This window comes from Cajanus cajan, chromosome 7 (assembly GCF_000230855.2).
Source record: "Cajanus cajan strain Asha chromosome 7, NIPB_CcT2T_4, whole genome shotgun sequence".
NCBI lineage: Eukaryota > Viridiplantae > Streptophyta > Magnoliopsida > Fabales > Fabaceae > Cajanus > Cajanus cajan.
In genome coordinates, this window is record NC_138523.1 from 41,705,208 (window position 1) to 41,775,185 (window position 69,978).

At 32.0% G+C, this 69,978-nt stretch overlaps 9 protein-coding genes and 2 non-coding genes across 16 annotated transcripts; 6 read left to right on the top strand and 5 right to left on the bottom strand.

Annotated features, from left to right (window-relative positions):
• The first annotated feature begins 9,589 nt into the window (after positions 1–9,589).
• On the top strand, positions 9,590–11,740 carry LOC145950029 (uncharacterized). Its single transcript, XM_083060943.1, has 3 exons — positions 9,590–9,976; positions 10,106–11,378; positions 11,451–11,740. Exons 1-3 carry the CDS (start codon positions 9,590–9,592, stop codon positions 11,738–11,740), a joined length of 1,950 nt encoding a protein of 649 aa, XP_082917069.1.
• A 7,701-nt stretch (positions 11,741–19,441) lies between these two features.
• LOC109809898 (Protein phosphatase 2C family protein) lies at positions 19,442–22,132 on the top strand. Its single transcript, XM_020373314.3, has 4 exons — positions 19,442–19,827; positions 20,498–20,695; positions 20,773–21,008; positions 21,343–22,132. The coding sequence occupies exons 1-4, from the start codon at positions 19,648–19,650 to the stop codon at positions 21,914–21,916; spliced, it is 1,188 nt and encodes a 395-aa protein (XP_020228903.2). The 5' UTR covers positions 19,442–19,647; the 3' UTR covers positions 21,917–22,132.
• Positions 22,133–22,381: 249 nt separating this feature from the next.
• Positions 22,382–26,912, bottom strand: LOC109809899 (uncharacterized). Of its 2 annotated transcripts, XR_014427839.1 has the most exons (8): positions 26,383–26,912; positions 26,070–26,169; positions 25,493–25,588; positions 25,344–25,396; positions 23,419–23,467; positions 23,150–23,225; positions 22,914–22,961; positions 22,382–22,670 (listed from the first exon to the last, which is right to left on the bottom strand). XR_014427839.1 is itself a non-coding variant. In XM_020373316.3 (7 exons), the coding sequence occupies exons 1-7, from the start codon at positions 26,589–26,591 to the stop codon at positions 22,596–22,598; spliced, it is 630 nt and encodes a 209-aa protein (XP_020228905.1). In that variant the 5' UTR covers positions 26,592–26,908; the 3' UTR covers positions 22,382–22,595. The 2 variants fall into 2 exon arrangements, 1 of the variants encoding a protein (XP_020228905.1); XM_020373316.3 differs by lacking the exon at positions 23,150–23,225 and having other exon boundaries at positions 26,383–26,908.
• A 2,957-nt stretch (positions 26,913–29,869) lies between these two features.
• Positions 29,870–31,359, top strand: LOC109794627 (peroxidase 5). Its single transcript, XM_020354073.3, has 2 exons — positions 29,870–30,246; positions 30,381–31,359. The coding sequence occupies exons 1-2, from the start codon at positions 30,025–30,027 to the stop codon at positions 31,140–31,142; spliced, it is 984 nt and encodes a 327-aa protein (XP_020209662.1). The 5' UTR covers positions 29,870–30,024; the 3' UTR covers positions 31,143–31,359.
• Positions 31,360–33,925: 2,566 nt separating this feature from the next.
• LOC109809940 (uncharacterized) lies at positions 33,926–37,066 on the top strand. 3 transcript variants are annotated; one of them, XM_083059658.1, is made up of 3 exons: positions 33,926–34,395; positions 36,124–36,157; positions 36,332–37,066. In XM_083059658.1, the coding sequence occupies exons 1-3, from the start codon at positions 34,040–34,042 to the stop codon at positions 36,626–36,628; spliced, it is 687 nt and encodes a 228-aa protein (XP_082915784.1). In that variant the 5' UTR covers positions 33,926–34,039; the 3' UTR covers positions 36,629–37,066. The 3 variants fall into 3 exon arrangements, with proteins under 3 accessions (XP_082915784.1, XP_082915785.1, XP_082915786.1); XM_083059659.1 differs by having other exon boundaries at positions 33,926–34,362; XM_083059660.1 differs by lacking the exon at positions 33,926–34,395 and adding an exon at positions 34,403–35,930.
• On the bottom strand, positions 36,922–38,411 carry LOC109808494 (peroxidase 5). Its single transcript, XM_020371520.3, has 2 exons — positions 38,035–38,411; positions 36,922–37,900 (listed from the first exon to the last, which is right to left on the bottom strand). The coding sequence occupies exons 1-2, from the start codon at positions 38,254–38,256 to the stop codon at positions 37,139–37,141; spliced, it is 984 nt and encodes a 327-aa protein (XP_020227109.1). The 5' UTR covers positions 38,257–38,411; the 3' UTR covers positions 36,922–37,138.
• A 2,066-nt stretch (positions 38,412–40,477) lies between these two features.
• LOC109808495 (autophagy-related protein 8i) lies at positions 40,478–41,567 on the bottom strand. Its single transcript, XM_020371521.3, has 5 exons — positions 41,409–41,567; positions 41,257–41,312; positions 41,003–41,055; positions 40,748–40,866; positions 40,478–40,663 (listed from the first exon to the last, which is right to left on the bottom strand). The coding sequence occupies exons 1-5, from the start codon at positions 41,446–41,448 to the stop codon at positions 40,563–40,565; spliced, it is 369 nt and encodes a 122-aa protein (XP_020227110.1). The 5' UTR covers positions 41,449–41,567; the 3' UTR covers positions 40,478–40,562.
• A 71-nt stretch (positions 41,568–41,638) lies between these two features.
• On the top strand, positions 41,639–41,711 carry TRNAF-GAA (transfer RNA phenylalanine (anticodon GAA)). The gene has a single exon. It is a non-coding gene; the product is annotated as a tRNA-Phe (tRNA).
• A 2,934-nt stretch (positions 41,712–44,645) lies between these two features.
• Positions 44,646–44,718, bottom strand: TRNAF-GAA (transfer RNA phenylalanine (anticodon GAA)). The gene has a single exon. It is a non-coding gene; the product is annotated as a tRNA-Phe (tRNA).
• Positions 44,719–55,130: 10,412 nt separating this feature from the next.
• On the top strand, positions 55,131–57,771 carry LOC109808944 (S-adenosylmethionine synthase 1). 2 transcript variants are annotated; one of them, XM_020372145.3, is made up of 2 exons: positions 55,131–55,286; positions 56,435–57,771. In XM_020372145.3, exon 2 carries the CDS (start codon positions 56,443–56,445, stop codon positions 57,625–57,627), a length of 1,185 nt encoding a protein of 394 aa, XP_020227734.1. In that variant the 5' UTR covers positions 55,131–55,286; positions 56,435–56,442; the 3' UTR covers positions 57,628–57,771. The 2 variants fall into 2 exon arrangements, with proteins under 2 accessions (XP_020227734.1, XP_082915787.1); XM_083059661.1 differs by lacking the exon at positions 55,131–55,286 and adding an exon at positions 55,459–55,482.
• A 1,339-nt stretch (positions 57,772–59,110) lies between these two features.
• LOC109809856 (squamosa promoter-binding-like protein 1) lies at positions 59,111–67,190 on the bottom strand. Of its 2 annotated transcripts, none has more exons than XM_020373262.3 (11): positions 67,001–67,190; positions 65,989–66,863; positions 65,524–65,705; positions 63,566–64,149; positions 62,235–62,309; positions 62,037–62,144; positions 61,826–61,943; positions 61,405–61,546; positions 61,149–61,293; positions 60,176–60,811; positions 59,111–59,805 (listed from the first exon to the last, which is right to left on the bottom strand). In XM_020373262.3, exons 2-11 carry the CDS (start codon positions 66,600–66,602, stop codon positions 59,362–59,364), a joined length of 3,048 nt encoding a protein of 1,015 aa, XP_020228851.1. In that variant the 5' UTR covers positions 66,603–66,863; positions 67,001–67,190; the 3' UTR covers positions 59,111–59,361. The 2 variants fall into 2 exon arrangements, with proteins under 2 accessions (XP_020228851.1, XP_020228850.1); XM_020373261.3 differs by having other exon boundaries at positions 65,989–66,867.
• Between the last annotated feature and the right edge of the window lie 2,788 nt (positions 67,191–69,978).

Below are 69,978 nucleotides of genomic sequence, written 5' to 3' on the forward strand. Positions count from 1 at the left end.
TAACTATAAAATGCCTACTATTGTCAATCAAAATGATTTTGGGAATACCAAAACGAAAAATAAGATTCTTCCAAATGAAGTATCATACATTCTTCATTGTGGTTCAAACAAGTAGTTTTGCTTTTATCCATAGTCGAGTACCATCAACAAGAATTTGCATTAACCCTTATAATTAGTAGAAGGAAATAGTCCCAAGATGTTGATGCCCCACATAACAAATGGTCATGGAGATACTATGTTATGAAGGTGCTCAGGAGTAGTGTGAATGAGGTTGTTGTCTTTACATAATTTGCGGAGTCTCAAAGGATAGTCAGCTAATAGTGTCTTACTCTTAATATTTGGGATACCATGCTCCTCCCTCTAGTGTGCATGTCACATACTTCTCAATACAACTCTGCCATGATATACTCGACCTGATCCTTGTTGAGAAATATCTATCCAAAATATTTAATCCAAATTTCTTAGATTTCCAAGGGTACAAACGATAATTATACCTGCTGAAAGGACTCAACAATCTAAATTAACGGGTGTTCAATGTATCCTAGCTAGTATCTTTTTTAATATAAACGTATCTTCTAAAGATAATATATATATATATATATATATATATATATATATGAGAAAATATTACCATTAATAAGTGAATTGAAACATTTTTATTGTTATGTAATACTCAAATGGTTACTTTCTTTCTGGCTATGAAATACTATAGTCGGTCCAGATAAATGCTATCAAATATGATGTAAAGTCGAAAGTTGATTAATTCCTGACTTAGGAATCCGAAACTTATCCGGTACAACTTTGCTTTAAGTGTTGACGAACTTAGGCACTTGGCCCACTTGTGTTTCGCGGATGATGACTATCTCGATGATTTTGTCTTCTTGCAATTTTCAGTAGCATATATATAGTTACTCACTTGAGAATTAAGATGGTAAAATTAATTAAACAACGCAGTTTCACGGCTAGGGATATAAGACAAAAACAAACTCGGTTGCTGAATACTGGTACAGCGTTGGACATTTGTAGTTTGCAGTTTTGTTGATTGATCACTCTCTTTGATCTTTTGGACGCATCGAGTAGAAAGGATTGTGAGTAGCTTAGAGATTTGTTACGGTTCAATATTTTACAAGTTGTATCTTTCATGGTTGAACTAAAATATAAATTTAAATTTAATTAACCATAATTTAAACTATGATTAGACCATTAAGTCATTGTATCTTTCATCAGTTTAATCAACAGTCAGGTTTTAAAAGCATCAGTTATGTCACTTGAATAGCTGATTTAGAAGGTTTGGCCCATGTTAACTTAGTTATAGCTTGTATTGTGTGTGTAGTTTATGTGGATAATTAATCTCCCTTTAGATGGTCTTCCACTTCCTTCATCCTAGATAATGCGGTAGGCTTCTGTTTTCTTTTTGGTTTGGGCTGATTAATATTGTCAAGTGAACAATGAAATTGGATTTCATGCCCATCCTTGATTTCTCTTCTGACATTTAATTTATTAAGTGTTACATCGCTCAATAACTTTAAATTAAATGTGAAAATTTTGTAAATCGAACCGTTAGATTGAAAATTCATATAAATTTATATATGTATATCAAATTTTGTTAAAATTGAATAACAACTTGAGGATAATCAAAGTGTTCATATTTTAGTATATTTTGAAATAAATATATTACATCAATTTTGTTTTATAAGAATGAAGTATCAAATCATCTTGAATTAATATAAAATTTTGTATATATGATCTAAGAGTAAAAAACTTTCAATCTAACAGTTGGATTTACAAAATTCACATTTAATTTAAAGTTATTGAGCGGTGTAACACTTAGTAAAAGTTACACCGATGTCGTTTGAACCCTCCTCCCCTTATATATATATATATGTAAGTATATCTTCTTTATATATATTTTTTTAAATTCTTAAAATATCTTTAATTTTTTAATTTTCCACTTCCAACTTTTAATTTATTACTTTCTTCTTTTTTTTCCACACATCTCCTTCATTTTCTTTTTTAATTTTCACATGCACTTCCTTGTTTTTCTTTTATTTCTTACTTATATCAGTAGGTAGTTTTAGTTGTCTCAGTTTTCACATTATTCCCTCTTCCTTTCACCTCTTTCGCTTTTTTACATGCACTCAAATAATAGAATTGTAAGCACATCCAACTTTCTCAATAATTTTTGTCGAGTTAGATACACATTTTTTCTTCCAAAACTTCCTCTCGTTTCACATTTCCAAAAACCTTAACATTAAATTTAGTTTTATGGAAAAGAGATTCCAAAACTTTAATTTCACTATTTGAGAGTATTTTTCGGAATAGTAAAATTAATATTCCAGAAATTATTTTTCAAAATTGTGTTTTTTTACATATTTCTGGAAAGCAATTTTCAGAACATTAATTTAGTGTTTTAAAAATTACTTTTTAAAAGTATGTAAAATAACACACTTCTAGAAAATATTTTCTTGAACACTAAATTTATTATTCCAGAAAGAACTTTTCGAAATTATGTAAAATAACACACTTTTGGAATAGTAAAATTATTATTCAGGAAAGTACTTAAGTGTGTTATTTTACATAGTTCTAGAAAGTTATTTCTTAAATTGTAAATTTAGTGTTCTAGAAAATATTTTTCAAAACATGAAATTTAGTGCTTCGGGGAGTACTTTTTGAAAGTATGTTAAAATATAATTTTGAAAAATATTTTTGGTAACACTAATTTTCCTATTCTGAAAAGTACATTATGATACACTAAAATCATTTGATGTTGTGTTTTCTAAACGTGTAAATAGAGGAAATGTTCGAAAAAAAAATGTACATATGGCTCAGAATATTTGACATAGAAAATCGCATGTGTCTGTAACACTATTGAAAATTAGTTTTGCATTCCAGATGCATGTGAAAACTAAAAGAGAAGGGTAAAAGAAAGTATATAAAATTGAAATAATTAAAACTATCCATTGAAATAGGTGGTAAGTGAGAAAAAGATAAGGGACTACATGTGAAAAGTGAAAAGAGCAAGGAAAGAGATGTATGGAAAAGAAGAAAAAAGTGTTAAATTGAATGTTGGAGATAAAATTAAAAATTTTAAAATTAAAAAATTAAGAATTTTTTTTTTTAAAAAAAGGAGGTGTAGTTATTAAAAAAAAGTATATAATACAATAAGCCAAACAATAGAGATTGAACTTGGATTAGAAATTCAGATAAGGTTCTCTAGTCTCCTTCTTCTAAAGATATGTTAGGTGAGAAAAGAAAAGAAAAAAACAGTAATCCCTAAAAAAGGAAAAGGACATTTCAAACTCCCCTTAAATCTAATTTTGTGAATAGACATTTCAAAATAGAAAAATGTTTAGTTCTGATTAATTGTTGAACTACGGATATTGATTTACTAGATCCTTTGTAAAGTCAGGATTAAATCATTGGCGGATAAGCACTATTAACTCTTGAATTATTTTTTTAATGAGTATTTATATTTTAATTTATCACTTTTTAATTTTTGAATTATTATTAGTTAAAAATAATTTTATAACTTGTTTATAATAAATCCAGAATATAATTTATATATTCAAAAAAGAATTTGATTGTTACTATTTTAATTACAAAATGCTATATATTCAAAAATGTTTATTTATTATTTTATTATAAATTTTAATCATGTAAGATAAACATTTATTATATGCATCAAAATATATTAAAATATTATTTTGTACATAAATACTTATATAATTAATAAGTAATTAGCACATTGATAAATTAAGTTATTTATTTATTATACTTACCTAAAAATATATTTAAGCTTCATTACTTTTTTTTCTTTCTATAACACTCATCACAAATAAAGAAAACAATTAAATGAGCATGTCACCTGCTATGAAAAAAATATTTAAGAAGGATAAAGATAACCATGTTGACCAATTCCTATGGACCACATAAAATCGTTGGGAAAGCAGGAATATTACGACTTCTTACATGAGTAACCTGACCCACCTCAATTCCTTCCCCTTCCCATTATGTAGAATAATCCATAAAATAATAGTAACAACTAACAACAAATTTATAACAATATATAAATGACATATCTTCTATCTCGTCCTTATTTTTTAATGAATTCATTTTGTCTTTTATAATTTTCTTAAGAAATAAATTAATTTATTTATATCTAAACTTTTATTTTAACATTTTAATTTTTTAATTTTTTTGAGAGATTGCAAATTACATTTCTATTGCAAACAAAAAATTTTCACTCTCACACAATTGTTTTTATTTTTCTCTCTTCTCATCTCTTATTATAATTAGTATACAATACTTCTAAATTTCTTATTTTTTTTTATAAAAAATAAATAAAAACATAAAGTATCTTGACTTCACTAACAATAATAAGGAACCTTTGACTCTCTCTGATTCTTGTGATATGAGATTACTTTAATTTTTTTATATATAAAATTATAAGGTTAGTCTAATAATTTAGAGGAAGAGACATAATACTAGAGTGATAAAAGGATGTGAGTTTGAATTTCTTCACTAACATAACAACTAACAATTAATATTTGAATTTGGGTTCAAATCTTTGACATAATAATTAATAATTAACATTTATGGGTAAAAAATCTAGCTTTTTCATTGCTTACCCTTACGCTGCATCTTTGAGTGCATGCTTCTCCTATCTCAAGCATGGGATCATCAAATGATGGGAGAGTTCATGACACTATTGCATTATTTATAAAAAAAACAAAAAAAATACAGTATCTTTTGGTCGATAATTAAAGATTATTATTTTAGATGTTGAAATTTATTTAAGAAAATAATATTTTTGATAAAAATCATTTCATATATATGATAATCGAATATTTGATCGATAATTATTTGTGTAACAACATGTTGGATATGAGATGATTGTATCATGATAAGGTTCATCATGTTTGTTATTTATTTTTTAAAACTTGATTGATATTTTATTATTTTCTAGTTAAGTTTAAAATATTATTTTAAAACAAAAATAATTTTAATATCAAATAATTTAATTTTTTTTAAATTTTTTTAAATTTTAACTAAACATATAAGTGCTGTTTATATATTTATAAATAAGTAAAATAAAATGAAATATAATAAATATGTCATTTGATATGCTCAAATAAATATATTCATCACTTTAGCTTAAAAGTTGAAGTAATTGCCTTTCTAAATCGGTAAAGATTGATGCATAAACTTGACAATAATAATGCACCTTTATTGACGATTCTATAATAAAAGAAACCATCGACTTTAAATTAAAACAAGACAAATAATTTATTCCTCGTGCTTTGGTGAACTCAATATTAAGTAACTTTTATCATATATTTATCCCATTTTTAATCATTAAATTATTTTTTTTTATAATTTTTTAACTTATTTAATTTATTTGATTCAACTTTTTTATTAATAAAAAAATTTAATTTGATTCTGTAATTTTTCAAAACAATATAATGTAAGTATTTTTGTCAAACTGAGATTAATGTCATTAAATTTTTGTACACATAACAATATATGTTATTTTTTTATTGAGTCACAATGTTGAAGAAGTTAATGTTGTTAGTCTTGCTTTGACAAAAATAACTACATTGTATTGTTTTGAAAATTTTAAAAAATAAATTAAATCTTTTAATAATAGAGAAATTAAAATAAATAAATTTTATAAAATTAAAAAAAACTGTACAAAAGAGTAAGTTGATTTTTTTAATCATTGAAATCAAAAGTGAAAAATGTGTGATGAAGCTTGGAGAAACAAGCCCTTGGAGCTTGCTTAAGGCTATACAAAACCTTGTGGAATTTCCATACTAGAGAGCCATCTCCATGTATGAATCCAAGTAATTGAGTCATGTAGACTTCCTAGTTAAATCCCCTTTAAAAATGCGTTATTTATGTCAATTTATCGTATAGACTAGCCTAAGGAGAAAGTTAAAAGGAGAATAGTTTTGACTGTAGCAATTTTAATCACATGGTTAAATGTTTTAAAATAATTAAACCCTTCTTGTTGATGGAAGCCCTTTATGACTAGTCTTGCCTTATGCCTACTAATGGTTCTATCTGCATTTCTTTTTTACTTTAAACACCCACTTACAAACCAATTGGGGATTAGTTAGGAGGAAAAGAACAAGAGTCCAAGTTTGGTTTCTTAAGAAAACCTCAAATTCTTAAACCATCGCATATTTCCAATGAGGAGAAGTAAGAGCAATAACTACTAACTTTGATTCATATTCATAATTAGATATCTCAGTCATAAAAGTCTTTTTGGTTTAATGATTCCAGTCTTTCCTTGAGTGACCATAGGATGAGGATTTTGCATAAGAATGTAGTTTTGTGTGGTAGGTGTTGGTGCAACAATAGGTGACTCAGGTGCAATAAGAACATTAGTCAAAATAGGAACAATAGTATTAAGAATAATTGGAATAATAGGAGATAAAGTAGTAAAAGAAAAAGGAAATGAGGAAAAATCATGTTGAAAGCAAAACTTAGGATTAAACTTCAAAGGAAACACCAATTCATCAAACTTTACATTTCTATAATATGCACTTTACCTATGGAAGAGAGTCACAAACAACCTTTGTGACTAGGACTATAACCAATGAACACACATTGTTTAGTTTGTGTTTGTTGTATGGCCTTAAGCGGGGTAACAAGAAAGTTCATAAATTCATGAAACCTTAGTTGTTGGTAGAAAAAAGTTTCAAGAGAGCTATTATTTTGTAAGGTAAGGGTTGTTAATTTATTTATAATATAGGCAATAGGGGAAAAAGCTTTCCCCCAAAATTTTAAAGACATGATAGCATTAGCAAGCAAAGATAATCTCATTTCCTCTGGCTAGAACCATTTTGCTCATATGAGTAAGGGCAACTCATCCTATGTATAATAATACCATAATTGGGGAGATAAGCAGTAAAATGGCTATATTCTTTTCCCTATCAAATTGAAATGTCATGATTTTAGTATTTAATTGGTGCTCAATCATAATCTTAAAATTCATGAAAGTTGTAAGAGCTTGGGATTCACTTTGCATTTGATAAATCCATGTGAACTTGGAAAAGGCATCTATGAAATGAATGTAATATTGACTACTATTAGTGGACGGGATAAGAGAAGGATCCCAAATATCCGAGTAAATGAGTTGTAGGGACTTATCATAAATTATATAAAAATTATCAAATGGTAATTTGTGAGACTTTCCAAAACAACAAGTTTCACAAACAAATTATATTTTATTCATAATAAGAGAAATATTTCATTTTTTTCAATACAAAAGTAACAACTTTTGATGATGCATGACCAAGTCTTGCATGCCAAGTATTAACAACAAAATTGCTAGAATGTGTGCTTTTATAAGACACTTCATTACATCTTTCATTCTAAGGACTACAACTAAAAGTCAAGCTAGAAGAAAAAAATAAATTGAGATGTTGAAAGATGAATGTCATCGAAAACATATAGGCCATTTCTAAGCTTGCCTTCCATGAGAATTTGACTGGATGACTAAGATGTAATATAACATTTATTAGCATGAATTCAAAGAATACCTTATTATCTTTAGCAAATTGTGACACACCGAGAATATTTTTGGAAACATTAGGAACATGCAATAAATTATGAAGAAATAACGGCTTAAGAGAGGTAGGCAAAATAAAGGAGTTGTCAATATGGTTTATACTTGTTGTTGCACCATTTTCCACTTGCATTTTTGTATCACTATCAAAAGGAACCTTACCCATTAGATTAGAGGAATCAGGGGTAACATGATTGGTGGCTCCCAAATATGGATACTAAGTAGGAACATACATTATTTCTAGTATCACTAACGTAGTTGTGCTTATGTCTTCGCGATTAATTAACTCACTTGTCATGATTATTCCAATGTTGAATCTATCATTAGCAATAAAAGGATTCAAATCCTCTTAGTATTGAGGATTGAACCTCTGATAGCATTTTATTGCAATGTCCCCAAACCTTCTACAAATTTGGCATTGAAGCTTGTTTGATCTACCTCTTCTTTTATTGAAAATTTCTCTCTTCCTCTGTTATTTTGTTGAAACTAAAAATAACCTCCTATGTTAAAATTCCTACCTCTTCCTTTATTATTTTGTTGAAACTATGTTAGGTGTGCTTGCTTGCAAAGATTTTGTAGAAAAAATGATTTGTTTCTTGTTTCTGCTTTTCAAGACGTTCTTCTTGAGCTATAAGCAGAGCCTCCATCTCTTCTATGTTATAGGGTTCAATTCTTGACATCACTAAAATAATGAATGAATCATATTCTTGAGGAAGCCCATTGAAAATGGCTTGGATTTGATCCTAATATCAACCAGATATCCAACAGCAACCAATGAATCAACAATTTTCATGATGGGTAACATATATTTGTTGATAGTACCAATTTTCTTTACATTTCTTGGTTGTAACTTTTAATTGATTTACTTTGGCTCAAGCTTAAGAAGCAATGAAGACTTCAAGCTTTTTCCATATCTGATGAGAAAATTCACAACCAACCATTGTGGTTGTTAGGTTCTCTAACATGGACGATAAGAGCCAAGATGCAAGAAATTTATCTTGTTGCTCCCAATTTGTATACTCATCACTTTTTTGAAGGTTTCCTTCCATATTTTGAAATGTGATGTAGCAACTTGTGACCTCTAATGGTGAAATGTGCTTGTTTCCATGGTGGAAAATTGTTTTCATCCAATTTTATAGCAACTGGATTATAAGAGGTGAGTGATAAAGCTTGGAATAGATGCAAATTTTTTTGCCATAGATAAATCAAGGATGTTGTGATACCATGTAAGGTATGAGAGTTTGAGAGAGAAAAGGAATAGAAAAATACGAGCGTCACAATATTCGAATTTTTTACTTAAATAATATTTTTTTTAAAAAAATTACTTAATTAGGCACTGTACAAGTTTATTTACAGAAGTAGAACCATTCACTGTTTAAGCTCAGAATTCGGTTCCCGGGAAACCGAATTCTGAGCTTCAAAGCGTATTTTTTTTTCTTTTTGCAACTCAGAATTCGGTTCCCCGGGAACTGAATTCTGAGTTGATTTTATATATATATATTTTTTTTCGTGTTTGCAGGGAAACGTGGGCAAGTGTTGGAAGCGGAACGGCCCGTTCCGATTAAAGGTACAGAGTGATAATTGTGAAAGTGAAACGGGTCAAGAACGGGCCGTTCCAGAGTTAAGAATTAACGTTGAAAAAGATGTTGGAAGTGGCCCGTTTTAAACAAAACTTTTGGTCATTTTTTGTTAACGTGGAACGGGCCATTCTTGTTTTAGAACAGCCCGTTCCAAAATAGAAATTTACACACGTTTTCACTCCTGGAACGGCCTTGGAACGGCCCGTTCCAAGATATTTTTTAACAAAGGTTTTGTGATTCAGAACGGGCCGTTCCGGTTTTGGAACGGCCCGTTCTGGGTGAACAGTAAAAACGCAAGTTTTTCTATAAATAGACCCCCTCCTCTTCATTTTTTTTCACACGATTTCATATTAGCTTCTCTGCTTTATTCCTTCCGTTTACCCCTTTTGAATCAGTTTCTTAGAATCACGTTCATTTCCTTTAAATCTTTCATAAAATGGTTTCTTCAATCTACGTTATTGTTCATTCTGATGGTTCCATTAACCAATGTCCGAATGAAGGAATCACCTTCTCCTCTCCATCTGCAAAATTAGTTCGTATCAACAGAGGAATTACTCTAGAAAGGCTTCAAAGAGTCATCCACAGAAAGCTACATCGACAAGATTCTGAGAGGGTGGCTAGCATACATTTTCGGTACCCTATTAGACTTGGCCCAGGGGTTAGTAACTATACCTGTGTTGAGTTGACGGATGATGAAGACGTTGAGGCACTTTTCAATGTTCACGATTCTAATCAACTTCAATCAGGTATTGAATTATATGCTACATTTACTACAGTTGAATCACATGCACCACAAGTTTCACCTTCACGTTCACCTTACGAAGTTTATCAAAGTTACCAGTACACTAACCCATCTGGCCCTTCTTATGATATCCCCTCCAACTACAACATTGAGTCATACACACAACTTTTAAGTGGTCCAATCATGGACCTTAATCAAATACCTTCTTAGCCATTTGAGCAAGCTAGACCTTCTGCTTCTCAACCCAATGTTGAAACCAACATTGAAGATGATGTTGTTGTTGGTCTCCCAACAGAAAATGTCTTTGATCCTTTTAGCGAGGACGAAGACGAAATTCTCTCTGCACATGAACATGATGATGAAGAAACCTTCCCAATTCCAAATAATCCACCACTACAACCACAACCAGTAGCCATATACAACCCACCTCCACACTTTTTAGAGTTTCCCAATGAAATCCAACAAGACGCTGAGTATAGCCATTTGTTGGAGCGTGATATGGTTGTGTATCCACCTGGAACACTATTTGTTGGCCAACGCTTCCAAATAAAAGAACAAATGCAGGATGCCATAAATAGATTTCACATTGTCAACCATTGCACTTACAAGGTTAAAAACTCAAGCAGTAGTAGGCTTGTTACAGAATGCGTTCACCGTGACTGTGCCTGGAGATGTCGTGGTATATTGCGCACCAGGGAACAACATTGGGAAATCATGATCCTTAAGGGCCCCCACACATGTGTTTCCCCACTTATCTCCCAAGATCATAATAAATTGGGATCACAAATGATTGCTCAAAGCATTGGTGAAATTATTGAGGTTGATCCATCGGCATCCATTTCAACTATCATAACCCACATCAAGTCCACCATGGGTTATACAATTAGTTACAGAAAGGGATGGTTGGCCAAGCAACATGCCATTGAGAATATCTTTGGAAACTGGGAGGAGTCGTACAACAAATTACCAGGTATGTTGCAAGCAATGCAAATGTATGTTCCAGGTTTTATTTGGAAATTAAATACGCAACCAGCTTACCAAGGTGAATTATTGGAGGAGGGGAGTGTTATCTTCAAAAGGTTATTTTGGACCTTTAAACCATGCATTGATGGTTTTGCCTTCTGCAAACCAATTGTACAAGTCGATGGTACCTTTTTATACGGGAGATACAAAGGTACGTTGTTGGTCGCAGTTGCGCAAAATGGTCGCAACAACATAATTCCTATTGCATTTGCTGTTGTTGAAGGTGAAACTAGCGATGCATGGTTTTTTTTTTTGAAGAACTTGAGGCGGTATGTAACACCGCAACATGGGTTGTGCCTTATTTCTGATCGTCATGAAGCTATTCGAATTGCATACTCAAGAAATGAAAGTGGCTGGACGGAAAACAATTCTGTCCATGTTTATTGTATTCGACATATTGCACAAAATTTCATGCGACGATTCAAAAATGCAGCACTAAAGAAAGATGTCGTCAATATGGGTAAGTTTATCATTACTTTTTTTAAAGCATTTGATTATTACTTTTAATTATTTAATAATTTTTTTTTTGCAGCCTACGGGATGACTGAACCTAGATTCTTTTACTATTACAACATAGTAAGAGATACTAATGTTGAAGCAACTCAATGGTTAGACAACATTCCTAGGGAAAAATGGACACTAGCATGGGACAATGGACGACGTTGGGGACACATGACAACAAACCTAGCTGAGTCAATTAATTCCGTATTGAAGAAAACACGAAATTTGCCAATTTGTTCCATGGTAATGGCCACATACACTCGTTGCAACAAGTTTTTCGTTCAAAGAGGTACGGAAGTGGGTGCCATGATTAATGCATGACATGTCTACTCGGAAATTGCAAATAAAACTATTCAAGATGCACAATCTAAGGCAAATACTCATAGAGTTATCAGCTTTAACAGATCAAGCAGTAGATTTCTAGTGGAAGAAACGCAACATTCGAGAGAAGTTCGACCAGCTGGGAGATTTGCGGTAAGGCTTGATGAATTGTGGTGTGATTGTGGCAAGTTCCAAAAAGTTCATATCCCTTGCTCACATGTACTTGCTGCATGCTTACATGCACATCATGACTATGAAAGGTACATATCTCCCATATATACCTTACAACAAGTTGCAAAGGTATACGAAGGACAGTTTGGAGAGCTTCGACATGAAGATTATTGGCCTACTTACACTGGTCCAACTTTGTGGCCAAATCCAGAACTGAAGAGAACTTCGAAGGGTCGACCAAAGTCCACCAGGATTAGAACAGAGATGGATACTAGAGAACAACATACTCATGTAAAAAATTGTTCTTATTGTCACACTCCTGGTCATACTAGGAAGACATGTCCGAATATTAGTCATGGATGTAGTTCCCGCCACCAATGATCATTATTGTTGTAATCAGTTGTATTAAATTTATTTAGTTATGTAATATTAAAGTTAATTAATTTGTGTTAGTATCGGATAGTACGTTGTGTTTGTGTTGAAATCGTATATTGTGTTGAAATCGTATATTGTGTTGAAATCATATATTGTGTTGAAATCGTATATTGTGTTTAAATCGTATATTGTGTTCGCTACAATACTTATAATTATAATAGATTATAACCTTCTTAGTGCAGTAAATGTAAAAATGCATAACATTAAAATTCATATTACATTGATAAAGACACATTGTACATTAGAATAAAAAAACAATAACATTAACATAGAGTGATTTATATACATTTTTCAATCTCCGTAATGGTGTCCAGTTCCACAACGAGGGTGACGTCTATTACGACCTGGATTACGCCGTGGAGGTTGTTGCTCAGGAGGATTTGCTTCATCATCAACCACCGGATGTTGAAATGGTGCTGAAGAACTTCCAGGTTCATTACCGAATTGTGGACGGTAAAGAGATTGCATGTATGATTGTGCTGAAGATGGAGTTCTAAAATCTACTCCAAATAAATTTGTAAAAAAATCCTCTGAAGTTGTTGCAAATGAATGTCGTCTGTCAATTATGTCTTGTTCAGGAGTGACGTACTGAGGATTTGATACATGCTGACCAGGCTCTTCATGTGATCGCATGGAAGTTCGACCAGTCTCAAATGTTGTGGAAGTCCTTCGTTGTTGATGGGTCCTTGGATCTTGTAGTAGTCGTGGCACTGATAAAAAATAGATGGAATTGGCCATGTACCATTCCATGTATTCTCGTGTGTGAAATAGTGGGCCTTGCATTGGATGACCTATCAATGTGTGCTCACGTCTATTGTTCCATACATCGATCCACTGAGCATGTCTTGTAACCCAATTTTCATCTTGTATTCCCCTCATGTCAATGTTGTGCAGGTTATCCAAATTATTCGGTGGAGATGGGACATCCTAGAAGAGACGAAATTGCAATTTCACTCTATCAGATTGGTGCCATTCAACAATTGCAAAACAAATAATGGAGGTGCATGATGTCCATAGCAGAGCATCTCTATATGCTTGCATCGGTATTGCTGCTTGTAATACTCCATATGGCGCCCATAAAAACTACAAAAAAATTAAACTTCTTTAGTTAACATATTATGCTAAACAAAAGAAAATAAAAAAAATAATAAAACTTTGATTTTAAAGAGTTACCTGATAATTCTGAATGTGATCAAACCTTGATCTATATCCAACAACATCATTATGAGGTACATTTTCAAAGTTTAAAACTCTGCCCCCGCTCCATTTACAGACTAGAGGGAATGTTGCTGGTAACCTGGAAATAGGCGCAATATATGGCATGCGATGCCATGCCCAAGACTGTAACAGAGATGCACAACCACCCATTGTTTTGCTACTAACATTTGTAGCTCTACACATTTCCCTATATAACATAGCTAAACAAGCCGACCCCCAACTATATCGTCTTGTTCTTCTAAGATTTATTAATAAAGATAAATACATAAGATGCACCTTATTGCCTGTTTTGTCAGGCATCAAAACACCTCCTATTAAACCTAATATATATGATCTACAATGTGCATCAAGTTGTTCTTGAGATGGCTCCTTTGGTAATTCTAACATATTATCTCTTAACCACTTTAACTTAATCATAGAGCCAATAAGTGACTCACCTTTAACTGGCATGATTCCGAGATAGGTGGAGCACATTTCCTCCCAGTCATATAATGTTAGGCCAATGACTGGTAAACCATCAACTCTTAAGCCAAGTTGAAGTGCAACATCCTCCAGTGTTATGGTGCACTCTCCAGTTGGAAAATGGAATATATGAGTCTCAGGTCTCCATCTTTCAACTAAAGCTGTGATTAATGCGTGATCCACTTTCAGATGTCTCAGCTTTGCAACCCTAGAAAAACCCACTTCCTCGAGTATAGGAACAATTAGAGGGTGCGGTTCTGGTATTGAATGACAGTAAGAACAAATAATATTCTCAGTCTCCTGCAATAATTACCAAAATTAGTACTAATTTGTTACAAGTTCATTAAAATTTAAAGTAAATATCGAAAGTGCTAAACTTACCGTTCTACCAATGAAAGTAGACCTATGCTCATTTTGCTTCCACAACAACATTTTTGATATTTGGTTAATGAAAATTGAACCAAAAAAATAATTTCTTACTATCAAGGTGAATAAGAAGCAATATAGGAAACGAGTAAAAGAAACAAACTCAGCTGAAATCGCATAAAAAAATGAAGGGGAGGGGGTCTATTTATAGAAAAACTTGCGTTTTTACTATTCACCCAGAACGGGCCGTTCCAAAACCAGAACGACCCGTTCTGAATCACAAAACCTTTGTTAAAAAATATCCTGGAACGGGCCGTTCCAAGGTCGTTCCAGGAGTGAAAACATGTGTAAATTTCTATTTCGGAACGGGTTGTTCTAAAACAAGAACGGCCCGTTCCAAGTTAACAAAAAATGACCAAAAGTTTTGTTTAAAACGGGCCGCTTCCAACATCTTTTTCAACGTTAATTCTTAAGTCTGGAACGGCCCGTTCTTGACCCGTTTCACTTTCACAATTATCACTCTGTACCTTTAAGCAGAACGACCCGTTCTGATTTCGGAACGGGCCGTTCCGCTTCCAACACTTGCCCACGTTTCCCTGCAAACACGAAAAAAAAAAATATATAAAATCAACTCAGAATTCGGTTCCTGGGGAACCGAATTCTGAGTTGCAAAAAGAAAAAAAAAAATACACTTTGAAGCTCAGAATTCGGTTCCCCGGGAACCGAATTCTGAGCTTAAACAGTGAATGGTTCTACTTCTGTAAATAAACTTGTATAGTGCCTAATTAGGTTTTTTTTTTTAAAAAAAAAATTTATTTAAGTAAAAAATTCCACAATATTCGTGAATAATATTATGATAATATTAAAAAATGTAAGTGTAAAAATATAAGGTACAAAAGGGATATATATATATATACAAACTAGATCTACATAACAAATTTTGTTGAGTGTATAACAAACTCTTAATTTCATTCTATTCCTTTACAAAAAAGCATAAACGAGTCTCTATAAAAATAAGTTTGTGGGTGTATCAAATTGGATCACCAAACCTACTTTACGCAACACTATTTTTTTTTCTCTCTAATGAAATTGGGTGGAGCATAGATGGCAAACTGGGCGAGGTTGCATCATGAATTATTAATTCATTTGCTTTGATTGCTTGCTAGTTAGTTACCATACCACATCTTTCTATAAGAAATGGTGGCAGACAGGTAACTAGTTCAAGGCTTAAAAGAAACCATTGTTTGTCTTTGTCTTCCTAATTGAGGAAAGGATATAATTATTGAGCTTCCTAACCCTAATATTGATGTGCCAATGGCATGCTGTTACCTAAGATATATAATTACACACACTTCTTTTTTTAATCTCCTTTTGGTATAGCAAGTTCAAGACTTTACGAGATGTATGATTATGCCGAACGCTAATTACCCAGATATGCTACTAGATTTTCGGGACGAAAATGACTATCTCATGGTGGGACGAAAAATCGAAAACGGTGGAAAAGGGAAATTGCTGTTTTTTGTTATTACTACACTAAAGTAATGCTATGAAATAGCTGTTTTAATTAACAATGCTTTATTTCTACACTACTTCTTTATAAAGACACAAGGAAAAGTTGTATTAGTACAAACGTTTTGTTATAAAAAAAATTTATGAGTTTAATTTATATGTATTATGTAGTATAATTTTCTTTACAAAGTATTTAATATGAAGTTACTTACTTGTGACTGTATATTAATAGATAAAATAATATGACAATACGATGAATGTTTATTGGAAGTCGACGGTGTAATTTTTTATAACTAATCATGCATAAAAATTAAATTCGATCAAAAGTTATTCAACAAAGAGTTGAGGAATATATATATAATAAGATCATAAAGAAGTATTGAAATATATTATAGAATAAATAAGAAATCTCATTCAGTGAGGGATCCAGAAATTTTATATAGTGGAGACAATATTTATTTATATATTTGTAGTATTAAAAATTTTATATATAATTTTTAAAGATATAAATATATATCATAATTATTTTTTACAAGTTTTTATATCTACGATTATAATTAAAGATGAAAATAAATTATGTCAGATTAGATTTTATTACAATTTAGTAGGTTTAAATCTAAGTTTATTTAAAAATATATATTCTAAGTATGACTTAATTATCTATCATAGACATTTTTTAAATGTTTGAATAGAACTAAGGTTTACTTTATAATAATTTAATACTATTAAAAATATAAAAATAAATATGTTAAATTTTATAAAAACCAAGTTTAATTTATTTATGATATAAATATATTTTTAATATCTAATATATTTTTAGATGATAATTTATTTTAAAATATATTTTATAATAACAATTCTAAATGAAAAATAAATGTTCTAATTTTTTTTATTTTGATTTTTTTAATTAACGTATACAATTTTATTATTTTAATTTTTTAATCAACGTATACAATAAATAAAAAATACAAAAAGTAAACATGCATACTGTAAATTTTATTTTATTAAAAATTAATTTTTTTAATATATTACATTATATATGTGAGTATTAATATATATATATATATATTATAATTAAATTTTTTTTAAAAATTGAAGTATTCTTTATCACATAAGAGAATTAAACTTTTTTAAAAGGTTGATAGACATCAAATAAATAAATATTTTTTCTAAATTTATATTTTCTACATATGATAATTTAAATATATATTTATTTTATTAGAATATAATTTTTATTTTTTAAAATATATTATTTTTTAAAATAAAAAATTATATGTGTCAAATAGTAGTGGGGGCACTCTGTATAATGTGGATCAGTCCCTGGATGTATCTGGGCAAATCAATTTACCAATACCATTATTTGAGCTTCAAATTTCAATATATTTTTTTTTGTCGCGCTTAATTTTTTGTTTTTCAAAATAATGAAAGAATTGTTTTTTTTTTCTGCTCTAAGAAAGAAAAAAAAATGAAGATAAAAATATATATATATATATATATATATATACTCTAGGGGAAAACGGAAATCAACTCTCATGACTTCAAATAGGAGAGAATGAGAGATCGAGATAGTAATTTTAACAATTTGACGAGATTTTTTTTTATTATCAGTTAATATATACTTTAAGTGTATTTTTTAAAAAATAAATTACATTTTCAGTCTTTTTATTTTTATCTTGCAATTTTAGTTTTTATATATTTTTTAAAAATATGAAAATTTAATTTTATTATTAATTCAATTTGTTAATCATTAAATTTTTTATTTTATTTAATAATTTGTTATTATTTAAGTCACATAATATTTAATAACATACAATGTAAGAATAAAAATTAATAAATATATAAGTATTTATTTTAACAAGTGATTAATATTTATTTTATTAATAAATTTTATATACATATTTTTTAGTTTTATTTTATCTTTAAATGTTATATTGCTAGATGTTACATGAATTAAGTATGATTAAACTTTAAGATTTTGTTAATAAATGTCACTTTGAAAAAATAATTAAAATTTTACATTTTTAAAATTAGAGAGATTAAGTATTTTATTTTAAAATAAAAGAATAAAAATTATGAATTAACAAAAAATAAAGATAAAAATATAATTTAACTTTTTTATTTGAATTAAATAGTGTGATAGTTAAATAAAAAATAGAGATAAAAAACGTTTATACACATATCTTTATATATATATATATATATATATACAAGGAGCATATCAAGTGAGAATGAAATTATTATGAGATATGAGAAGGTAAAATATAACCCTTAGATTAATCAATTTGAGGTTTAATCAAGTGAGAGAAAATTAATCTAAGGGTTATATTTTAACCTCTCATCTCTCATAATAAATTTCCTCTCATCTGATATGCTCCCTATATATATATATGAGGAGAGATCTATTTACTTTAAGAGTAAACCTATCTAAACTCACTTTATTCAATAACTCATGTTCTACATTAAATTTTAACAATCCATCCGTTGAATTTAAAATTCTAATGCATAAATCAAATCTGTAAATTTTTAGAAAATTTGAAAATCATTTGATATTTCATTTCATTAATTGAAATCAATGTATAAAATAATTTTATAATTATCTGTCAATTTGAATCAATGAAATAAAGTATCAAATAATTTTCAAATTTTCTAAAAATTTGCGGACTTGATATATACATTAAGAATTTTAAATTCAACGGTTGAATTATTAAAATTTGATATAAAACATGAATTATTGAACGAAATAAATAAATCTTTTATATATATATATATATATATATATATTATATAAGGTTTAGATTTTTTTTTACCATAAAATGATAGATACAGAAGAACACACACTAATGGCAAACTGAAGATCCTATTATCAAATTGAGGATCATCGAAAAAATTTCACTTAAATAGATATGGTTACCAAAATAGATTTTTATAACAGCATGAAAATAAAATTCGTATCATAAAAAATATAAACTTGGATCGAATTATGCAACATCTGTACCAATCCAAGATGACTATAAGATTTAGATAATTTCCTTATTTTATTATTTTTTAACTTTTAAAAAGGTGAAGATTTAATAAGCTTACATAATTGAATTTTGTTATATGTGACTCGTGTTGGTAACAGAGAGATAGAAAAGGGCGTGGGCGAAGGCATGATGTCATGCATCACCAATGTTGGTGGGGCATGACAAACGCGTCAGCACGTATGAACACAAGAAGACAGTTATATTACTCGGTCGGCGCTACCACAACTACCATATTACCCCTCTCCCAACTCCAACCAACCCTCAAGTCAAACCTCACAGCTTATACCCACTAAGGGCATTCCCGTCCTTTCCTCCACACAACTCTCCACCACTTCAAAGGTCACACGTCAACCGGCAAACACCGTCACGTGTCCGTCAAGCCACGCCTCAACGCGTGCGACCCAAACGCACTCCCCCAATCCCGTGGTCCTCAAAACTCCACGTGTCGGTTACCCAACAAGTTTACCGGCAGCCGCCGGTCCCCCACCGGAGCCTCTTATATTGCGTTTCCACACCGTCGTGGAAGAAGTTTTTGATCACCAATCACAACAGAAACCGCGAGAAAATTCCCCATAAATCTCAACAGAAGAGAAGAAAACCGAAGCAGTTCACAATCAAATCTCTTTGCAACACATCGCCACAGAATTCAGCTCTGTACCACTTTGGATTTGGATCAGTTTTCGTGAGAGAAGATTAGAGAAGGAAGAAGCAGCATACAAGAACATGGTGGCTGAAGCAGAGGTTGTGTGTCAACAGAACATGGCTGTGCTGGATTTGAAGCATTTTCCGAATAAGGGAAGCGATGTTCACGAGAACGGAGATGCAGATGCTAATTCGCCTTCGAGTTTTGACCGAGTTCGTGCTTCTGAGTCGGTCTCTGCCGAGTTACTCACTTCACAACAAGTAAGTTTCTGAAGGCCCCCTTTTTCGTGTTTTCTTGTGACTTTGTCTGATTTTGTTGTTGGATGACGTAGATGCTCATAGGACGTGATGGGGTTCTTTAATTCTTTCTTTCCGCTTGTTCAATCACATGAATTCCTTGATTTATCTTTCTCGGATCAAGGTCCCAACAAAAAAGGAAAAAAAATAATTAAAACTTTTGGATCAGGAGTCAGCGTGTATGTTGAGCTTAGGTCAAGATATCATAATTCTGTTGATTTCGTTTAGGTTACTTACTTCCTTGTGTTACTTTTTCTATTTAGGAAGGAACTTTTGTTTAGGTTAATGGCTTACTTATGACGATTTGTTTGTTAGCAGCAACAATGGAATTTCTCTTTGCTAATTTGAAATTGAATTTATTGGTTTAGATAGATAAATATATGTTTGGGATGGATTTTATGGTAGTTGGTACGTAGAAGGCAACATGTGTTGTAGATTAAATCTTTCATGAAGATGTTCATAATTTTGCAACAGTTTTCCAAATTGTGATTTTAATTTTATGTCAGCTTTATGGTCATTTTGTGGTTTGGAGCATCATTGTTTCTTTGTGATGAACAAGTTAAGCAAAATAGTACATCTAGTTCTTGGATATATAGATTCTCATTTTGCTGATTTGCATTTAATTGCTGTGTAGGACGTTAGGTCTGCAGACAGGACCTCAGATGATACTCTTGAATCTGCGGTCCTGCAGTTTATTCCTTGCATCCGTTCTGGTAGTTTTGCAGACATTGGGCCAAGGAGATACATGGAAGATGAACATATAAGGATTGATGATTTGTCCTCTCATCTAGGATCACTATACAACTTTCCCAAACCAAGTGCCTTTTATGGGGTAATCAACTTTTCACCTGTCTCTTGATTTTGTTAAATCTCATTCCGAGTTTGACTGAGGTTTGGCAAATCTTCCAGGTGTTCGATGGTCATGGAGGACCTGAAGCTGCAGCTTATATAAGAAAAAACGTGATGAAATTCTTCTTTGAAGATGTCAGTTTCCCACAGACATCTGAAGTCAATAATGTATTTTTGGAAGAGCTAGAGGATTCTCTCAGAAAGACTTTTCTTTTGGCTGACTCAGCTTTGGCCGATGATTGTAGTGTGAATAGTTCATCAGGCACCACGGCCCTTACTGCTTTAATATTTGGAAGGTATATCCTAACTTTCATACTTAACATTCTCAATTCGCTTTTATTTCCACACTTTTAGCAGCTTACTTGCTTATATATAGCTATTTTACTTGATATAATATGTGCAGTTTCTTTTAATCAAATCCAGTGTCTTGTGCATGATCCGGGTGTTCTTTATCATTTGTTTAAGATTTGTTTTCCTACATTTGAATTCATATTGCTTGAACCAGGAAATATTGGGACAGATTCTGCCCTTGTTTCAATTTTTAATGTATTAATACGGTTTAGATTGAATGGAGATGAATTGCCTTCTATTATATTTGCTTTTTGCTGATTTCTAATATGCTTCTTCCAGGCTTCTAATGGTTGCCAATGCTGGTGATTGCCGAGCGGTTCTTTGTCGCAAAGGAGAGGCCATTGACATGTCTCAAGATCACAGGCCTATTTATCCAGCAGAGCGGAGGCGAGTTGAAGAATTGGGTGGCTACATAGATGATGGTTATCTCAATGGGGTTTTATCAGTTACTCGAGCATTGGGGGACTGGGACATGAAGTTACCAAAGGGTGCTCCCTCACCTTTGATTGCAGAGCCTGAGTTCCGGCAAGTGGTTCTAACAGAGGATGATGAATTCCTCATCATAGGATGCGATGGCATCTGGGATGTGATGTCAAGTCAGCATGCTGTTAGCCTTGTTCGCAGAGGCCTGAAGTGGCACAATGACCCTGAGAAATGCGCCAGGGACCTGGTTATGGAGGCATTACGCTTGAACACATTTGACAATCTCACAGTGATCATTGTATGTTTCTCTTCCCTTGACATGGAGCCAGAGCCATCTCCACCTTGCCAACGGAAATTGAGATGCTGTAGCCTCTCTGCAGAGGCTCTATGTAGCCTGAGGAGCTTGTTGGAAGGCAGTGCTAGCAACTGAATGTATATATACGATTCATCAAATAAAGTGTTGTTGAGATTATAAATGCTGTTTTAGGCTGCTTCAGTTTAGACATTGGAAACAGCAGCCTTCATTTTTTTACGTGGTCGGTTGATGTATATAGCCCGGGCTAGAGGATGGTGGTGTAAATATCTACTGTCGTTACATTATTTTGTACAATAATCAATTTTTGTTATGACTGCCACATTCATGTCAGATTCTTGTGTGTCAAAACACTTTGGAATATCTTAGCCTATATTTCATTATCTGTTAGCGATTATATGATAGGAAAGGCAGGGGGGTGAACCTCATACTCATTTTCCGATAGACATTTATAAATAGACTCCACACAGGAATAAGCCTCACTGGGCATTCTCAGTCCCTAGATGGTTTAACAAATTTTACCTGCTAGGATCTAAATCCAAACATTTCTGAAGTGTGCAAAGCAGCGTTACAAAGTTGGCCTTGCGGGTTTAAGAATTATTTTGCTTTCAGACCATGATTTCCATCAGCGTTATTTATACATAATTAACACTTAAAGATGGGGTAACCATTCATGCAACAAAAATTGGCATGATAATAACATTTCAATCAATGTGTAGACCAAAATCAGGTATGTTCACTTTTAGAATTGTAGTCCTGCTATAAAAATCAGGACGGTCATAATAAAATTTCAGATTTAGTAGCTTTTGGCGAATGTAGCAAATCTTTCCAAACCACGTCGTAGTAAACCTTCAAGGAAAGGTTGCAGTGCCTGCAAATTATATCATGGAGGGAGAAAAACATCAGAAAAGGGTCAAAGAGGTATCAGTGGTGACTGGTGAGAATATTCACAAACAGAACCACTTATAACTGGGTGAAAAGCCAAGACAAACGAATAAACTAGGAAAAAGTTTTCCACATTTAAATGAAAATTGGAGATTCTTTGGCGGTTTTTGTAAACTTAAGTAATTAGTAACTTTACTTTTTATTTTTATATTTGGGTCAGATTACTCACCGATGCCACTGGAGCTAAAATTTGGGGAACCTCATATGAGACTGTCAGCTGAAACAGACAATTTTTTTTTAAAAAATGTAATAGTTAGTGCTCGACTAAGGGCCCGAGGTAGAAAAACAGGGGAAAAAACTATATATTATAACTTCCAAATTTGCATAATTTCTTGTTAGAAGTTACAGCGTGGAAAAAAATTGTTAATGGGACCAAAAGGAAAAATTATTACATAAGATGCATACATGTGGTGCACCACCTAGTTTTGCACTGGACTGATAGGAATAGGCGATTATGAACATGCAGCTAGTTTGACAAATACTGCATTGTGAGAATTACAATCGATATAGTTGTGCCCAAAAATTTTCAAGAATTTGATGCATGGGATAGAAGTATGAAACTCCGCAAATACCAATATAGGAAAAATTGGTAGATAAAAGTTGAATAATAAGGATCGAATGCTTATAAATTCGACAGAGGTAAAACATGCCAAAAATTGTATAAAGGACCTTACTTCTACTACACACGATGAAGGACCTTTTGGATAGAATCGCACAGCACCTCTGCCACATGAGAAATCGAGCAATTAAAAAAGTCTTAAAAATACTGAATAATGTATCCATGCAACAGTCTTTTTAGCAGCTATAACATTTAATTTGGTTTTTGTTTTAATGACACATGATGAAACCTGTGGTTCAAGTGTGAATGCGGAAAAAGATGTAATAATGGATCTGTAACAAAAAGGGCCCACAATATGGAAAATTTGTTCTGGAAAGAATAAGGATGGTCCTAGATTTAGTTATCTTAGGTGCAGATGGTTAGCATTTTGAGGGGGCCTGGGGTGCATGGGAGACGGGATGTCATGAGTCTTGGAATTGTCATGCATTACGTGGGGCAGAGAAATTTTCTCTAAGGAGCTAGGCTCTGGCATAGGCTGTTTAGATGAAAGCTTTCTTGAAATTGAATAAAATCAGACTAAACCAAAATTAGGAATGCTTATAACTAGGAATTCTTTCATCATGATAGAAGCATTGCATTTCACATTGCTAGAGTTCACTGCCAGTGCACAAGCATAGATTCATCTAATATCTTAATGCAGAAACATAACATGAGCAACACAGATAAAGGAAAATATTAACTTAATTACTAAAATAGAAAATTTCACTGCTATAGTTGAAGGGTCTTTTTATTCCCTTAAATTACATGACACTATGCAGTATATTTAGTATATAATCCCACAAGTTTCAAGTCAGGCTCTAAGATTTGAAATTCTAACATGTTTATTTCTTAGGCATAAATGCTGGATATTGGCATTCCAAACCAGCAAAATATGACTATAAGAGCCTGCTAAGGACAAATATCGGAACAAACTACTTTTATGTACCTTCATTGCCGAAGTTAATAAAAGAATATAAAATCTTCAGCTTTATAACTTTAGGGCACTAGTGTAAGGAAGGATTTATCCTCCCTTGATTTTTTGGTATTCATATATAAGAAAAATGGCATAAACTCAAAATTAGGGGTGACAAATGAACTCATTTATTCATTATTCATCTGATTCATTCACACGTAAATCCATCCATTACAATAAAAATAATGTATCAGATCCAATCAATCCATTTAATTTTATGGATGATTAGTGATCCATCAATTATTTTTTCAAAATCCATTAGATTACAACATGTGATGTTTATTAGATTGAGATTTTAAAAGACTATTTTGACACACAAAAAAATCTTGTGAATTTTAAAAGACTATATAAGAATATAATGACTTTTAAAGAAAAGAAAGAGAAATAAAATATTTTAAAAATAAAAATTATTTAATATTTAAAACATTATTTTTATGGATAGATCATATGAATTTTTTGCTTTAAATGGATTGGATTTTTATATGAATTTTTAATGAATCTAAATGGATTAATGGATTATTTTTATCCGATCTATTATGATTCCTTATCAAAATCATAAAGTAAATTCTGTCTATTATGCATAAGCTAAGTATTATTTAATATTATGCATGGGAAGCAAAACAAAATATATGAGGAATGGTGATAATACCATCCATGTTTCACATATTCCTTTCTAAATACACTCTTGATTCCTCTCCTCTTTCTATCTTCTTTTTGACAAAAGTTAATGGTACAAAAAAGATTTTGTTGATTCTATTAATTTTCTAAATTACTTCAGCATATTATCAAGTATTTCAAGTTCACCTCTGGTAGCTGATCTAAGTATAATGGTTAACCACTGCTAGGCCAAACTACAACAATGTTTGGACAGTTCAATATGATATAAAGGACAGTCAACATAGAAACGTGTATCTGAACTTCCCTTGGCTGTCATACATCTTAAATATCTTCACAATGTTGAACTACCAAAATTTCCAAGAGTCAATCAACCACATGATATTCACTTAGAAAATGTCCTTGTAAGTTACCTATTTGGAAGACCTTCCATAGATCGCCAGTGGATTTTCTGATTTGGAATGGGCTGCAAGAAGGCGATATAACATGAATAAAAAATACCAATTGTAACTAAGGAGAATTTATTGAAAATAAATTATAGCATCAGGTTGGGGATCTTTTCCTGCATATTACGAGCAAGCCACGAGAATTCAATATCACGACCAAATGCCTTATACTTCAAGGCCCATCGCGACAGGTCAGGTTTGTCCGGCAATATCTGTGAAATAAATACAACATTTGCATTGCATAAAATCAAAATGCGAAAAATAAATTACGATTATTTAAATGAAAATTGCAGGATTTCAGTATTCGTAGCAACATCTGGATCCAAAGGAAGAATGCCTACATGCCAACCCTAATGTCATCTCATTCCCACTAGGGGACAAGGCAGGGGATCAAAGATTTCACACCCAATCTAAATGTTTGACTAAGCAATGAAAAACAAGCAAAAACTATATCTTATGTGTTACACTTAACAAACTATAATTTCTGATTATGGCTGGCCCTTCCAATTTATAAGGCTCCATACTTGCATAACATCCTGAGATATTTTATGATGCTAAGAAAAACATGAGTGCATGATATAAGTAATTTAAACAACTACGGGGCTTCATCCTCTCCTCGCAAGACCCAATATCAGTAACTGAGAAAAGTGATCCTTAGAATAGAGGGTGAGAAGTAAATTAAAGCAAGCAGACCTTAACAGAGGAAATAAAGGGCATCCATTTTGGGATGGCTTCGCGATCAGAATAACAAGCATAGGCTACAGAGACGGGCACATCAATCTCCATCTTAACCCTGAAATAGGAAATATTCGTTTCTTATTGGAAAGTGAGTAAAAACTGATAGGAATTGGACAATAATACAACGCTAATAACATGACATTTCCCTCTAATAGTGGAAGAGGGTTTCTAAAGCACTGGTTGAATGTGAAATTGCTGCAAAGGAATCAAAGTAAATCTCAAATGCCGAGTAAATTGGTAACAGTATGAAAAATAGAGAAGCGAATACGTGCAATCCTGCCACTCCATGACGGGGGAAAAGCGCTTGAAGCCATGGAAGGTTGAGGTTCGCTTAGAGTGAGGGAGCTTGAAGAGGAGAAGATTGGAGGAGAGAGGAGTAGCGGGGAAGCTTGTGGAGGCAAATGCGATTCTACGTGTGGAAGACAAAGGGGTCAACGCTGGTGTTGTTGAAATAGAGCCTACTATAGTTGCAGACATGGTCCAATTTTTCAGAATTCAGACACACGCACGCAATTCTCTTCGCCCCTCTTTCTCTTTTTCTCTCTCTCTCTCTCACCGTGACAATAGGATTTCTGATACAAGAATCAGCATCGCACGTTCATGTGCTAATGTTCTTGTGACGCTGATGGATCCCACTTCATTTTGTTTCACTTGCAATCTTGGGCTTTCTAGTGTTCAACGCCAACGCTGCGGCCCAAACCAAACTGCCGAATATATTCCATCAACCGTTCTAACTTTTCAGTGTTGAGCCAAACTTTAAAATCATCAGAATTTTATTTTCAGTACAGTTGTTTGATGAAGATTCGCTAGTGCTGTATATGAAGGGAAAAAATAACTTTATCAGAAGAGACAAGATTCACTTGGTGGGGATCTATACACGTAGAAGGAAATTAACTTTTGATTATCGAGAAAATAATTTGAAAGTTTCTTCTACATTCCCTTTGTGAGCGAGCACTTTCTCCTTGGAATTATGGTGCACTTTCTTTCACTTTTGCACCTCTCTCACCTTTCTTTTTCTTTTTAAAAAAATATAAATTAGGTGATTTTAAATCATATATTTTTAATTAGTCTTCATATGACATGTAATTAATATTATTAATTTTTTTTAAAGATGATTATTAATTGAGATCATAGAATTTAATAGTTTTGAATTATTTAATAATTTTTTCTTTTTTACACGTCAATTTTATCTCTCTTTCTTCTGCATTTGTGGCTTTTATTCCTTTAATTTGTCAAATTGGTAATTTAGTCTTTCTAATTTTAATCACTGAAATTAAGTCTTTATACTTTTAAATTTAATGAAATTCAGTCGTCTTTGATTTATCGTTAAATTACTCAAGGTGTTAGGTGACTAGACTTTTATTTTAATGATGTGGCAACTAAAAGTAAAAATAATCAAAATTTTAAAAACAAAATAAAAAAGATAAGAGAACTAATGCAATCAGATTTTCAAAGTTAAAATGTGTCGCTATGTTCTCAAAAACCTTGTGAGAAAAGAAATAACTTCTTAGTAAACAAGAAAGACAAGAAGAATGGAGAAAGTACTCTTGCATGAACAATAAAAGCAAACATGAAGAATAAAAGCAACTAAGCATCTTACTACTATTGACTTCAATTATTTGTGCTCACAACAAGAGCTAAATCAAATCAAGGTCAGTTAGACTCAATTCCCAATTTATTGGAAGGATCAAATCAAAACTATGAATTTTGACCTAGTGATATACAATTTTTTGGGGGAGAAAACATTTCAAACAACTATAGATTCCAATAACAAATTTTAACTTTGTATATTATATATTACTTGAACAAATTGTTTTGTTTATATTTTTGGATCTTTGTTTATTTTGTAGGCCAACAATATTTAATGAGTAGATTAAGAATACACTATGGGGATTTTTTGTGCATCATCACAACTAAATATCTAATAGGTTTGTGTAATTAGACAAAGTTGGATGGAATGTAGATGAAATGTTTGTCATTGACATATCAAAGTATATCAAAAGTTCATGTGATCAAGAATTTAGATGTGTTTGATACAAACACCCTGAATTTGACTTGAGTAAAGGTGAGGCCACTTAATAATGATGTAAGTTATTCAATTTGCAAAGGACATAAAAGATTATGATTATGTAGATATTTTTGTGGAACGCTTATAGTTTGTTTGGATAGAGAATTTAAATGGAATAATTCATTTGTTTGAAGAATTTTAAATTCTTTGTAGTGAAATATCTTATTTGAATGGAGAATTTATAAGTAATTTGAAATTCAAGCATTTATGAAATTCCTTAAAATAGTAGAATTTTAAATTTTTCCAAAAAAGTAAGAATTTGAAATTTTTCATTTTTTTCTTCTTCTTATTTTACTTATATATTTTATCTTATTTCTTATCTCTTCATGTGTTTTAATTATTGAATATTCAAAAATATATTTAAAATTATTAAATATTTAAAAATTAGCTAATATTTATTTTTATAAAAATTAATTTAAAAATCTCAACACATAAATATATTTTTAAAATCAATTTTACCATGGTATAATCAAATTACTATATACAACCTAACAATTTAAAAATTTTAAAAATTTAAATTGACTTATCCAAACAAAATATTTTATTAATGATAGAAAATAAAATCAAATTAATTCAAATATCAATAATTTAAAATTCTTTGAATTTATCAAATTCTTCATCTAAACACACTTTTAGTGGATGTGCCTTTAATTAGTGAAGGTCAAATTAACGTCACAAATCATAAAGTTAAAGTTATAAATGTTAATGTTTTTCAAATTCTTAATATTACAAAATAGATAAAAATATAAATATTTTATACAATTAAAAAATTATTTGCTACTTTATTATTTTAAAATGTTTAATATTATATTTAAAATATAATAAATTATACTACTTGATTACATATTTTCAAATCTAAATCATGTAAAAAAACATTATGTAAATCATCATCGGATCATCATCATATAATATAACAATGTGATTTAATAGATTGATAGATAAGATTTACTTATAATAAAAAAAATAAAAGTTCATTTCACCATAATTTCAGATAACATAAAATTTGTTCAAAGCATAATTTCTATATCAAAATAAATTAATTATAAACGAAAAAAAGATAATGCCCATTATATTCTGGCTCCAATGTACGAACGGACACCCAATTGTTTAGAATTTAGATAGACACCTTGGAAAGCTATCCATATGACTAAAATTTGTTAATCAAGCAAATATTATATTTTTTAATTTAATAAAAAAAATAATTTTTAAAAAGGTATATGAGAGGTGTTTTTGTCATGTAGTAGTGGGTAACATTTTTCGTTTTTTTAATGTCAAATCATCTAAAAGAAATGCCCTTACTAACTTTTTCTACAAGAGAAATAGCCTTTTCCATGACTAGGTCCTCCATTTATTAATTGCAAATGCTATTACATTTTTCAAACTAAATTAAATTAAAGGCCATAGGGGGCATCAAAAAATGGAAACGTTCTCCGTCAGCTGAAGTGGTTGCTGCAGCGAATAGTCATTATCAACTATCAAGTAATATTCAATATCAAATACTAACAAAATAGAATGAGAGAGAGAGGTGGATATATAGTAATAGTATGAACACACGCATGAAGAAGAGTTCAAAGAGAGATTGCTTGAAGTAGCATCTAATACTGGAGGGTACAGCTAGGCATAGACACGTTTTGGTTTCAAAAGTAAGACCTACTCTCACCTCACAACCTATAAATATAATTCACCCAACCAAGTTCTCTCCACCTTCAGCAATCAACATACTTGCATTTGCATATCATTCACTCTCTTCCCGTTCCTTTCACAACTTGTTTATCATTAAAGGCTAAACCACACATCCACAACTTTGCACTGCCATTTCCATTCATAAGTTATATATATATAATGGCCAGAAGAGGAGGACACGTGCATGTAATGCTCTCTAGCATGGTTCTAATCCTCTCCGTTTTGCCATGGGCCTCGGCATCTCTGAAGGTGGATTTCTATAAAACTTCGTGTCCATCTGCAGAGGCAATAGTGAGAAGAGCTGTGAACAAAGCAGTTTCTCTGAACCCGGGCATCGCTGCTGGTTTGATCAGAATGCATTTTCATGATTGTTTTGTCAGGGTGGGTAACTACTTCGATCATCTTCATACCTCAATATATCACTTCATTAGTGCATGTGCATGTGCATGTGCATGTTTAGTGCACATTTCAAATTAAATAGTTACTTAAACAATTGCTATATATGATATATGCAGGGTTGTGATGGTTCAGTATTGTTAGAATCCACACCGGGAAATCCATCAGAGAGAGAACACCCAGCTAACAACCCAAGTTTACGAGGCTTCGAAGTCATCGAAGAGGCTAAGGCCCAAATAGAAGCAGAGTGTCCTCACACTGTGTCGTGCGCAGACATTCTTGCTTTTGCTGCTCGAGACAGCGCTAACAAAGTTGGGGGCATAAAGTACGAGGTTCCAGCTGGACGCAGAGACGGTCGTGTCTCTATAAGAGACGAAGCGTCACAACTGCCTCGTCCAACCTTTAACGCAAAGGAGCTTATTAGTAACTTCGAACAAAAAGGGTTGTCTGCAGATGAAATGGTAACACTCTCTGGAGCGCATTCTGTTGGTGTCTCACACTGTTCCTCCTTCTCCGATCGCTTGTACTCTTCCAATGCTACCTTTGCTCAGGATCCCTCTATGGACCCCAACTTTGCTTCGTCCTTGAAAAACAAGTGTCCACCACGGAGCAATGATGATAACACAGTGGTGCTGGATGCTTCCACCCCGAACCGTTTGGACAACAAGTACTACACGGGACTCAAGAACCATCGTGGTCTGTTGACCTCAGATCAGACGTTGATGACCAGCCCCTCAACGAGGCCAATGGTGCTGACCAATGCAAAACATGCTTCAATTTGGGCACGTAAGTTTGCTAAGGCAATGGTGCATATGGGTTCCATTGATGTGCTAACCGGCTCACAAGGCGAGATCAGGACTCGTTGCAGCGTCCTTAATTAACTCTCCACATGCTTAATCCCTTCTGCTAAAACTCCTTTTATTCAATTGTTCATACCTGCAAATATATATGTCTTCTTTATTTATAATTTTTTTTTTTTTTGGATATAATGTGATTGATTCATTCTTTGATTTGTACTGTTCGGCCTTGGCCAATTCAATTGTATATTTTTAACTCAGTCAAATAAACACATGAAGAATTATGTTGGATTCCTTAAAAGATGTCTGCTTACAGATTTGTATTTTGGTCGCTGTCGCTGATTATTTATTCAATTGTCTAGACAAAAAATAATTGTCTATCCAAAATATAAAATGAGCTTATGATTTCAACTAATATCTATATAACATTCAAATGAGTTCTTTTTAAAAAATTTATATATAAAGTTTTTTTTATGAAAAACTTTCCCTAAATCCAAGTTATACTTTTATGAATTAATCACCTATATACTGCTAGTGTAAAGTTTTTTTATACTGGCAACCAATTAGATTTTTTAATTGTGTCATGTCACTATAAACACATTTATTTTTAACAGTGACATGACACAATTAAAAAATCTAATTAGTTATCACTATAAATTTTTTTTACACTGGCAGTGTATATGTGATTAACTCTACTTTTGTTATAGGCTAAAAACTTATTTTGGTCCTTTATAATAATTGTTTGTTTCAATTTAGTCTCACTTTTATTTTTGGTCTCAATTTGGTCCCTAATAAATTAATTGGTTGTAATGTCGGACTTCCGTCCAAATTATTTAAACAGAGTTAACTGTTGGCCACGTAGATGCATAGGTGGATGCCACGCAGATGCCAAATTTCTTGAAAAAACCTGAAACCAGAACGACCCGTTCTGAAACCAGAACGGGCCGTTCTGGGTGCACTCTTGGTGTGTTAATTTTGCATCTGAAACGGACCGTTCTAGATGCAAAATTAACACACCACCAATACAGCAGAACAGTCTGTTCTGAAACCAGAACGGGCCGTTCTGGTTTCAGAACGGTCCGTTCCAGAACGCCAACTTGTTAAATGAGGACAATAGAATATTCTATATTAATTTTATTTTTGAAAAATATTTTTTTATGGTAAAAATTTTTAAATTACTTATTTTTATAAAATACAATTGTCTTATAAATAGAGTGATAACTTTTCCTTTTTCTCTTTCTGTCTGAAGAAATATTTAAGTGTCACTTTATAATTTTTTGCAACTTATTTAAAATTAGAGGAATAAAATGATAAAAATTAATGGGATAAACATAATAAAATTATTAATTTATTTTCTTTTAGTGTCCTCTAAATTTTTACACTCATTTAAAACAAAAATATTTTATATGTTAATTTGAATTAATTTAACGAAGTATCATATGATTTTTAATTTTTTAAAAAAATTTATAAATTTGATCTATACATGAAAAGCTTTTTATTTAACAATTAAATTTTTAAAAATTTGATATAGAACATTAATTATTAAGTAGAATAAATCTATCAAGACTTACTCTTGAAGTAAGTAAATTTTTTCTTCATTAAAAATGAAGATAATTTTACCACAAAATAAAAAACAATTAAACAATAAAATAAAATATATAAAAAATTAATGTATTTATTATATTAATATAACAACATAATTAGAATATAATTAATAACATATATTTTATAAAATTATTAATATTTTATATATAAAAAAAAGAATGAAAAAAATTTTAGTGGGGCAAGTGCCCCCACTATGATTAACTTAGATCCGTCCCTGCATGTGGTTGTGTGGTGAAATGTTAGTCTTGTGTATTCTCTTCCTTTACTTCAGATTCTACCTCTTCAAGAACATGTTGTTGTTGTTGGGGTACATTGTTAATGACTTCAAGGAAAAATATCATGTCATCTCATCCTTTACTGTATAATGTCAATTTGGTAGTAAGTGGTTCAGTCTAGTTTGACTAACAATGAAATAAAATTTGTTACCATTATCTTTAGTAATACACTGCATTGTCCTTAATGATATACTGTATAGTCCAACTGTTTAGCAATTGAAGTTATCAATTTCCATTGACAATATTACCAAATCCAGTGTTTGAAATGCTTTGTACCTTGGGTCTTTTCCTTCCACGATTCACAACCGTGAACTATAATCATTGACCGTTTGTGTTTAGTAGTCTGGAACCAGAACGGCCTGTTCTGGTTACACTCTTAGTGTGTTAATTTTGCACCTGGAACGGGTCATTCCGGATGCAAAATTAACACACCAAGAGTGCATCTAGAACGGCCCGTTCTGCTTTCAGAATAGGCCGTTCTGGTTCTAGGTATTTTAAAAAATTCTAGGTGCAAAATTAACACACTAAAAGTGCAACCAGAACAGGCCATTCTGGTTCCACAATGGGCTGTTCTAGTTCCAGGTGTTTTCAAAAAATTTGGCATCCACGTGGCATCCACCTATGCATCTACGTGGCATCCACGTGGTCAATAGTTAATTCTGTTTAAATAATTTGGACGGAAGTCCCACATTGCAACCAATAAATTTATTAAGAACTAAATTGAGATCAAAAATAAAAATGAGACTAAATTAAAACAAACAATTATTATAAGGAACTAAAATATTATTTTTGGCATTATTATACATGTACATCAAAATTGTCTCTTTTGGGAATTCACCAACGAACTCTTGTGTTGCGCCCCTCATTCTGTAGGTGAACTCGAGATGTCCCTAACCAGACAGTCAAACTCAAAAGTCAAAACTACCAGTTGCCCACTAGTAAGTAAGTAACTACTAACTACTGTAACTCTATATAAGTGTAGAATCTCCAGAACCACCACCAAAGCAACTTCCACTTTTGCACTCTCTAACTTCACTAACAAACTATGCACCAACAACCAGAGGCCACTCTCTTACTTTGATTCAGTAAGCAACACGGAGCATGGCATTGCCACTAGAGTGGTACGATTTGGTGTGTTTTGCCATTGTTGGTGTGGCCTTCCTAGGTGCTTTATGGGTGCTTTGGATGAACGAGGGTGCCTCCAAAGGCGATTTTGGCACCTTAGATGAGACCCTTCTTCTGGTGGGTCGACCAGAAAATAGAGTGGTCGTGAATGTGGTTCTAAAAGGCAGAGCCATAGGTCCCGTGAGAAACACGCAGTTATGGACCAGCTGTTGGAGAGGGGTGCACCCTTTGTGCCTCTTGGCTACTCGTTTTCTTTCCTTTCTCATCATGGCTGTCTTGTTACCGTTGGATGTTCTTGAGTACGATCCTACCATCTTTCTTTACTATACTGAGTATGTTATTTCATTCCAATTTGCGCTTTCTTTTTTCATTAATAATGGTGTTAGGCTTAGGAATCTTATCTTATTTTTTGCAATCTAGAAAAAATAATCACTAGAGATGTGGACGGGTATATCATGGATTGAGAGTTGGTTGACGGTTTACGACAAATTATCAGATTTTTTGAATAAAATGGGGACATATATTTTTTTAGTTTTAAGTTTGGGAAGCTGATACCATCCTTACATGAAAAATAGGAAGTAGATTTTAAAAAAATAAATAAATAAGTGCGTGCTGAGTCTGCGGACAGTTAGTCTTGAATCTAGAGTCTAGACCAATAAAAAACTATGACAGATCGACTGTGATTAAATTAAATCATAAGTCTCAAACAAGTGATGTATGGATTCGTGCAAACTGCTGGCCAATCAATAAAGCATCAAAATTTACAATAGAGAATGAAGAAAATAAAAAATAAAAAATATCCTAAAAATAGTATAATATCTCTGACTTTAGACGATGAATCCTCGATCCAATGTTGAAAATGAAAAAACCAAATGTCTTGAACTTCCTGAGGAAATTTTAGCTCGATTTAATGATTAACGAATCTGGAAATGCAGTTTCACGCAATAATTGCTATGTGAATAAGTAAAAATGGCTTTTATTCTTTTCTCTCAATGGTATATTCTCCATTGAAATAGACCTCTGTTTCATGTGGCCTAAAAACAAGACTTCTCTCCACTTAAATAACTGAGACAAGAAGTAAATTCTATATTTTGGGTCTTTGTCCGCGTAGGAAGTGAGTACAATATCCTAACACAAGGTTTATGAATATTGAATCTAATTGCATTTTTGTTCATGTTTACCACATAAATTCTGTTCTGCTAAGTGCTAATGGGTTGGGGCAACTTATGGTCTTGAATTTTCATCTCAAGTTTGTGGTCAACATTTGAAAAAAAAAATCAATTATTTCTCTTTTAGAAGGGAAAAACTTACAGTTGTTTTGAATCCCAGGGAATTGTAGGAAGTAGTTAGTTTTGGTCAACGGTTCATGCTCCTGTTCTGTCTTCCAGCTTTGTATTTCAGCAGGCCCCTTTCTCCCTCCTTAGCCTCTAGCCCCAAGATATCTTGAAACTCCAAAGTTTGTAGTGTCTTGTCTTCCACAAATCCACCTCCACCAACCAAGAGCCCCTTCAATTGTCTTAATTGATCCCATCGTCTCTTTCATTTGTAGAAGGGGATAGCCGAAAGCCCTTTGTCTCCATCATTTAATGTCAAACGGTGAAGACAGTGAGGGCTATAGGTACTGGCTTCGATGGCAAGTGCCTATCTGTGCTTTGATCCTCATTGCCTCTGTCAAAACAGCCTCAATGCACATTGTAAAGGCCAAAACACAGCCCTTGTATTACAATCACTTGTGGATTCCCTGTTGGAGAAAACTCAGTCCTGTGTGGCTTTTCTTGTGTAGAGCTTTCGCATTCCTTTGCCTGGCTCGTATGCATTTTGATATTATTGCCTTGGATGGAGCCTTTTCTTTCTATTTTTATACTCAGTAAGATCATTTTCCCCCCTTTCTTTCTATTGTTGCCCCTGAGATACATGATCCTGTTTCCTTGGAAGGCAAATTATCTTATGACTATGTAATTTAAGGAATCAATTTACCTGTCCAAGGAACTCGTATTATTCTTGTTCGTTGACCATGGAGAGGACACCATTTGATTTGATCTTTTTGCATATATTTGCAGGTGGACTTTCACATTAGTTATGATATATTTTGCGGTAAGTCAAGCACTACCATCTAAATTTTTTTAATTAGGAGCTAAGATGCCTAGGAAAATCACATGTTCTTGGGAATCAGGAGTTATGACTAATGCATTACAAAGGTGTATAAAGCATTTATTTGTTTTATCTAATTAGCATCTACTTTGTGTTTGTATTGGTTTTTGAATGCAGTTGGGGACAATAATATCTGCACATGGATGTTGGCAGTACTTAAACAATCCTCCGATTGAAAATGGGGAAATGGCTGAGTTTCTGAGAAGGGAATTGGAAGAGGGTATGTCTACAAACACTATTGCCTATAAAGAGAATGAAACAAAAGGTTCCATCAGGTTGCAAAGTCAATATGTTGAAGAGGAGTTTAAACAAAGAGTAGGATTCTGGGGTTACCTCATGCAGATTACCTATCAGGTTGGTCAAACCCATACTAGATTCCAATTTTCCTCCGGAAAATATCGTGAAAATCGCTAGTTGATGATGTGTTGTTTTAGCTGAGATTAGCTGATAAGTGATATCCACATTGAAATATACCATGGTAGTAGTTCCCCAGTTTATGCATATCCTTTTTGGGCCTTTATATGTAAGCTACTGCTTTTAGTGAGTTGATTTATCTTGCTGTCTTCATCTCCTTTGATTGATATTGTAAGGGTTAGCAGTATTTTTAGTATCAAAAAAATGAGTCATCTTTGATATTATTTTTTGTCTAGACAATTGAATAAATAATCAGCGACAGCGACCAAAATACAAATCTGTAAGCAGACATCTTTTAAGGAATCCAACATAATTCTTCATGTGTTTATTTGACTGAGTTAAAAATATACAATTGAATTGGCCAAGGCCGAACAGTACAAATCAAAGAATGAATCAATCACATTATATCCAAAAAAAAAAAAAATTATAAATAAAGAAGACATATATATTTGCAGGTATGAACAATTGAATAAAAGGAGTTTTAGCAGAAGGGATTAAGCATGTGGAGAGTTAATTAAGGACGCTGCAACGAGTCCTGATCTCGCCTTGTGAGCCGGTTAGCACATCAATGGAACCCATATGCACCATTGCCTTAGCAAACTTACGTGCCCAAATTGAAGCATGTTTTGCATTGGTCAGCACCATTGGCCTCGTTGAGGGGCTGGTCATCAACGTCTGATCTGAGGTCAACAGACCACGATGGTTCTTGAGTCCCGTGTAGTACTTGTTGTCCAAACGGTTCGGGGTGGAAGCATCCAGCACCACTGTGTTATCATCATTGCTCCGTGGTGGACACTTGTTTTTCAAGGACGAAGCAAAGTTGGGGTCCATAGAGGGATCCTGAGCAAAGGTAGCATTGGAAGAGTACAAGCGATCGGAGAAGGAGGAACAGTGTGAGACACCAACAGAATGCGCTCCAGAGAGTGTTACCATTTCATCTGCAGACAACCCTTTTTGTTCGAAGTTACTAATAAGCTCCTTTGCGTTAAAGGTTGGACGAGGCAGTTGTGACGCTTCGTCTCTTATAGAGACACGACCGTCTCTGCGTCCAGCTGGAACCTCGTACTTTATGCCCCCAACTTTGTTAGCGCTGTCTCGAGCAGCAAAAGCAAGAATGTCTGCGCACGACACAGTGTGAGGACACTCTGCTTCTATTTGGGCCTTAGCCTCTTCGATGACTTCGAAGCCTCGTAAACTTGGGTTGTTAGCTGGGTGTTCTCTCTCTGATGGATTTCCCGGTGTGGATTCTAACAATACTGAACCATCACAACCCTGCATATATCATATATAGCAATTGTTTAAGTAACTATTTAATTTGAAATGTGCACTAAACATGCACATGCACATGCACATGCACTAATGAAGTGATATATTGAGGTATGAAGATGATCGAAGTAGTTACCCACCCTGACAAAACAATCATGAAAATGCATTCTGATCAAACCAGCAGCGATGCCCGGGTTCAGAGAAACTGCTTTGTTCACAGCTCTTCTCACTATTGCCTCTGCAGATGGACACGAAGTTTTATAGAAATCCACCTTCAGAGATGCCGAGGCCCATGGCAAAACGGAGAGGATTAGAACCATGCTAGAGAGCATTACATGCACGTGTCCTCCTCTTCTGGCCATTATATATATATAACTTATGAATGGAAATGGCAGTGCAAAGTTGTGGATGTGTGGTTTAGCCTTTAATGATAAACAAGTTGTGAAAGGAACGGGAAGAGAGTGAATGATATGCAAATGCAAGTATGTTGATTGCTGAAGGTGGAGAGAACTTGGTTGGGTGAATTATATTTATAGGTTGTGAGGTGAGAGTAGGTCTTACTTTTGAAACCAAAACGTGTCTATGCCTAGCTGTACCCTCCAGTATTAGATGCTACTTCAAGCAATCTCTCTTTGAACTCTTCTTCATGCGTGTGTTCATACTATTACTATATATCCACCTCTCTCTCTCATTCTATTTTGTTAGTATTTGATATTGAATATTACTTGATAGTTGATAATGACTATTCGCTGCAGCAACCACTTCAGCTGACGGAGAACGTTTCCATTCCTTAATAGCTGCATATCGCATTTAATTTAATGTAGTTTGAAAATGTAACAGCATTTGCAATTTATAAATGGAGGACCTGGTAGCGGCAAAGACGATTTCTTTTAGAAAAATTTAGTTAGGACATTTCATTTTGTCACGAGAGAAAGTAACTCTTACTACATGTAATAGATAATTTGACAAAAAAAAAAATACGTAAAGAAGTGTCCGTTCGTATCTTGGAGGTATAAATTAAAAGTCAATTTATATTTATAACTCATTTGAGTTGAAATTTGAGGTGGATCCTTGAATTATTCAACTGAGATAATGATTGAAAATTCCGTTCGATTGCCTCTTTTTACTAGCATACTTGCCTATGTTAATCTAAAATTAATCTTTCGGATATTATCAATACTTGATACTTGGTGCGTATATCACAATTTACAGAAAGATTGTTGAAATCTCAATGTATAGATGATAATGATAAGCAACAGCTTGGGTGTTCACAAAATTTCCGAACAATTTAGTAATAATAAAACCCCAAGCAAGAGAACAAAGCAATTCATTCAGTAATTTTCCAGTACTTGCATTCGTGTTATCATGAGTTGGTAAACTTACATGTTAAGAATGACTTTGTCATCTTGTTTTTCCAAAATCATAACATCACGTCAAAATTGCAATTTGCAACATTTAAGCTTTTTGCTTGAAACCTAAAAAATTCGGCTTGGTTTGTTGTTAACATTATGTTAATTTAGTTGTTTCTATTTGGATTGGATGTAATCAAAAGTCATTGTTGATGCTATATGCTATATTTTCAGGCTCCAGAAGATTATACAATGATGATTAATAACTTCTCATTCCTACCATCTGATGTTAAGTAGTGTCAGGTTTTCGATCATACTGATACGGTGACACCTCGAGAATACTAACGCTTTTTGATGACATAAACCATAACAAAATGATCAAGACTATGCGCTGGTTTTCATGCAGTTTATGTGACAAGATATGGGATCAAGTGATCAACCATATGAAATTGATACCTCAAAACGTAGAGCAATGTTTAGGAATATAGCGCATCTAAAGGGTCACTTTATTCCACTGTCATCATATAAGGAGTTCATATTTGGAGGGAAGCAAGTTGAAATTTATATTCTAGCCATAATGTCATCATGAAAAATTGCCCGTGATTCATTGAGGGAAACATGCGACATTGGTAGAATTTTCCACTCAGTTTCTGCTCCGAATCTTGAGAGCAGCCCTGTGGAAACCCTCAGTTTCTGGTTTTCCTCCGGTTTCATCTGTGCAACTTACCCACATGTAACCAATCTTTGTCAAAAGCATAGGATGTTCATACTAAAAACAAGTTCTTGGTCTAAAAGATTCGTATTGTTCGTGATTTTGATGAAGATGGATGCATTATATTAATGATATATGTGGACAATATCGCCAAGGAATTATAAACTTGTACGTATAGGTGCAGCAGTTTGGTTTGTTCTTCTTGTAATCGAATTGGCTAGGCTTAGCCTGGGTGTTCAAAAGAAGAAAACTTGTGATATTTTGGCACTCAGCAAGGATATTAAAGTTTCTGTCTCGAAACTTTTAACCTCTAATTTTTCAACTATCTGCTACAATGCTATACTTGCACCATTTCTAGGGGGGTAGAGGATACGAGTACAGATACAGTAAGCCGAGCAGGGGCAGTTTCCTATAGATCAACGGTCATGAATTCTAAACCCAGATCATCCGAATATTTCAATGGCATAACATAATCACGCTTTATTGTATTGGCAATTTTAATCATAATATAATAAACAGTGATAAGTTAAAACCATACAACAAATTTGTACATTTCTTGATAGTATTCAGAGTCAATGTTGGATAATAGTTTACAGGGTTCAATAATTTACATCACGTACGAGCCGAAGGTTTTCTCGGTGCTATAATACATGTAAAGAAATCCATCCTCATCCTTGAATGATCTATAGACAGAGTCCACCATACTAGCTGCAGATCACAACACAACAAATTTAAGCAACAACAACATTGAAGACAAAAAAGGAAAACACTGAGCTTGTAGGGCAAGTTTACCAGTTTGAGGTAAGGTATTCTTTACAAATATAAAGAGAGCTTTTCCAGGGGGCAGACTCAGTCTGGAACTCAAAATATGAATGAAATGCCCAACAGACAAGTCTCGAGGAACAAGGTATCTATCAAAAACATTAAAAATTGTAATCATGATTTCAATTTATGTATGCATTTGTAAAATGTAATCCCATGTGCTTCCTAATTCAACTCATATTATTATCGTGATTTGAATTTTGGAATCATGCAGGTTGATCTTACTTTTTCTTCTCCAGTTCAGGCAGATCGCATTTCGCATACCTTTCCACAATCACCTGCAGAAGAAAAAGAAGAAGAATCGAGTCATGCAATGACCGATTTACGGTTACCGTGAACCGTTCATTATAAACAGTGCAATGATGAACGGAGCAATAAGGATCCATCAATTCACAAACCGAGATTAAATAGAGAATTATGAAAATCAATATTGATTAATTAAATAAATATTTGCTAATTTTGAAGGGAAGAAGGCTTACGGGGACACGATCGGGGTATTTGGCCACAATATCCCGTGATTCTTCGAGCCTTTGCTCTGTGAAGGCATGAAATAAAGAAGTCAACCCTTAATAACAATAAGAATGAAAATTGATAAGAGGAGTTGGGAGAAAGAAGGAGGAATAGAACGCACCGAAAGTATACTCGTCCCTGAAACTGGAACTTCCTCCCATTCTTTGGTAGTTGTCAGGCTGAAGCAACGAGAAAACGAGCCAAAGAAGGTGGAGACTCTGTCTTCAAGTAATTGTAAACACGTCTCCGATAAGGACAAGGTATTAAATTTCAGTTTCAGAAGATAGAGGTGACACGTTAGTATATTTACATTTACTATTTATAAAACTATTGTTACGGAGTTAACGTGTTGCGGGGATAGCTCAGTTGGGAGAGCGTCAGACTGAAGATCTGAAGGTCGCGTGTTCGATCCACGCTCACCGCATTTTTTTTATTATGGGCTTTTTTACCATTAAAGATAATGGGCCATGCATTGGGAGGACTAAGCCCATTCTGTTGTATTTTGTTAATTTGTTGCAATCAAACCTTTGCTTCCAGAAACAACAGATGAGTTAGGCAGAACCTACTAAAGTGTGAGAATCCTGCGTGTACTGCGTTCAGTTTCGCCATTTAGCAGCACACGCACCCTTGTATTGTAGGGTTAAGACTTAAGACTAGAGTAATTTGATTTAAGTTGTGCCACACAAAGGCTTCCCACGCCCTTATAATTATATCCTCGTTTCCCACCGTTCACATTTCTCAGTTGTCTGTGCTTCTCTCTCCTCTCTCATCCACTGAACTGAACAGCTGGGAAATCAACTTTTTTTTTTTTTTTCTCTTGCCAAATTTTAGTACGGCATTGTCGTTTCTTGTTAAATTTAATATATCTACAGAGAGAAAAATGCATTTTAAAGAATAAATTGTACCGACAATTATTAATTTTTCATCAATAGTTAAGATTGTAATTAATCTTTCTAATTTATTATATGAAAAAAATTATTACAAATTTTTTAATAATAAATATGTAAATTAAAAGTGTAAATATGTCGAGTTGAGTTGGATTTCACTATTTTTAACACTCAACTCAATCAAATATAATTAGTGAGGGGTAAATTGGGTAATTGGATAAAAAAAATTATCCACATGAATTATAATAACTGCAATAGAGTTCCAACCTACTATTATGTACATATTACTCCCAATATTCCATCACTAGTATAATTTTAATTTAAAAAATTTTAAAATTAAAATCAAAATAAATTATATGACCAATACATGTCCTCAAATAATATTAAAATAAATTATATAATCAATACATATCTCAACCAAATACATAATTAGTATTTTATTATTAATATTAATTTTGGAGTTGGTTGAATTAGAGTATTAACTTGTTATTTCACCAAATATAGTTCCGTCAACTAGAATATGTAAAACTTAGTTCAATAACTTAAAGTTGGTAGAAAATTTTAAAGTTTGAATATGTATATTACTTTGTAGCTTAATTATTATTTTACTAATTTTTTATTTAAATAAAAATTTTATTATTAGTTCAATTTATTTATTTATTTATTGGTAGGTATGATGTATTCGACGGCCTTGTCAATAACTAATTTTTGTTAAAGAATCAAACTGATCACCTTTAATAAAATCTCCTCTTTCAATTACATTTTTTCAATCTATAAAACATGAACTTTAAATCTTGCTTAAAAGACTGAGATTAGTATCACTTGAACAAAGGACTTGATAGTTATTAGTTCAATATTTAACAAATACTTTTTATCTTAAAAAATAAATTAAAATCATAATACAATAAAAAAAACTATATTCATGAAGATTTTTTTATGAGTAAAATGGTAGATAAAAGATCATACCCCAAGACTATCAGATAATGAGTCAATGACATGTTAAAAATCCTCAAACTAAGCACTATTGTAGTTAGTCGAAGTTTAATAATATTTAATTTAACTCATGACTTTACTTGTTAAACTAACGGTCAATAGAGATCCATCAGAGAAATTTCATCTTTAGTGCCAAGAAATCTCCTTGAATATGTATGTCTACAAAATATAATTGAATGGTCACAGAGGATGTCGAACCTATATCATGGGAAACACAAGTTCGAATTGGATATTGAACCATTTATGTCAACCTACAATGACATATTTATAGAGATTACTTTAATGTCATTTAGACCAACATAACTAAAATAACTCTTTTTAATCTATAAAAAAATTACAAACACACAACGAGAATCGAACCTAAATCATCTCGCTTCTACCCCAACCACTAAAATAATTCTAATAGTGCATTTCTATTTTAAAATCATTTAATTATATATGCATCTCTATTTTTATTTATACTATTATATAAAGGGAAATCGTTTTTCATAACTACTTTGGTTTTCATTTTCATATGAACCTTTTTATCCCGTTTTTGTTTTATCAAAAGATCTAAATTATTTATCTTTTTAAGTATTGAAATTTTACTAACTACATAATAATTTTTTTAATTAGCTTTTTTTTTCATTTTATCCTTCACAATAAATAATGAGTCACTGCTTATATGACACCAATGTTATGCACAAAATATTTCATACCTCAACTCCACTGATTAATAATATATGAGATATTTATCAAAAATATTTTAAAAAGTTATAAATATAACATTTGAACATGGTATATTATCTACGTGGCATGATGCATTTCCTTTATGGGTAGGGGTGGGCAAAAAAAACTGAACTGAACTGGTGGTGAACTGAACTGAGCCGTACTATAAAAAATTGAACTTTTTATAAATAAAAAAAAAACGAACTGAACTGTTTAAAAAAACTGAACTGAACTGAACTGTTAGAAATTTGAACTGTATTGAACTATAAAACTGAACTGAATTATAAAAATTGAACTATTTTTATAAAAGGATAAAAATTAAATGTGTCTAACATGTTATGTCTTAATAGATTAATTCGATAGTCTAATGACCAAAACTTTGAAGAAAAAAAGTGATCCAAAAAAAAATTGTATCAATTTTGTCGAACCTAACGGATTAATTGAGCTATATTGGATTACTTATTTTTAGGCTTAAAATTCACTGAGTTTGTTTGACTTGATTTTATATTTTTTTTCCTTTGAAAAACTTAAATAAAATGGAAAATAAAGTAAAGTTGACAAATGTGTCCTATTTTGATAGATTAATGAGTTAAAGTTGTTCAATTCAAAATATCATAACAGTTCAGTTATAATTTTTATAAGTTTAGTTTAGTTCAGTTCATTTTGTCCATCCCTATCTATGGGTGGTTGTGGTTGGTGAATTAATAAGACATTTTTTCTACACATGCTTTCTTAATTATTTTTAAAAAAGAGAACCCAAATTAAAAAAATGCGGTGAGCGTGGATCGAACACGCGACCTTCAGATCTTCAGTCTGACGCTCTCCCAACTGAGCTATCCCCGCATGCTTTTATCCCACATCAGGTTTTTGTAGTGTTGATCTAGAGACACAAAAGTCCACTTAACAACATTAATTTAATGTCTGATCAAGTATCCACAGACGCCGGAACCCGGAAGTCCATACACTTAAGTGTGTTTGAAATTACATCGAAAATATGGATTATCTCTTCCTCTATATTCAATAAAAATAATAAACACTAGCTTTTTCACTAATCGATGTGATTCTGGGACATTGATTTCAGAGAATTATTCAAACATGTTCTAAATATCATTCAAGTCTTTTAAAAATGTATATCAGTGACAATTTAATTTAATCACTGGAAATAAAATTAAAATAACTCTATTAATATAAACTAAAGTATTAACGATTTACACTTTTAGAAACTTAAATGATGTTATGCATAAAAAGTCTTATTAATCAATATTCTAAAATATTAGTTAAAAAACTAATATGTAAAAAATCATTAAAAATGATAAATAAATAAAAAAGTTACATGAAAAAAATTATGTGAATATACTTTTTAATATTGTATAAAGTTTCCTTATTAATATAATAAAATATTAAATAATTTTTAAATTTTATAAAAAAAATTATAACTTGATCTATTCATAAGTAATTCTTATGATAAAATAAAACATCTATTTCAAAGAATAAAGGAGTAAAAATATTTTTATGATAAAATATAAAATAATGAAATATCTTAACCTTAATTTTATTTTTCTTCGCATGTTGACATTTCTTAACAGTCACGTGGTGTATATGCGGTGCCGCCTTCAATTTCATTGTACATGACAATTTGACTAAAGTTTTCTACGGCTCTTACCATTCGTGTTGGTGGAGTTTATGTAATACTGATGATTTTATAATGTTTTAATTTAATTGTATAATTATGATTGTTTAGTTGTTAGTTATTATCAATGGTGTTATTTAAGAACTCTAGAGTCAAGCGACTCTAAGAATTAAGTTGGCCTCTAGGATAGTTAAAACATATATAAATTGAATCAGTTCAAAAAATTGTATATCAAGGTTTTTTTTTTTTTTAAAATGAGTTCATAATTTCATGTTTTAGAAAGTTCTAGAGAGAAGTTAGAGAGAAATTTTCTAGAACTAAAAACCTCCTCTTCTTATGAAAACTTTCATTATCTTCCTATAGTTGATTCACTTAACTAGCTAGAGAATTTGAGTTTTCGAGCTTGGAATCTCAAGTTGGAAGTCGTACAAATCTACTCTTCTTGTCTCTTCTTTTTAGATTTGGGATCGACAAGAAGTAAGGGAAGCTTATGTGGATTGTGTTGGATTGTATGCTAATGAATTGTTGTTTGGTTGCGTTATTGGTGTATGTTTCGGATTGAAAATCTAAACTGAGATGATGTATGTGTGGGGTTTGGGTTTTGGTTGTGTTTGAAAGAAGAAGTAGTGATTCATAATTCTAATGGATGCATCATGCATGTTGTTTTTTTTTATCAAAAAATCATGTTGTGCATGTTGTATAGTTGTTGTTTTGTGTAATACATGTTGGAAAGTTGTTGAATTTAAGGTGGGATGACCCAAGATCAAGTTCTGCATAAGTGTAGAATTAATATCACATTGAACGTGCCTTCAGGGTGTCGGGCGTGGTTTCAATCAATGGTTTTGTCTCACCTAGGCATGGATGTAGGATTGGTGACGTTAGGTGTGAGGAGAGAGAATCGTCTCAAGTTGAAATCATGTCAAGCGTAATTTGAATGGCGCTAGACGTAAGGAGAAAGAATCGTCTCGCGTTGAAATAACGTCGGACGTAATTTGAATGACATTGAACATGAGAAACGAAAACCATCTCGAGTTGAAATCACTTCAAGCACCAATGGAGTGGTGCCAAAAGTGAGTTGTGTGGAGACCCCTACATGTTGGGGTCGGGCGTGGGTCCTTGCCACACTAGGTGTGAAAGGGTGGGAGAGTCTTTGTATTAACCACACGAGTGTGGGTAGTTAATTGGTGTTGAATGTGGGCAATTTGCATCAATGTCGTTGGGCATCCTTTGAGTGGCAATGGATGCAAGTTGTATGATGAAAAGTTTTTGTTTATAGATGTTTTATTTTTGAATGGTGATCAATGAGTTGTGAGTATGATGATGTATGATGACGAATCTATATGTTGTAAGTTGATGAGTTGAATGTTGATAATTATGTTGTAAAGTTGCAAGTTGATAATAAATGATAAAGTTGTATAAGGTATATGTTGCTAAAGTTGTTCATGTTGTTAAAGCTATAGTTATGTGGTTTAGATACATGTCTTAACTATGACACATAAAAACTAAAGGAGAGTAAAAAATGTGTTCAAAAATTATAATATTTCATTGTGTGAATATATCTTACGGTGCTCCGAGAACTCGACTGAAACACTTTAGTAAATAAGTTGACTTTTGAATGAGTGGTTATTTTAGGTTGTCTCTTTTAGGTTTTATGTGGTAGTCGTATGTGGGCAAGGTCGAGACATATATGTATAAAGCGATCAACTAAGTCAAGTACAAGGTCAAAGACTTAATTCCTAATCGAGTATTGGAGGGACATATATAATACTTAGAGGGTAGTTAGTGAGTTAATCCTATAGGTGGCTTAGTGATACTAATGTTGTGTGAGTTCATACTCCAATTGTTTTATCCTAATAGTAGTACTAAACTTCTTAATTTAAGTAGCAAAACTTGAGAAATCAAATTAAGTTGTTAAACAGAATCTTTGTGAGACCTAAAGTTGTCTATACTTGACTTGGCTGCAATAGATTAAACATAATGGTTTGGTAGGGTCTAGCCACTAAAACTGTTTATTTATGTTGTAGGAGATTTTCTTAGTTGATATGCGTGATAATGTAATAATTGTACATCGTTGTATGATGACCATGTTGTTGAGATGAAGTTGTTTAAGTTGTTTTTATGTTGTTAGATGTGTGAGTAGCATTGGTAACAAGTTGAAGCTGATGTTGTTGTTTATCTTGATTAACTTAATATTGATGTTGTGCTTGTACGTTGTTTTATTTCATAAGTTTATCCTATGTTTCCGTTGTAGTTGTGACTACGATGATTATACTTTGCATGAGAGTAGATCAAGATTAGCTAGTGACTTGTATAACAATAGAAGGTTATGCATGATATGATCGACTTTCTTTTAGTTGTTACTGTTTTAAGGCAATAATCTTATATAGATGCTTGACTGATAATATAGGGTCTATTTTATATGCAGTACTTACTCTTTGATGTATATAATTTATATGTACAGGAAGTAGTCTGTTTTTCTTCCCCTTACATATAATTATGTGCATAAGATTACATGTTGATTAATAACCCTAGGATATATGTATATGTTGTATGTTTTTCACTACACAGAAACTAAATTATAATTAATATAGTGACCTGTCGAGTTGTTACGATTTCAATTATAATTCTAATGAACTTAATATTAAATAAATAAATAAAATTGATTAACAAATATATAAAAAAATATTAATTAAGGAGTATTTAATATACATCTTGAATTTTGGCTAAAATTATTTAATGTGTCAAAACAAAAATTTCGCTCTGTTAAACATTTAGATTAGTTTAAAATTATTATTAAATAATTTTGTTCTTTCATTATATAATAAATATATACTTCTATATTTTAAAAATACTTAGTATTATAAATTAAGTATTAGCATTTAAATTATTTTAATAAAAAGAGTGAATACCGAGAATGGTTAATATGATATGACAATGGTTTGAAAAATATTTTTTTATTAAATTAAAACTATTTAATGTTTATTTTTAAATACTCAAAATTGTTTTTTTTAATAATATATCACATATATCCTCTATATTCTGAAATTAAATTTCATACTTTTTCACGTGAGATAGTGTTGATATTGATTGTCGTAAGCAAGATCCTAAACTCTTCTTTGTTGGATAATATGATTCTTTCGATGAAAAATATTTACAAAAGAAATTCTGACGCTTAATTAAGTATCTGACGATAGAAATGTTCCTTATTTATAATGTATGAACCCTTTTAAATATAAAATTATCTTATCTGCAGGTGTAATGATCTTCGTAATATGTCTTTAACCAGATCTTTAGGTGACCTAACCTTATTTGATTGATATGATATATTGATATTGTTACTATGTCATCCAACTCCTGAAGCTGATGTCTTTTATCCTTGGTTAGCTCGGTCAGATTGATACACATATCATTAATATGTAATTAATGTATTGAAAATATCATATTTATTTTTTAATTTGAAAATCTTATCGGACACTTTCTTTGATTAAAAAAAGGAGGCGGATAAGATTTTAAGATTGTATCGGACTAATTGTTTCCTTAAATTAATACTATTCCATCTCATTACGTTGTTGTTTTTCCTTATCTGCTTGGAAAGCATTCATAGAATCATGCACAGATATTGAAGAAAGTTTTGGTCAACTCAGAAGCCAAATAACTCTAACTTTTAGAGATCTTCTTAATTTTTTAGACGGAAATTTCAAACATATTAATGCTTCATGCATATCCCATACGTGTACAGAAACCACGTTTTCAACGAGAATAACGCACAGAGATACAGGCAAATGGTGTTTGCATTTGCAACTTCCTTTTACAGTATTCTTTTCTAACTACTATTTTATTATTCATTAATCATTATTCATCTCTCCGTTGCTAGCTAGATTAAACCATAACTAATTACATTGTAACAAAGACTTTATAATTTTTTTTGAAGAGGTTCACATCAATTTCAAAGAAAGTAGGAAATTGATTGAAAAAGAATACTGTAAAAAAAGGTATAATTATTAATGAACTAACAGGCAGTAATAGCAATTGAACCATTAGCACGTTTATATATTGGGTTGGTTAAATTTATTTTAAATAAGTGTTTTTAAAAGAAATAATTCTTTAAGGAGTGAATATAGGAGTTGTTTTATAAAAAAAAAAATTCTTATTTTAAAAGAAAAAAAAGTTTAGACAAACAGTCAATAAATATATAAGTGTTAATTTTATTAAAAAAAACACTTTTATAGGAAAAAAATTTAAATAAACATATCCATTATCGAATAAATTGTACTTTTGTCTACCGTGATATTTAATTCATAATTTTGATTTATTATTTTTAATTCATCATTTTAGTATTTAAAGTTTATAAAATTCATAATTTTGATCTTATCATTTATAAATTATTAAAATTATAATATTAATTATAATATTACGTCAAATAAATGACACGAATAATTAAAATTTAATAATATTTAGATTAAATTATATTTTTAATCTTTATTTTTCTGTCATTTTCATCTATTTTTTTATATCATTTTTGTGTGATAAAAGTAAAAAATAAAAATGTAATTTAAATTAAATATTATTAAATATAAATATTATTACATCTGTGCACGTAATTAATGTCAACTCATAATAAACTTTATAATTTTAAAAGTAAACAAATAAACATTTATTAATAGAGTTAAAATTTTAAAAGTTATAAAATTAAGAGACTAAAATTGTTGATAAGATATTATAGAAAAATTAAAAATATAATTTAACCTATTTTAAAAGATAAAAAGATATTTGTATACATTCATACGGTTGATGCAAAAAAGGTTAAAAAAAAAAAGAAAAAAAAACAACTTAAATATATCCTTTTGTCTTTCAAGTATTGGTAAAAGATAATTTTTTTTTATCATTTAAAATTTAAAATTTATTCTTTTAATCTATATAATTTGAAAAAGGAAGGTTTTTTTTAGTTAGAAATGAAAAAAAGCAAAGACTTTTATAAAAATTTATTTAATTTAAAAATTAGATTTTAAACCATTTAAAAAGTCTATTGAATTTCAACCTATTTAAACAAAATAAATAAATAAATATTATTATGTCAAACTTATTATAATATATTAAAATCTGACATTAATTTATCTTTTAAAATATTAAATGTGTTAACTTATATAATAAAATAGGCTAAATTATATTTTTTCTCGTTTATTTTATTTGTTAAATTTATTTTATTCTTTTATCTTTTAAAATGTTAATTATGATCTTTTATCTCTTAAATTTGGACTAAATTGGTCTTTTTGAAATAATGATTATTTTCAATTTTGAGTCATGATTTTGAATTATTTTTTGACTGATTCAAGACGTGAAATTCATCTCATTAGATTCATTTATATGAAGATTATTGAATGCAACTAAAGTTCAAATAAAGAAGTATTACAGACATGATGAAAATTATATAAAAATAAGTCCAAAATCCAATTGAAATTTCAAAAACTATAATTTCATACTATTTTTTAGTTGTTTATTAGACATATTTTTTACACGACTTTTATTATGTTATATCTCTTATGAATTTAAACGTCAATTGAATTTTATAATTTTTATATAATTGAATCTATTGTTACAAGTTTTACGTCTCAAATCAATCTAAAATTGATTTCAAATTAAATTACAAAATTAAAAATTATTTTTTTAAAAAGGACCAAATTAATCCAAATATAAAAGATAAACCAAAATAAAAGAACTAAACTGAATCTAATAAATAAGATAAATGACCAAAAGTATAATTTAACCAATAAAATATTAAGCTTATAAGTTTATATGAACATAAACTCACCTCCTTTCTAAAAATATTATTACAAAATATGTTTTTAATTAAGTTATAATTATATCATTTTAGATCTTAAAAATATATTTATATCATTTGAACAACTTAAACTCAAATTTTAATAAAATATGACACCCATTTTCACTTTTATTTTAGTATTAATTTATAAAAAAAATACTCCATATGTTTTCTATTAGTAGTAAAAAAAACATCCACATTTTTTTTCTTAAATATAAATAAATTTTAATTATTTATAACAAAGAAATTTAGGAAGAATATTATGAGATTACTAAAATTAGTACACATAATTGATTTCTTTAATATGTGTAACATCGTTTTTATTTGCTTACAGAAATCAAAGGGAGTAAGAAAGATCATCCTGTTAAGTCAAAAGACAATCTTATATTTCTCAAACTCTCAAATTTTAATGATAACAAAAAAAATATTTTTTTAAGAGATTTTTTTAAATGCTCATTAGACAAAACATAAGACGCAATTTGTAAGTAAGATGATGTGTTATCAGACGAAACATACAATTTGTCTTATAAAGTTTTAAATGTCTATCATTTTATAATGATTAACGACTACTTATTACATGTTTGAGTGATTCTTTAACAAATTAAACTAAGAAAGATTTTTGAAACTCATAAATATATTAAAGTGAATGAAGCCATATTTTTCACCATAACCAAGGACAAATGGATCCCTAAAATCATGGAGAAAGTCAATAAAATTTAATGCAGAACCTGCTTCTTGTTGCCACATGTTACATATAGTATGTTTGGTATCCTAAAGATGATAAGTAGCTTCCTTGATTGAATAAGAAGGGACAATTTGGTGAAACACATTTAATGTATCAACAATTATTTCTCACCTCAAGAAACCCATAATGAAAACAAACTAAACAAACTTGTGAGGAATCCTCAAGGTTTTGCAATGGTCATCTTCATTCTGACTACTATATAAGAAGCTTCATGATCAAAAAGAATAATAACTTTTTCCGGAAAACATTTTATAATAAACATATTCAAAATCTTTCTATAAAGCTCTTTGTACTTAAATTGTTGTATCACGTCTTGATAAACAGAGGAAACAACTTTATAAACCTTAGTAACTCTAAGTTATTGGATTTGAGCCTAGAAAGTCTTGACCGTAAAAGAATATTTGTTGTTTGAGCCTAGAGAAACTTGTTTGTAAAAGAATACTTGTTGTTTGAGCTTGAAGTGGTTTGTGTGTAAAAGAATATTCAATGTTGAAACTTAAAGACACTTTGTGTGAAAAGAATACTTAGGTAAATTGCATAAAGAGATAATTCAAAGAATACTTAGATTTGAATAAGAAATGACTTATTAAAAGAATATTTGTATATTGTTTAAGATAGTGAAACTCAATGTGGTTAGATTGAGATCTGGACATGCAACCAGGAATAATGTCTCTACTCAACACAAATAACTTATTTCTTGCACAAACAACTCATTTCCTGCACAAACAACAACATGCAACCTCAACACAAATCAAATCATCATATTCTTCCACATGCACTTCAACCCCAACCCTCACACATTTCTTCACCAAATTCAATCAACTTAGCCATGGAAATTGAAAATCCAAACAATGTTTAATACCAACATCAGCCAACAACTCCATCATATAACAAGGAAAATAGAAATCTAGCTTCCCTTACCTTGAGGTAGCTTGGATCAAAGATAGAAAAGAAGAATGATTAGGGCTCCACACTAAATAAACTACTGGATTCAAGTTTTCCACCACTTGAATCACAACAACACAACTTAAGAAAAGGATTGACAAAAAGAAGAGAAGAAGATTGAGAGAAAAAAAGCTCATGAATCAGAGACCTTTTCTCCATAATCCGCTCTTTAGAAAGCTAAGGAAAACAGTTTATGAGGTTCTTATATATTCTTCCCTCCAAGTCAAATTAGATCTATGCCTAGAGAACCCCCTCTTTACACCACTTAAGCTCTTAAGGGACCCTTAAACCCCTGAGTCTCTTGACAGTGACAATTCAACTTAACAACATAAAACAACTAGGGGTAATGTAACACTATCACAAGTTACAGTGTTACAAAATTTACTTTATTTAATGTCATTTTTATTCTTACTAGCATCATGTTTCAGGAAAGAATAGTTTAGAAAATCAAGTTATTTTTTAAATGAGATTTGTACAATTAAATGATATTAAATTTCTTTCTTAATTAACATAATTTTTTTTGTTACTTATATTCAAAATTGAAAGGAGTATAAAACATAAAAAAAGTTTGGAATAAAAGAAAAAATCTCAAACATAAAAAATTATAGACCAGGAGCAGTGTCACATTGATTTTTTAATATAATATTAATTATTACTCCTATAGTCTTTTATACAAGTAACAAATAACTAATTTATCAAAATTAATAAAAAAATAATTAAAATAATTAATTTTTATTAATAATTTCATACAATTATATTTTATTCTAAGAATACTCTTTGAATTGATTATTTTAAATAATAGTTGCATTAAATGATACTACACCTGATTTAAGAAATGGCTTTTTTTTAACCAATAAGTGTAATTCGTATTGTTAATAGATCACTAAATGCATCTATTTGCATAAAGGTAAAAAACAACAATTAATAAACTTTCAATAAATATTTATTTATTATAATTAGGACATAAAATATACTCATTTATTTCTTATATAATTATAATGAATCAGAATGAGTATTTTGCTTCTAATAAAAAGAAGAAGAAGAAAAATGAGTACTTTTGTTGCTTTTAATTTATTATTGTTTAAATAATTTTTACACAAATCAAAAAATAATAAAATTTTATGTTTTTCATAAAATTAATAATTTTTTAGTTTTTTTTACTGCATTACTTTTTATTCCACAATGTATGAATGTATAGTTGTAAATATATAAATCAACTAAAACTTAGGTAAAGATAAAAAATAGTATTGACAAAATATTATTAATATTATTTTAAATTTGAAGACGACATGTAAATAAAAACAAAACTATTCTAAAGAATCAACAATTAAAAATAAACATAACATTTTTTTACATGCTCAATAATATATATCTTTTAGAAAGTTGTTATGTTTTAGTAAACACAAAAAGAATAATTTTATAAGTTTATGATTGTTTTTCTTTTTAACTGTATAAAAAACTTAAGGCTGACACTTGTTTGATTTTATAAAAGGGAGTACAAATAAATGATAAAAAAAGGGAGTATTAATATTACTAATAAGCATCACAATTTTTAATTAACCCACAAAGCCAAGAATTGGTGAATGGTAACGTCTTTTAGGAAGGTTGGTAAGAGTTCTATTTCCGCATGTGAAGGAATGAATATTTACTTCACTCTAGTAATATTCAAGTCTTAAATAAAAAAAATTAATTAAGAAATATTTATATTTTTTGGTGTAAAAGAAATATTTAATTTAACACTATATATTACTAAAATTTTAAAACCAAACTTTAAATAAGTTTATGTTTCTAACATGAATATATGCTTTAAAACAATGTTATCCGATATATATGTAGTAAATTTATTAACTCTAATAAAAGTCTCACCAAAATTAATTTTAATTATTCATTTTACATCTACAATAAATATTTTTGTCTTTATATTTATTGAACTCTAAATATTTAAATAATTTTTTATTTTCTTTACCGCGCAACATGTGTGGAAATTAAAATTTTGAAAGTAGGTTGGTGAGACCGACCGTAACCATCCGGTAACATGTCACCGCAAAATTATGCTTACGCAATTATTTCTCTCTCACCAACCTTGACAAATCGTGTCCCTTCATTTAGCCGTCAAATCTAACGGCTACACAGTTTCGACGATCACAGTTTTCGGTAGCCGGTCACGCGCGCCGTTGGCGTCTACAAATAGAGAGTCGTTGGACGTGAGACAGTGTGCTTCGAGCGAGTCCTCTTCATTCCAAACTCTTCTTCGTATCTCTCTCTCACCACAGGTACACATTTTTCTTTTCTTTTTCTCACTCTCTTCCTTTCATCCCATTACTATTACATGTTTTTATAGTACATGTTTTGTTGTTACAGTTACAGATCTCAATTTTTATTTTCCTTTTATGTTTTTTCGGGATTGCTCCATGCTGGTTAACTTTGTGTGACTGTTCAAGGTTCACGGAATCTTAAAGATATGTTGAGGTTTGGAAGCTGAAACCTCGATTCAAAAACTGGTGTTCGTTTCAGTTTTTCTTTTATTCTAGTAAATCAAATGTTGTTCTAGGAATAGTCCGTTTCTAAATTTGAATTTTTTCTCTCTCTAGATCTGTTGCTGCTGATTTACGTTATTTATTGTTTTAATTTAACTTTTGAGCATTATATCCACTGGTTTGCCTGGACGTAAATAAAGTCACACATCATTCAAATAAGGAGATGAACATATGTTTATATTGTCTCCATCAGTAAAAAGGTCTTTGAGTGGTATCTAAAAGCAAAATCGTGAAAGTTAGGTCCTAAACAGACAATATCTTACTGATACGAAGACATGTGTATATGTGTAATAATCCTCGATGCAAACCACCTAGCTTGCAAGAGACTTTAATCACATTGAATGTTTGAAGTATTATGCCGTTCTTTGTTATCATTTTTAGTTAGTCACACGCATAAGGATGCAGAAATAGAACCACCTTATTATGTACCAAAAAGAAATATTACTTCCTCAAGTTGGAGATCGTTTGAGTAAATTTCTCAATTAACTTATTCATAGTTAAAAGTTCTTTTTTATTAACTTCTCTTATATCTTATTTTTAACTTATCCAAACGCTATATTTAACTAACTTAATTAAACTTCTTTTAATTTTTAAATTTTTTTTATAAAGTGTTTATAGAAAATTTTATCCAAGCTTTCCTTTACAATTTTCTTAACTTGACCAATTGTGTAGTGGATTACGTAAAACTGCTTTAGATAAATGATAAGTTCAATTTTGCTCTTAATTGAACTTCTTAGCGTAATGTCCTCTGGATCTCTAACAAAAATGTTCTTCTAGGAGTAGTTCATTTCAGGATCTCCCCTCAATTTGCTTTTCCGGATGTTTTGACTTTCAAGCTTATGAGCAATGTTAGACTAAACATTTTGTTTTCCATTTTTGTGTAGCTTGAGAAATGGCGACAGAGACATTTCTATTTACCTCTGAATCCGTCAACGAGGGTCACCCTGACAAGCTGTGCGACCAGATCTCTGACGCAGTGCTTGATGCCTGCCTTGAACAGGATCCTGACAGCAAGGTTGCCTGCGAGACATGCACCAAGACTAACATGGTCATGGTCTTTGGAGAGATCACAACCAAGGCCAACGTAGACTACGAGAAAATTGTCCGCAACACGTGCCGCAACATTGGATTTGTCTCCGACGATGTGGGCCTTGATGCAGACAAGTGCAAGGTGTTGGTCAACATTGAGCAACAAAGCCCTGACATTGCCCAAGGTGTGCATGGGCACTTCACCAAGAACCCAGAGGAGATTGGTGCAGGTGACCAGGGTCACATGTTTGGTTACGCCACTGATGAAACCCCTGAATACATGCCACTGAGCCATGTCCTTGCAACAAAACTAGGAGCTCGCCTTACTGAGGTTAGAAAGAATGGGACATGCGCTTGGTTGAGACCAGATGGTAAGACACAAGTGACTGTAGAGTATTACAATGAGAATGGTGCCATGGTTCCAGTTCGTGTCCACACTGTCCTCATTTCCACTCAGCATGATGAGACTGTGACTAATGAAAAAATTGCTGCGGATCTTAAGGAGCATGTTATCAAGCCTGTGATTCCTGAGAAGTACTTGGATAACAAGACCATCTTCCACCTTAACCCTTCTGGGAGATTTGTCATTGGTGGTCCTCATGGTGATGCTGGTCTCACTGGGAGGAAGATTATCATTGATACTTATGGTGGTTGGGGTGCACATGGAGGTGGTGCCTTCTCAGGGAAAGACCCTACTAAGGTTGATAGAAGTGGTGCCTATGTTGCGAGGCAGGCAGCAAAGAGTATTGTAGCAAGTGGACTTGCCCGCAGGTGCATTGTTCAGGTTTCTTATGCCATTGGTGTTCCTGAGCCTTTGTCTGTCTTTATTGACACTTACGGAACTGGAAAGATCCATGACAGAGAAATTCTCCAACTTGTGAAGGAGAATTTTGACTTTAGACCTGGAATGATCACCATTAACTTGGACCTTAAGAGGGGTGGTCATAGGTTCCTCAAGACAGCTGCCTATGGACACTTTGGAAGGGAGGACCCTGACTTCACCTGGGAAGTTGTGAAGCCACTCAAGTGGGAGAAGCCTCAAGCTTAAGGTTGTGGTTGTTTGATGAGTGAGAGAATTTTAATCATGCAGTAGAATTTGGATTAAAATTTACTGTACCCCTTGCTTGAATGTTTGCTATTGGAGGGTGTAATTTTTTACCCATTGGAAATAAAGTGTTTTGTTACACATGAATTTTTATATCGAGAAATTGTTTTTTATGTTTACATATACATTTATTTAAATAAATATATTTACACAATAAAAAGTACTTTCAATTTGAAGATTAACTTTAGTCAAAATCTGCTTGTCCGGGGATTAAAGGAATGCAATAATTTTTATAAAAGCAAGATCCTTCTATGCAATTGATTGATTCCTCGCATTCATCTTTTTCCCGTTAGTGTCCAACCCCACTCCACCAACACCTAAACAAAAATAAATAAATAAATGAAAAACAGAAATTAGCATCATTTCCTTCTAAACCAAGGCGAAATGAATTGAAAACTTCCGAATGCATCTGATTGTAATTTCATTAAAATAATTTGAAGATTTTGAAAGAAACCAATCATATACCCATCCAGCCTCAAATTGCAAATGCCAAACTAATGTTAAACACGGCTCTAGTGTCTGTCTTAATGCATTTTTTTCTCCAATTAAAGAGCATTAGAGAAGCAAATTGTCTTTTAAAAGCTGTACAATCATTTCAGTAGTAGTGTTGTATGTTGCATTTTGAAAATTGTATAACTTTTACGAGCCATTGTTGCTAGCTTATTTAAAAGAAAAACCAGATTCAAAAAATTATGAAACAAAAAGTAAACAAAGATTGGCACTTTTCCCCAATTTTCAAAGCATTATTCATCAAAATCTTGCTTATATATACAGTGGTATGATTAATTGGACATATAAAATCTCAACAAGTTTATTTGGTCCCCCGATTAAATTCATACCGAAATTGTCCCCATGACTGAGCAACATACCCAAAGTTTTCATTATAAACACCAACTTAATCCAATATTTTGAAGCGTCCGACTATAACTGCTTCCACTTAAAAGATATGTTCTGTAATAAGTCGAAATTTATCAAGCTCAACGATAGAGAACAGTACAACTGGCCCATTTTGCTGCACAGAAAAACCTAGTCAAATTAGTGTGCTATATACCATGTTATGCAATATAACCGAATCTTGAAAGACATTATTTTTGTGGTTTTTATGTATGTAAGCAGAAGATTTCCCCCCCTGGCTTTCCTTATAAATTATAATTGATATAACCTGAACCCATTTTTTAATAAAATAATCACACCATTTTTTTTGTACAAAGATTCAAGCCTAAAACTTCATCCATACTATCCCAACTTTCATATTTGCATTCCCTTATGATCAAATATTGTTATTCGAAATAACTTATAATTAAAATCATTTTAGGACATTTTTGTGGAAGAAAGAATCTTTTTCGTATAATTTAAACAAATACAAACATGCTACAAAAGTAACATCGGATATTTCAGTTTAATTACGATTTAAACGAACTCGTCATTTAATCAAAAGACAATACTGTAATATTCCATACAAGTGTTGCACTAAAATATAAAGGATTGTACCAAATAAGGTTTGAAGTAGAGTTGCATCTACATACATTGTACAAGGACGGTCATTTAAGGATAGATAATAAATACGTAAATAATATTGCACAGTTTAGCTAATACAAAGAAGCAGTCCTACATTCAGTCTATGAACGCATCCTTACATTACCTATCAAGTTTTATTGGGTTGCAAGTTAATGAACCTTAGCTTGTTCCAAAGTCCAAGGTTTCCCACCTGAAGGGTCGGAACATACATATAACTTCCGGTGAGCTTTTAAACAGAAGGGCTACACAGACACAGACTGCGGCTATGGCCACCATTGAGAGCATTGCAGGTCTGTATACCAAAGACCTGCCTACTGCAGTTCTACAAGAAGATTTAGTGTCACAAACTTTACAGTGCCGTTGGCTAAGCCTTACTTCAGCCTTTCCAATCTCAAAGCTAGTGGATGACTCATTTTGCTTCTGGTTTGTATTGTTCTCTGTCGTATTGCTTGGAATCTCAACCACCACATGAGTTGCTCCTTGTCTCTTGTTAATTTTTTTCTGCACCAAGTGAATGTAACCATAATGGCCACGTAAACGTGCATAATCCTCTGGTGTGGAACCTGTGCTATCACGAGCATTTTTCCATGCTGCAATTCCCACCTGTATTTAAAACTCCATGTTACTAATGTAGCACTAACCTGAACACGTGAAGCTCCAGATTTCCAACAAGACATAAAGATAAATGATTATCACTTTCTATCTAGGTTTCACCTAATTCAAAGTCGGACAATACTAGTGGCAAGAGTAGTTTGATAGGTCAAGATGCTATAAGATTGTTGGTCCCCAGAGATCACAGTTAATAACACCCAATTAAATATTAAAAAGGCAGTATGCAACAGTGTCAGACAATATTTCAAATACTGTAAAAACTAAATGCAGAATTTGAATATAAAATGTAGGAAGAAAATCTGCAGCATATTTAAAGAAATCTATACTAGCAGTGATATAAAATAAAGTACAGAAATTTTACCGTGCAGGGATCATTAGTTAAAGCATCGAGTACATCCTCAGAATCATCTTTCCCAGCTGCTATATGGAGTGGTGTCAAACCGGCAGGACCAACAACATCAGGTCTAAACAAAAAGGTCTGATTATCTCCATCAATTAATGCCTTGCCTTCAGGTCCTAGTTCATAAGAAATATTCTCAGGAACATATCTCAAAAGCAACTCCACTAATTGCTTGCTATTTCTCCTTACAGCTTTGTGAAGGAGACCCATCTCTGAAAGTGCAATATACAGGGAAGGATGATCTCCTGTATTTACAGTTCCATCAAGAAGTAGATTCAACAGTTTTTTCACTACTGCACACCAATCATGATCAATGGAAAACTCAATTAGCCACTTGAACCGTTTCAATGAAAAGAGATCCACACTAGAGTTCAACTGAACCATCCTTAATTTCATTTGACTTCTGTGAAGAAGCCAGCCCATTTCATGAATAAAATCCATGGCTTGATTTTTGGCTTTAATTTTTCCAGTCCCTTCAATATTCGGATCAGTTTCACTTAATTCTAGAAGAGGCTCAAGTGCACAGATTTCTGAGCAAACATCCTCCTCCACAACAATGAAAGGAAAAAAGCTGCTACTCAAACCCTGGTCCTCAATCTAGCAAATCAAGAAAAAAAATGTAGAAAAAATAAAATTCAGCCATATAGCATTACCACAGCATTGCTTATCTTCAGCAAAAAAAAATAAAATATGCCAGTGTGGCACGCACACTAGTTAATGGATGCATGCTAGTGTCAATATTCTACAATAATCAGATCACAAATTATGAGTTAGGACATCACTAACACTCAACAGTAATCAGTGTGTGTGACTGAGTGCCATAACAGAAAAAACACCTCTACTTTTTTCTAAATGTCTTCATGAAAAAACTAGCCAGTCCATCTCTACTTTTTTCTGTTGATAATGATAATGTGGGAGAGTGAAGAAAAAGCACCTCAATAAATCCTCTTCCATTCATCACAGGGACAGAACATGAAAACTGGATGCACTGAAGTTCATCAGACTCTTTGGAGTATTGATCCATTGGCACATCAGCATCTTCACAGGGCAGATATTTCCCTTCTAAAGCACACATTAACCTGAGGGTAGGTTTAAGGGTCATATCACACACGGGTTCAACAAAAAATTACCAAGTATTTTAACTACAAATTATGCAAAGGGTCGACAAGCCACAAAGCAATAGAGATTACCTAGTAGCAGGGCGTATCAGGTTGACACCCTTAACAGAAAATTGAGCTTTCTTTGATGCTGGTACAGCAATTGGACTAACAGTCAAAATCTTGCTATAACTGTGACTTCTGAAAGGTAAGGAGGTATCTATGACAACTTGACCTGCCGCAAAAAAATTATGGTAAGGTAACTAGTCATGTAAATAAATACTGTTAGTTATAAGATATAATTATTTCATACATAAACCACATTAACATAACAACAATGACAACTGAGGCCAAGACACAAATTAGATGTATATACAAATCTTTTACATAGATGACTTGTCACGGCAAGGATTTCCAATTTTTTTAAGCATATAATGAACTTAATTAATACTGAAATAATTTTCTGACTAAAGTTATCTTGCCCCCAAACAACAAGAAAGACATGGCAAGAGACCATTAAAAATGAAGGCCATCTGATGCTGCACCCTGATGTGAACCCATCCATTTCTCCAAAAAGTATCATCTGAGACATCCAGCAGCCTACTCAAACTTGAAGTCAGATCATAGCAAAGCTGAAAAAAAGGGGGGGGAACATGTAAGGTCAAGGGTGTCCCCTGTTAAAAGAAATAACTACATGTAAATAGTTTTATAAGGAAAATGCTTACTTCCTCCCACAAAGCCTCAGCCTGACGCAGATAAATGGTCAAAACAATACAACCAGGACGTATGTAGCTCTCCATATCAGTAGGACTGTGGGATAACCAGTCAAGAATCTGGAAATTGAAACCCTCCAGTGTTATTAAATTTCAAAAGAATGAAATGAATAGCAGTCACTCTCAGCAGCTTTAGAAAGCTTAAAGTACCTGTGCTCTGAGTACAAGAGGAAAATCATTTGGCTCTTTACCGAAGAGCTTAAAAACAATTCGATCTGTGCGACTCTGAATGATGGAAACAAAACATTAGCTGTTAAATGACAACAATCTCAATAATAAACTGAATGTAAAAAAGGAATTGTTAAACAACCTAGGCAAGAAAATGGGAAATAATTACCAATATTTATTAATTTAATCTTTTTTGTGTTTTCCCACCAAAGGTTTTTTTTTTTTTTTGGAATTGGGGGGGGGGGGGGGCGGCGCAGGGGAGGGGAGATAAGAGAGTTTAACAAAACAAAAGGAGCAAGTAGCTAAATACAAAAAATTTCATGTTTCAAGAATGCATAGGGTAAGCAGTTGCAATACGAACAATTTTCCCCCCTGAAACTAAAACAAGCAACACCACACTTGACACCTATGGAAGGTCCAATATTGCCTTTCTCACCACCATAACTACTGGGTGCTTCTTACATCCTCAAATCAAGTTAATGCTTTCATATCAGATAGAAGGCCAAACCCAGACATGCTTTTTAAACTAGGATTCATAGGCATTTATGCTAAGCAAGAATATTCAAAATACTGATATCCATGTCTAAAAATTCAATCTTAGTAGCCTAGTGGCACCTGAATTCCTTAGGAAGCAAAAAAGATGGAGGGTTTGATCCCTTCATATATGCTAAGCAACCTCTACCCATCCCCTCACTGACTCTGAAAATCTCCCCTCAAAACAAATACTCCCTATCCTCTTTATAAGAACTAAAAGTTTTGCTTGGTCCTTTTAATAAGAACCATCTAAAATGTCTCTTGCATTAAAATTTTCTTTCCAAAAATACCCCTAATTGATTAATTTTTCTTAGCTCAATAATAGCAAGTGGAATACATTAATGCCTTAGGCTCTTTGAATGTATAACAACTCTGTCTAATATGAAGAGCCTTTTGGAAACCTTATTTTGACTCTTACATGCAAAACCAATAAAAATTAAAGCAATAAATATATTAATGACGAGAGATTCAAAGAATTAAAACTAATACAGATATTTGAAAAAAGAATAACATATGTCTCATTAATGCTAGTGATAATTTTGGAAAAACATAAATTAGGACAAATTTAATGCTACTAATTAAATAACTATTTTCCTTTATCTTTGATGAATTAGTTAATTGATTCTTAGAAAAAGGATCTAAGGAAAAGCCTTTGTACTCGTGAGGTAATTTCTGTAAAACAACCTTTCTATAGAAAGTCACATAATCACGGGGATGACAGTGTCGAAAAGCACAAGTAGAATAGCCAATTCAAAATAAGTCAGTACAGACAAACATACCTGAGCTTCTCCACTGGAACTAGAAGGAGACTGAGCAGATGCAGAATCTGAATTTCCATTTGTTTGGGGTGGACTTGACTGATGAGAATCTTGTTGTGTCCATGGGTAATCAAGAGAGCCAGTCACAAGATTTGTAGAGACAGGCAATCTTTCTAAATCTTCCATACCATCATCTGAGTCAATATATATGTCATTCAAATCAAAATTATTCATCTTGATCTGTCCAGCAGTACTGTCCCTGGCTTCTGAGTAGGCCGGAGGACTGTCTGAAACACTGGGCTTTATAGAAGACATGACATGCTGATCAGCAGCCCTAGCATCATGTGCATGCATCTGTTGCTGCATTGTAGCCACAGATACGGTTTCATGTTTTCTAGTATCAGTTGGAGAGCCTTGAGATCCATTGGAGAATAGAGTTGACACCATCTCAGACTTCCTTGATGAACCCCCTTCTCTCAGCAAATTTTCTGGTTCACGCAAAAGGTTAGATATGTTCTTGCTCCCTTGCTCACCATTCTGACTAGCAAGACTCCTCAGAATATGAGTTAGTAGATCCTGATCTGTAGTCTGATCTGACCTGTCAGCTATAATTCATTAAAATAAGTCATTATCCATCCCCCATAAAACCTCAGCTGTAGCAGAAATACCACTCAAAAGAAATAGATATGAGAATAGTCTTATTAAGCAAACACAATCAGATTTCATGAAATGTCCCAAATGTTAGTCTAACCATATGCTGCAATAAATAAGTGTTTCATTGGTATAAATTTAATTAGTCTAATGAGATCATAACATCAGAAAAGATTTATACTTTTGGCAATTTGGCATAAACAAGGCATCAGATTATATGTACTCAAAATCAAACAGCCACAAATTATTTGAAATTCATCAACACTAAATTTTTTTACCGTAATATGGAGAGAGTGCACAATCAGTTGTGAAAATAATCAGGCTATTAACAGGGCCTAAAACCTAAGATTTTTTTATTAATTTTTCATCAGCAAAACTGAGAGAACATAAAGGTAATTGCTTGACCCGTAATTAAAGCACTAAAAATTGATTTCATAACCTAATAACTAAAAGTAAATGTTAGTCATGACCCATGAGTAGCAAAACCAAAGTTTCAGGATAACTTTTCAATGCATCAGCAAGTTTACTCGAGTTTGAAGCTCATTAAAAGGTCCATTTCTTAGGATTTTGTGAAAATTTAGTGACCAGACAGTGCATCTTATTGCCACGGTTAAAGAACATGGCTCCAAGTCCAACATTTTGTTCGGTAACATACCTCCAGATTCTTATTAGTGGAAATTAACCTTGTGATGAGAGCAGATAGCTCACTAGGTAAAGTTAACTAGCAAGCACACAAACCAACCTCTAATCATTTTCCTTGCTCTCTTTAAACCTGTTAAACCCAGCTTCCTCTTGAAAACTAAAAATATCCCATTTTAGTCATCTTATAGCCCTTAAAGCTCACAGTCTCATCAATAGAAATAAAGAAGAAAATGTAGAAGCTACTCTTATGCACAACCTGTTTTCCATCTGACACGCTATTTTCCATAGAAATTAAGTGGACAACCCAACCCAAATTCTTCAACATGAAGTGAAATACAAACAGGGGGAAGAAGATAATTCCTCCACACATGGGCCTAGTTACAACTTATAACTAATTTTTGTGTAAAAATTCAGACCAAAACTAGTTTTAACTTTTAACACATCTTGCATGACAAAATACCACTCTTTAAACCATATTTTCAGCTGACTGAACTACCTTTCTGCAGCTATTAACATAGCAATAATGTAAAGAAAGGAATAATTTAAATTATACCGTAACATTTATCATTTCAAACTAGAGACACAAGAATCAAACAGTGCCAAAATAAAACAATCAAGCATATATTACATGAAATCAAATCCTCTAGGTGCTAGTTACAAAGATAATGATTTAAAGAAATACTCACAATGCATATTTGAAAGTATCTTCAATAAACTTATCAAAAGATAGCTACTAGTCTGATCATCATTTAATGAATTTCCATTAGGAACAACTTCATGATTTGTTTTCCTTCTTCGTTTATTATGGCCTGCCAACCGCCTTCGGCAGCTTCTCTTCCCTTCATCAAACTCTTGAAGCAAGTGAAACCTGTTGATGGAGCAAGAGCATGTTATAAAATAAACTGATTTATACTTTAAATGCTTGCATAAAAATAATAGCAAATGATTGAATGAAGAACTGCCAAAAGAAATTTATAACAAATATTCTGCTATATTTAGATATAATTCTCAATTGTAAGTGATTTGCTACATCTTGATATCATATTTAATACCATTTATTCTCTTTATACACATAGTAAATATGTGAAACAAATTTGTAGTGATCAACTACGGCAAAAGTTGAAACCAATAAACAAACGAGGGGAAATTACCTGCTACATTGTTGACAAAATCTCTGCATTGCATTCCCCACAAGAGCCTTACTGGCCTTTGAGTGCATCTCACAAACTTTATGTCGTCTATGATAATCCTTAGCTTTGCTTAGATCAGCACTGCAGTCCTCCACCTGACAAACAGCTCGACTTGAAGTACTTCCAGATACTCTACTTTTCTTCCCATTCATACCATCCCAGCTCGCAACTTCCCTATCCACCACTGTAGAAGCATGACCACCAAGCTTTAAGCTAAGAGTACCTGCTTCCTCGTTCAAACCATCATCCTCCAGCACAATAACTCTCCTTTTCTTGTCCCCTTCCTTGTTCCCCTTCGGATCCCTAGGATCTACTTCCTCAGAGCAGGAAGAAGAACTGTTAGAGGGACCTCCAGCCACCGGCACCGGGATCCCAGACCCAAGAGGGAAAAAATGTTGTCCCACTCCCACACCATCTGCCGGCACCGGATTCAGCCGACTAGCTATGAACAGATCACCATCCCATCTCCAATCATTCAAATCCCACTCCGAGGACCTCTTCCCCAAACCCCTCAAATCGGAGGAAGCACCCACTCCATAAAAATGATAAGCTTCAGCACCAAATCTAGCTTCCATGGTCACTACCAAAAACACCAAATACTCTTCAAATCCAAAAATTACAACTAAATTCAGTTACAGTACGAAAGTAAAAGTAAGGAATCACAATCAATTCGCCTTAGTTTATCCCCAACAGTCCAAAAATAGCACACCCACGCAACCATGGTTCCAATTAAGCGCAATCCACATACTATAAATAAACCACTTCCAATTTCCCAAGTCAACTACAGTAACCGAAACCTAGCTCAGCTCAAGTACCGAGACGCAAACTCTTCCTTCCTATCTACAAAACAAATTATCCAAAAAAAAAAAAAAAAAAACGGCAGCAAGAATAATTAAAAAAAAAAAAAAAAAAAAGAGGTTACAAACTAAAATTCAAGAACAAATTGATGACAAGGCGAAAACAAACATCGTACCGGTACGTCAGAGTGTTGGCGTGAGAAGCAAAGCAGATCGGCGGCGAGTGATGTCGGAAAGTGCGCCACGCAAATGGCCAACAAGTTCTGTGGACCGAAACGGTGGTGGTGTTGTTGATTATGATGATGCGATGTGAACGCGATTTTTTTTGTTTTTTTTATTTTCCCTTTGGGAAGGTATGGTTTGATATTGTATCGGGAAAAAATTGGAGCAAATAAAAAATAATAATAATGATAATAATAATAATAATAATAATAATAATAATAACTGGTAAATGGTGGTGGGATTGGGAACAGTACACCCCACCAGGCACAAAGTGGTGGGCCAGTAGCACACACTGCGTGTCCCTCGTTATGGAAGGAGGACCCAAAAGATGCCTTTGCTTTCCTAACCCTGCACCCGCTGCAGCAGATCCACGTCGCTCATCTCGGTTACTCCCCGCGTTTCGTTATGTAAACGTCACATTCTCTGCAACAGTTTCTTCTTATCATCCCCACATGCCTACCACGTGTGACACGCTCTTTTACCCCATCATCATTATTACTCTAATTATTTTTTAATTACCATAAATTAATATATTCATGTATCATCCAACTTATTTTTCCTTTCACTCCACCTTCCTAGTTCTTACACTCAACGTCGCTGTAGATTACTCTTATTTCACACGCTACCAAAAATAATACAAAATGTAAGTAAAATTGAGTGTTCATATGTGTTCTTTTTTCCTTAAGAGTGTTCACATGAACACTCCTAAGTAAAAATAGTGTTCATATAGTAAGAAGCGGGGAAGTTAAGAAATAAGAAAAAAAGGACAAGGAAGAAATATATTATGAGATTAAATTTATGCATTCACATTCTTTATATTTCGGATTTTAATCGATTGAGTGACTCTATAGGTTATAATTTATATGTAATTTTTTTTTCTCTCTCTCGGGAATACTCCATTAATAATGAAAAAAATTTGCTTGCTAACAAATGCAAATGTATTGGGTATATCCCTTTCCCCGAGTTGAGGTTTTCACGAATGTTGGGGAATTGGAAATCTTTTGGCCTGGAAAAGAGAAAGTTTTCCGTGTCCCTTGTAATTTCATCCATTCTTTTGAATGGCCTTTTATAAGTTGTGTCGAACATAATGTTTATATTTATTGCTAATAATAAAGTTCATTTGTCAAATAAAAAGAAAGAAAGAAAAAGTTCATTTGTCATATTTAACCACCCAAAAGCTCATGGAAGATTAAAGTCATGTTGCCTTTTTTTATACGTCTTTTACTTTTAAAGTATTTTTATTTAAAAACATTAAATGTGAACAGGTTTTTTAACAAAAATTAAAATTTCGGTTTGTCAAACAATAAATGTGAATACATTTTTTTAAAGAGTTTATCTTGCATAAAAGTATTTTAAAGAGTTTATCTTCAATGAAAGTGTTTATCTTTAATCAAAGAGTTTTTGTGCATTTTTCTCTTAAGAAAGAATTTTTAAGGATTTTTTTAAATTTCTTTATTCATTCAAATTTTGAGTTATCATATTAATTTATAAATTAAAATTTAATATGCTTAAAATAAATTATCAATAAAAATAATTTTATATCATAATATAATTATTTATCATAAAATTAAAATATAATTTATATTTTTAAATAATATATATATATATAATTTATTATAAATTTTAATTATAGATAATAAATATTTATTCTGTACAATGCAAATTTAAAATACTCGTTTAAATTTTAATTTTTTATGTTGCGAAAAACTAATAACCTCTTTTACTTTACCAACATGGTTAGTATTTAGTAGGGGTTAAAGTTTAAATTAAACTATATATATACAATATAAGAAAATAAGTATTTTAAAATTTAAATAAATATATAAATAAAAATAACTTCAAGAGATAGTAGATTTTTTATTAATAATAAAAAATATTTTATTGATTTTGGATTTTTATTATTCAATAATATTATTTTTTAAGAAATAAAAAATAAAATTAAAACACATAATTTTTGTATGATATAATAAAATTCAAATTATTCCCCTCAAAAAAAAATTCAAATTATGATTAAAATTTAAATATACTTTTAGTACTTATAAAATAATAAAATTTTGCTTTTATTTTTTATATTTTTTTATTTATTTCAAATTTAAAATCATTATTTTTATTCTTTTATAATGAGTAATTTTGGTTTTAATCTCTATAAAATATTTTTTTGTGGGATTTTGTTGAAAATCCAACCAAACCTTGGGTTCGCCTTCTCTCTCATAAGTATCTTAATGGTCAGTCAATTTTATGTGCCACTAAGTAAAGAGGAAGCTCTCAAGTGTGGCTTAGTATTGTGAAAGCAATGGGAAAGCTGCGGGAGGGATTCCGGCCTTGTCTGACGGATGGGCAATCCTCCATGTGGTTTGATGATTGGTTGGGAGTGGGAGCCTTGGGTCACCGGTTCAATTTGTGCATATTTCTAACTCAGATAGAAATGTGGCCAGTTTTTGGGAACAAGGGAGATGGAAGTTTGACTCAATGAGTATGATACTTCCTTCTGAAATTGCGATAAGGGTTCAACAGGTGCAAGTTTCGTTGGTTCAGAGTGGCAGAGATACTTTTGCTTGGATAGGTGAAGCCTCAAGTTGTTACACAGTGTCGTCTGGAGTCAAATTTTTGGAGTCTGCCTCTCATTTGACTCCTGATGTGATTTGGCAAAAAGTTTGGAAGTTGGAGGTGCTAGTGAAGATTAGCTTTTTACTTTGGCAAGGGCTGCATGGGGCTTTGCCTACCAACCTTGCTCGTTTTAGGCGCCATTTGGCTCCCTCTAGTGCTTGTGCGCGCTGTTCCCGTAGTCTAGAGTCCATCATTCATTCCCTTCGAGACTGCCCACACTCTCATCAAGTGTGGTTTGACTTTGGGCTTGCGTCTCAAATTTCCTTTGTCGAGATGGAGTGTGTAGCATGGCTGCGATCAATCATATTACATCCTCAAGTGGCTG

What these genes read in the sequence shown, in the direction of transcription:
- LOC109808494 (XM_020371520.3), bottom strand. Translation starts at nt 38,256, where the DNA reads ATGGCCAGAAGAGGAGGACACGTGCATGTAATGCTCTCTAGCATGGTT. An exon ending in TTCATGATTGTTTTGTCAGG is followed by an intron (nt 37,901 to 38,034) that starts GTGGGTAACTAC and finishes TGATATATGCAG; the next exon opens with GGTTGTGATGGTTCAGTATT.
- LOC109794627 (XM_020354073.3), top strand. Translation starts at nt 30,025, where the DNA reads ATGGCCAGAAGAGGAGGACACGTGCATGTAATGCTCTCTAGCATGGTT. An exon ending in TTCATGATTGTTTTGTCAGG is followed by an intron (nt 30,247 to 30,380) that starts GTGGGTAACTAC and finishes TGATATATGCAG; the next exon opens with GGTTGTGATGGTTCAGTATT.
- LOC109808495 (XM_020371521.3), bottom strand. Translation starts at nt 41,448, where the DNA reads ATGGGAGGAAGTTCCAGTTTCAGGGACGAGTATACTTTCG. An exon ending in CAGGGACGAGTATACTTTCG is followed by an intron (nt 41,313 to 41,408) that starts GTGCGTTCTATT and finishes ATGCCTTCACAG; the next exon opens with AGCAAAGGCTCGAAGAATCA. An exon ending in AATACCCCGATCGTGTCCCC is followed by an intron (nt 41,056 to 41,256) that starts GTAAGCCTTCTT and finishes TTTCTTCTGCAG; the next exon opens with GTGATTGTGGAAAGGTATGC.
- LOC109809898 (XM_020373314.3), top strand. Translation starts at nt 19,648, where the DNA reads ATGGTGGCTGAAGCAGAGGTTGTGTGTCAACAGAACATGGCTGTGCTG. An exon ending in AGTTACTCACTTCACAACAA is followed by an intron (nt 19,828 to 20,497) that starts GTAAGTTTCTGA and finishes ATTGCTGTGTAG; the next exon opens with GACGTTAGGTCTGCAGACAG. An exon ending in ACTGCTTTAATATTTGGAAG is followed by an intron (nt 21,009 to 21,342) that starts GTATATCCTAAC and finishes TGCTTCTTCCAG; the next exon opens with GCTTCTAATGGTTGCCAATG.
- LOC109809940 (XM_083059658.1), top strand. Translation starts at nt 34,040, where the DNA reads ATGGCATTGCCACTAGAGTGGTACGATTTGGTGTGTTTTGCCATTGTT. An exon ending in ATCTTTCTTTACTATACTGA is followed by an intron (nt 34,396 to 36,123) that starts GTATGTTATTTC and finishes ATATATTTGCAG; the next exon opens with GTGGACTTTCACATTAGTTA. An exon ending in TAGTTATGATATATTTTGCG is followed by an intron (nt 36,158 to 36,331) that starts GTAAGTCAAGCA and finishes TTTTGAATGCAG; the next exon opens with TTGGGGACAATAATATCTGC.
- LOC145950029 (XM_083060943.1), top strand. Translation starts at nt 9,590, where the DNA reads ATGGTTTCTTCAATCTACGTTATTGTTCATTCTGATGGTTCCATTAAC. An exon ending in CTTCACGTTCACCTTACGAA is followed by an intron (nt 9,977 to 10,105) that starts GTTTATCAAAGT and finishes ATACCTTCTTAG; the next exon opens with CCATTTGAGCAAGCTAGACC. An exon ending in GAAAGATGTCGTCAATATGG is followed by an intron (nt 11,379 to 11,450) that starts GTAAGTTTATCA and finishes TTTTTTTTGCAG; the next exon opens with CCTACGGGATGACTGAACCT.
- LOC109809899 (XM_020373316.3), bottom strand. Translation starts at nt 26,591, where the DNA reads ATGTCTGCAACTATAGTAGGCTCTATTTCAACAACACCAGCGTTGACC. An exon ending in ATGGAGTGGCAGGATTGCAC is followed by an intron (nt 26,170 to 26,382) that starts GTATTCGCTTCT and finishes TTCCTATTTCAG; the next exon opens with GGTTAAGATGGAGATTGATG. An exon ending in CTTCATCGTGTGTAGTAGAA is followed by an intron (nt 22,962 to 23,418) that starts GTAAGGTCCTTT and finishes TGTCTGTTTCAG; the next exon opens with CTGACAGTCTCATATGAGGT.
- LOC109809856 (XM_020373262.3), bottom strand. Translation starts at nt 66,602, where the DNA reads ATGGAAGCTAGATTTGGTGCTGAAGCTTATCATTTTTATGGAGTGGGT. An exon ending in GATACTTTCAAATATGCATT is followed by an intron (nt 64,150 to 65,523) that starts GTGAGTATTTCT and finishes AATGAATTATAG; the next exon opens with CTGACAGGTCAGATCAGACT. An exon ending in ATGGAAGAGGATTTATTGAG is followed by an intron (nt 60,812 to 61,148) that starts GTGCTTTTTCTT and finishes TTGATTTGCTAG; the next exon opens with ATTGAGGACCAGGGTTTGAG.
- LOC109808944 (XM_020372145.3), top strand. Translation starts at nt 56,443, where the DNA reads ATGGCGACAGAGACATTTCTATTTACCTCTGAATCCGTCAACGAGGGT.